Source organism: Dipodomys ordii, unplaced genomic scaffold (genome assembly GCF_000151885.1).
Source record: "Dipodomys ordii isolate 6190 unplaced genomic scaffold, Dord_2.0 Scaffold2, whole genome shotgun sequence".
Classification (NCBI taxonomy): Eukaryota; Metazoa; Chordata; class Mammalia; order Rodentia; family Heteromyidae; genus Dipodomys; species Dipodomys ordii.
Genome location: NW_012267218.1, coordinates 30536846 through 30608934, shown reverse-complemented (window position 1 = coordinate 30608934; position 72089 = coordinate 30536846). Strand labels below are relative to the sequence as shown.

Sequence of the window (72089 nt, the reverse complement as noted above, 5' to 3'; positions counted from 1 at the left end):
ACCATAACATTTAATTCCAACAAACATGAACTGACCCAATAAATGCAAAATGTCCACTGAGCTCTTTCCACATGAGCCCCACCTTCCCCTTAAGCCCAGCTTGAATGTCCTAGATGTTGGGGTCCTGCCAGACCCTCCTGGGACCAGCGAGGAGGCCTCCTGGGTAAGGCAGAAGAAACATCTTTTCTGAATCAGAGGTTAGACTCTGGCCAGTAACTGTGAGACAACAACACAAACCCAAAGTGAAATACAAGCTGCCACTTTCCTTTGATGTGCTGCCCTTCACAGTCAACCTTTTCCTGACCAGCCTTCACCCAGAGTCTGCTTCCCTCATCATTGGAGTCTCCTCTACTGGAAGATGGATGCTTAATCCCCTGACTGCTCAAGTTCATCCCAGAGTTCACTTATTCCAGAAACTTCTCTAGGCTCACAACCTGTGGAGTTAATGCCAGTCTCAGTACCAGCCTGGTAGCCATATCAAAGCTTCCAAAGCTCTTTCAGAAGAAAGGAGAATAGCTGTGCCAAGCCGGAAAAGAACCAACCTCTGTAAAGACATGATGTCCTTGGTTAACTTCTATCCTGTTTCCTAGCAGAACTCAAGCAGCTGGAGACATCCAACTCAGAACTGGAGATGCTGAAGCTCTATGGAGCCCATTCTTGCATGGGTGCCTTTGAAGCACACAGCAGCAGCATGCTCTTCCTGTGGCAACACAAGTGGTACATTCACCAGCAGTTTCAGGTAGCCCACATTACTGGACCTTAGCAATCAGAAACTAGAAGTGGAAGTGTGGCCCAAGTGGTACAGTACCGGTCTCGAATGAAAAGAGCTATGCAAGAGCAAGAGACACCGTGTTTAAGCCCCAGTACTAGCGCACTTGTACACACACACACGTGTGCACGCACAATTGCCTAGGTTTTAGGTTCATTCTTAGACTTATCAAGTAGATTCGGAACCTAGAAGAGGTAACTCATAGAGCTCAGTTTTATTTCACCAGAGCTTCCCAGGGTCAAGACAAAGGAATAGAGTAGGTCACAGGTGATCTGGGATCAACCATCCTTTTCCTTGAGGAAGTCTGAGGGGTTCATCATGTAGACTTGACTAAAAACCCAGGATCACAAGGCATTGGTGGCTCGCACCTGAATCCTAATTATTCAAGAGGCTGAGATCTGAGGATTGTGGTTTGAAGCCATCCTGGGCAGGAAAGTCTGTGAGACTCTTAACTCCAATTAAGCACCAAAAAAGCACCAAAAGTGCCAGAGAGCTAGACTTAAGCAAAAAAAGCTCAAGATGGCACCCAGGCCCTAGGATAGGCATAAAACAAATCATCAAGGATTATTCTGCAAAAGCCATTTTGTGGACAATGCAACACTATCCTTTATGAAGCCCTTTCTGAGGAAGAGTCATACAAAATTATCATAGATGTTTAAGGAAGTTTTATGACAGGATTTCCTCAAAATCTTACTATGTTTCTTGCTCATGATTTAACTTAGCAGAGATAAAGTTCTTTAGAAAACCCCATGAGGATGACTGATAACATGTTCCTTCCCCTATTTTACCCACTTTATCTGTGTATATGAGACTTGAGGCAGGAGTGTAACTGCCAAGAATTAAACAGGGAGATGGCCTGGGACCAGAGGAATAGCCTACCCCTTGTGGTAGAGCACCTGCCTAGAGTATGTGAAGCCCTGGGTCCAATCCTTGCATGACAACATAAAAAATTTCAAGCCTTTTTTTGATGGCCTTTAATACACTATAATTGTGGCTAGAGGCAGAATCCATTGGCTTTAGATGCCAGATAAGATTGACCAATGTTTATGAAAATTTGACTAACTTTTATTCCCGGCACATTTACACTGGTCCTACTTCCTAGTGAGGGTAAGCCACATGGTAAGGGCACATTAACTTCATTGTGAGGTAAGCTTTGTTCAAGTGACACTCGCTTTCCTGAAGAGCACAGGACCAGAGGTAGTGAGACATAGGCCAAGATGGAGGCTTCTCAGTGCTGCTGTGATTTGGGGACACAGGGAAGGACTTTCCCAATATTTTATTCTTCCACCATCTACCAGGGGGCAGTACATCTTTTTCTGGTAGGTTTTATGAGTCACATGATTCCTGTAGCTCCCACTCAGTTCTGCCATTGGGCCATTACACAAAACCACCAGAGTGTGGCTGTGTTCCAGGCAAGCTTTATTTATGAAAACAAGTGGTGTGCCAGATTTCTTCCACAAGCTGTAGTTTGCCTACCCCTGATCTGGATGAAATCTCCTCATCCATATTCATGTAGCATTCTTCCATCTCTTTCATGGTTGGGATGCTTTCTGGGTAACATTAGAATCAAATGACAAATGCACTTGGCCACTAAAACTTGGGCCAAACATTCTAGTCACCCACATGTACTTCTCTGTGGCATGCCCTGCCTTGGATGAAGACAAAGAAGAGTAGCGTTTAAGACCTGGATGAAATTGATAGAAAACAGGCCTAACTGGCTTAAAGCAAAGAAGAAATGTGTCAGCTCCGAAACGGAAAAGTCTAGGGGTGAGGCTGGCTGTATGGGCCAAACATAATAGTACAGGTTCTATTGAATTCATGTTGCTTTTGTGCCCTCCCCTGGAAGGACACTGGTAGTAAATGCATTTTAAAAAGCAGGGTTTCACTATAGAAGTGGGAAACAATGAATAAGTAATGGGAGGGAACAGATGGGCGGGGAAGAGTGATCAAGTAATACCGGACACTTATATGGACAGGTTAAATTGTACAACCCTTTTGAAATTCGAGGAAAGTATGTTTAAAATTAACTGATGAAAACAAGTAAGCAAGCAAACAAGAACGCACTTGCAAAAAGCAGGGCCTTATTGAAGATTCAAAGCTGGCCTGGAACTCAGTCTTTCTGCCTCTCCCTACTAAGTGCTAGGATTACAGGTGTGAACTACTACATCTGACTTGTAAAAGCATTTTAGTATTAGCAATATTTTCAACTTATAATGGGTTTCTAATGGGATGTGATCCCACCATAAGTCAAGGCACAGCTAGAGTTGCAACTGGAAGTATCCTGGATACACACAAAACTGTCTCAGATGAGCTCCTAGGCCACCACTCCCTCCTTGCTGCCTGAAAAACCAGGAGCACTCTAATCACACTTCCCAAACAATAACCCCTAAGTCAGCCTACCTCATTTACTACCTCTCCTCATTCAGTCCTTGACTCAGTCTCAGAGGTGGGCGAGGCTGTTGTCTGACCTGCATTTTACAACTGGAGAAACAGGTCAGGAGCAGAGTGAATCACCTGAGGTCTCCCTGTTGTAAAGTGAGGAAGTCAACCTGAGTCAGATCTGCTGCCCCCAAATCCATGCTCCCACCGCTCCAGGCCTCTGAAGGAAGGAGTGCAAGGGTTGTAGAAATCAAGACGAGGGCCAAATATGCACACCATAAACATAAAAAATTCCTCCAGGGCTCCATGACTGAGGTCCTGAACACCTGCCTCCATCTTCCACCAAGACTTGGGTGGAGACAGCCAAAGGTAGGAACAGGTCCAGTTCAGTTTTCTAATGGGTCCCTCATGCTCTGCCCATGCTCATGTCATAGGGACATTCTCAGCACCAAGTGTGTGTCACCCCAGTGCAGTGTGGCACTGTGAGGCCATACTGAGACAATCTTTCTGATAGCTGACCATAGCCAAGGTGGTAGCCAGTCTTTTTCAGACAGGCCCCAGCATGTCTAACCAGTTTCTGGACAGCTCAGTTGCCCACAATGACAGCTTTGCTCTGGCTTTTCATCACCTGGTACAGGAGGTTCAGAGACCAAGGACCAGGTGGCCTGATGACGTTCAAAAAGACAGCAGGGCAAGACACAGCCTTTGATTCCCACTCAACTTGCGGGGAACTAGTCTCTACTCTTGTCTTTCCAAAAGAAACAGCTTTCTTATAAAATGACTATGTGTAATGTATGTTTAAAAATAAGCTTTCTAGCTGGCTCCAGTGGCTCATGCCCATAATTGTAGCTACTCAGGAGGCTGAGATCTGAGGATCGTGGTTCAAAGCTAGCCCAGGCAGAAAAATCATTGAGACTTTCTCTTTCTCTCTCTCTTGCCAGTCCTGGGGCTTGAACTCAGGGCCTGGCCACTGTCCCTGAGCTTCTTTTACTCAAGGTTAGCACTCTACCACTTGAGCCACAGCACCACTTCCAGCTTTTTCTGTGTATGTGGTACTGAGGAACTGAACCCAGGGCTTCATGCATACTAGGCAAGCACTCTACCACTAAGCACCATTCCCAGCCCATCTGTGAGACTCTTTTCTCCAACAAACCACTCAGAAAACTGGAAGTAGTACTGTGGCTCAAGTAGTAGAGTGCTAGCTTTGAGCTTTAAGCTGAAGAGTTCAAGCCCACAGCTGACAAAAAAAAAAAAAAAAGCTTTCGAGCCAGGCACCAGTGGCTCACATCTGTAATTCTAGCTACTTAAGAGGCTGAGATCTGAGGATCATGGTTGGAAACCAGCAGGGGCAGGAAAAGTCCATGAGAGTCATCTCCAATAAACTACTCAGAAAAAAGCAGAAGTGATGCTGTGGCTTAAAGGGTTGAGCACTAGCCTTGAGCACAAAGTGGCTCAGGGACAGTGCCCAGGCCCTGAGTTCAAGCCCCAGGACCAACAAAAATGCTTTTGTATAGTTTTAGACAGAAAAAAAAAATCACAAACAGCACACAGAGTTCTCATTACCAATCAGCCAGTTTCTCCCAATTGTTAAACATTTTATGTTAATATAGGGCATGTGGCACAAGGAATGGAGCAGTTCTGCTTGTTATTAATTAGCATGTTTTATTCAACGTAGTTTTTAACCTAATGCCACTTTACTGTCTTTGGATCACCTCTATAATACATTCTATTTAGTCATGGCTCCTTAAGGTCCTCTTGACTATGACAGTTTCTAAGACTTTCCTTGTGTTTGATGACCTTGACAGTGTTAAAGGGTACTGTTACTTTGTAGAATGTCAACTGGGACTTGTGTGTTCTCTCATGCTTAGCCTGGGATTGTGGCTTTCTGGAAGGAATGCCACAGAGGTAAAACTACTGCTCTGATGATCACCTGGCCCATCTTGTGTGGTCATATCTCCAAGCTACTCCTTCCCTCCCTTCCATACCACACCCTGTAGAAAAAGGAGCCCACCCCACATTTAAGAATGTGGAGTAACTGTATCATACAGAATTCTACATGGGAGATGTGTTTATTCTCCATTTATTTACTTCTTCGGGCCCTCCGTCAGACCTCTGTATCAACACATTCCAATGCCACAAAATCAATCAATGGTAAATTGAAAATACTCAGAAGAAAATGCCTATATCAAACATGTACTTTTTTTTTTCTTGTTATTATTCCCTAAATAATCCAATATACTATTTGCCTAGAATTTGCATTGTATTAGGTATTGTAAGTAATCTTATTTTGGTAGCACAAGCGATGGGACCCAGGGCCTCACATGTGCTGAGCAAGTACTCTATCACTGAAGCTCTGCCCCCACCCCTAGAAGGGATTTAAAGCCAGCTAGAGGCTGTGTGAGGCTTTGTGCCTGTGCCATGTTATATTAGCGTCCACAAATCTGGGTTTCCTTGAGGAGGGTCTCAGAAAGCAGTCTCCCAGTTTTGAGACATGACTGTATTTATGTCAGTATGGCTTCATGAATATTTATTTTTACTCTGGGTTTTGTTCCAGCAGTACAGTGTTTACATTGTTGTTCAGATTGTTTCTGTTTTGGCCACTGGGAGCTCTTTCTGTTGAATTCTGTGTTGTTTTTTTTTTTCTTGCCAGTACTGGGGTTTAAACTCAGGGCTTGCATGGGCAACATTTTACTACTACAACCACAACTCCAGTCTAGCTTTTCGCTGGCTATTTTGGAAATGAGTCTCCTAAGCTACCCTTGAACCATGATCCTCCAGATCTCAGCTTTGTGAGGAGTGAGCCACCAGTGCCTGCCTCATACCTTTTTCACATACCCACACTTCTCACTTTCAGGAACAATAATAATAAACGATAATAATACATTTTTCTTTCAAGAACAATGCTTGTTGATAATCCATGATGCTGAGTAATAGGTCTGTTTGAGTTTAGCTATACTATTCTCTCAACCTTTGATCACATTAAATAAGTACACTGTGCTTCGTGACCATTATCTTGGGTGTGATTCTGTTGCCACCCCTGTACCCAGGATGGCCCGTGCTGATGGGACATTGGATATTCTGGGGCTTGCAGCTATCAGACACCTCGTGCTGACTAGTGCCAGGCATGAAAGATAGAGCTGAGGGCCCTGCAGGTGAAACCCTCTTGACGGAGATGACCAAGTCCTGAAAGTTCTACCCTGTGTTCCTTGCTAGGCAATAATGCCCTTTCAGACCCTCTCTTCCTTCTCCCCAGCAGCAACTGCTGTGTGCCTGGATCCCAAGGGAGATCGTGCATGTAGTGCCCATCTTCCCTTCACCAACACCTGCTGGCAACCTCTGGGTGTTTGCATGGGGCCCTGAGACTGGGTTCTTTCAGGGAGAGAGAAAGGAGAGCCCAAGAGCTTGAGAAATGGGGCTAGGACGGTGGGTCAGTGGTAGAGCGCTTGCTTCGCATTCATGAGGCCCTGGGTTCGATTCCTCAGCACCACATAAACAGAAAAAGCCTGAAGTGGTGCTGTGGCTCAAGTGGTAGAGCGCTAGACTTGAACTGCAGAGCTCAGGGATAGCACCCAGGCCCAGAGTTCAGGCCCCATGATCGACCAAAAAAAAAAAAAAAAAGAATTTGAGAATCAATGATTTAGTTTCCCAGATCACTGAGTTAAGAGTCCACTCCCTCAGTGAGGGCTCTACTGAGCCACTCTGGAATTCAGGTGCCTGGGCCATATCTGAGTCTTTTCTCTAAGCTTTCTCTGTGTTTGTTCATTTGTTTTGTTTTAGGGGAAGGATTTATTTTGCTCTTCTAAGCTTTTTTTTTTTTTTTTTTTGGGTCCAGTCATGGGGCCTGAACTCTGGGCCTGGCCACTGTCCCTCAGCTCTACCACTTGAGCCACAGCTCCACTTCCGGCTTTTTTCTTTTTGCTTATGTGGTGCTGAGGAATCGAACCCAGGGCCTTGAGCATGCAAGGCAAGCATTCTACCACTGAGCCACCTTCCCAGCCCTCTTCTAAGCTTTCAGGAGACAGGGCCAGGCTTTAGAACCCATGTAAATCTCTCCAGTGAGTGGCACAGGATAGGGCCTTGCAGCTCAACTCCTGAAGAGGCAACCCAGAACTGCCCATCAAAGGCAGCAATAAAAAGCAGTGCAGGGCCAGGCGCTGGTGGCTCAAGCCACAGTTTTACCTATTCTGGAGGCTGAGATCTGATGATCATGGTTTGAAGCCAGGCTACACAGACAAGTCCTCCAGGTTCTACCTCCAATTAACCAGCAAAAGCTGGACTGGAGGTATGGACAAGTGGTAGAGTGCCTGCCATGAGTGCAAAAGCCCAGTGAGAGCACAGTGCCTTGAGTCTAAGCCTAGTACCAAAAAGAAAAGCTGTAGGGACAGTGATTTCCCCCCCCCCCCACATATTTGTGGCACAGTGACAAGACACTGGGCTGCGGGGGGTTGGGGGGGGAGGAAGGGCAAAGTAGGGCGGGGGAGAGAAGGGACCAGCAGCAAGTGTAGATCTTCCCCAACCCTCATGGGAGCTCTCCCACAGGGGAAGGCCTGCCTCTCACATTGAGGAGAGGGTGAGGAGCCTGAACTCATTTCCTGAATGGGAATCATGGTTCAGTTGTTGGAACCAAGGTCCCTCCTACCTAAAGTCTCTCACCAGCCTTGCATAGGAGTTCTCTGTGGACGTGACATTCCTTTCTCAGCTGGCTGGCCTCACTGTGGCCTTTTGGTCCAAAGCCATTGGCCAATGTCCTTTAGCCCTAGATTTGCCCTTGCCACCCCCAAGCTGTTGATGGCACCAGGAGATAGGAAACAATGACTCTCTTAAGTGTTGGCATGCACAGCCAGCTGAGCCTGCTGGGCTAGGGATGAGTGACTGGTGGCGTGGGCAGCAGCTTGGTTCGTTCTTTCCTTTTTTTCCCTTCCTGGTCCTAGAGCTTGAACTCAAGGCTTGGATGATGTCCCTTAGCTTTTTTACTCGAGGCTGGCATTACCAGATGAGCTGCAGCTCCACTTTCAGCTTTTTGGTAGTTAACTGAAGAAGAGAGTCTCACAGACTTTCCTCCCTGGGCTGGTTTTGAACTACAATCCTCAGACCTCAGCCTCCTGATAAGTTAGGATTATAGGCATGAGCCACTGGTACCTGACTTTGCATGGCTCATTCCTGGTATTGGTCTCCTGAAGGGGCTAGCTTGTAGGGAGAAAGCACCTCTCTCTACTGGCCTGATCAAGTTTGCTTTTCTTGGCAGAAAGCTGAATCTCTGCCTATGTTCAGCACTGGCATAGAAACTTTTGGTATAGTTTCCTTAATATAAAATCCTTGATTCTGCTTCCCCCTCCCAATCCCTGATCTACTGGGGAAAAAAATAGAAAACATTAATAGTAGAGATTGTGCCAGATAATTTTGCCTAGAGAAGGCTGTAGGTGTACAGGGACCCATCCCTGCAATGAACATACAGGCAAACAATCCTACCGGGGGCCTGGTTGTCACAGCAGGCCTGCTGGGCAGCTGGCATCTAGATCAGGGCTCAGGAGGAGACCTGCTCAGCTGGTTGTGAACTGGCCAGGGCCACCTGCTTGGCACACCTGTAAACACGCCCATCATGCAGTATGTGCACATGTGCCTAGGGTCCAATGAGCAGGCTTGTCTATCTCCACTTCACTCACAATAATGAATCCTCATAATGAAATTAATATTCTCTTTTAAGAGACTTGAGCCACTCCTTTGTGCTTGTTGAAATGTAAACATCACAGAGCACATCCCTTATTTTGAAACTCATTCGAAGGAAACCTGAAAGGATCTCTGCTAGTTTTATCATAGGAACCACCTCTAATGCATGGCCACTTTAGTCAGGGCTATTTTAGGATGCTTTTGTAGGGATTTGGAGAAAAGCTTTTCTGGTTCAAACTTATTTCAGAGTGCCCAAAGGAGGCCTTTTGACTAACGGAGATTCCAAAACTCCACCCTATTTTGTGAACATGTGTCGTAGGAGCCATGAAGTTTGGAACCTGTGACAGACATCAACAATTTCACCCATACCTCAGACTACCCCGTCTGGCCTATCCCATAAATACCTCTAAGTACTATTGTTCAGGGCAGAGGATTTGAGCCCAGGATTCTCCCATATTCTTGGCTGCAATGCTCACTGTTTCAGGGATTGGCTTGTTATGTGGCAAGCGAGGACAAGCCTGGCTCAGTACTACCACCAGATGGGCTGCAACCATGGTCCCAACAGGTCCTGTACAGAACACCAGGCTGACCCCAGGATGGCTCAATCTCTGCCGAGTGTGCACCTGGCACCAGACACGGCAGAAACACAAACCGAAACCAGAGCGAAGGACAGAAACTCAAACTGAAACAAGTGAAGGGCCGGGTGAAGGAAGGTATGTTAATGGTTAGTGGCTCTGACCCAGGTAGCCAGGATATATATCAATTTCCCAGGTCCATGTATTTCAAAAGGTAACACTTATGGCTCAAGTGCCTCCAGAAAGCAAGCAAAGCACATTTGTCTTTGGCCCTTAACATATGTTGCCTTTCACTTTCTCTGAAGGATCATCATGCACTAAACCTTGATATGTGAGCAGGATGATGCTCATTCACTGCACATTTCAACAATACCCAGGCAGGACGAAGTTCTAAGTGCCAGGCACAGTTCAAACGTTTTTTTACATATGCCTCTAAGCCTCACAATGCATATGGTGCCACTATTGGCCTTGTATTAGGGCTCAAAAACTAGGGCAGTCACCTCATAGGTAAAGGTTGTCACTGCCCTGCCAATCTGGACAGCCATGGCCCCAGCACTGGTTCTGCAGCTCCTTCCTCAGCTGGGCCGCTGGCGAGTCCGGAGTGGCAGCAATTCAACTCTTACTGGTGACATTATGCCTAGGTGCCCTACAAGTACAAGCAGGCTCAAGCCATTGGTGCCAGGCTAGAAAATATTTTTGTTCCTCCTCTTCACAGGGGGTGGGAACAATGTTACTTCACTCATGCATTACAAAACCCCAGGCATGTTTGACCATTCACCATCTAGCAGTACATATGGAGAGCAGCAAATCGTTTCCCTTCCTGGGACTCCAGGGGTTGTTGAGAACAGAGCTTGGGAACAGGCCTTCCTTAGATGCCCTTGCTCTGGCTGAATTACAAACCTGCCTGGCAACCAGAGGCAACCAGTGTAGCATGAGAACAGGTGTGCTGCCCGGGGCTTCTCTGGTGTGCATGAGAGGGGAGGGGGGAAATTAGCCCTGTAAAGGCTTAAAGCCCCACCAGAGAAGGGACTATTCAGCAACTTTCCGAGCTTCCTCCAAGTGCAGCTTTAAAGGAAACAGAGCTCAGTCCCATCTTGCAATTGAACTCAGCTTTTCTTTGCTGTCCCCAACAGCTTCCTTTAGTTTCTTGGGTTATACTTTAGAGAGCCAAACGTGAGTGACATGAACTTGTTACACTGACTCCAACTGTTAGGTCAGAATGCTGTGTAGCTGTGTATCAAGAGGGACCCAGAAATCCTTGAAACAAGTTCTCTTCGACTGGTTAAACATTTTTGTGCAGCTGGGGGCTGATGGATGATGTCTATAATCCTACTCAAGAAACTGAGATCTGGAGATCAGCCTGGGCTGACAAATCCTTGAGACTCGTATCTCCGATTAACCAGCAAAAAGCTGGAAAACTGGCAAAGCACTAGCTGTGAACAAAAAAAGCTGAATGAAAATTTGAGGCCCTGAGTTTTGAGTATATACATACTCATTTGGGTTTTCTAATAGCAGCCAGAGCTCAGTGATGCTGGCGTGGCAGACTGCGTGGTACACCCACAGAACTTGCTCTACTGAGCTGGAGGATAGGGCAGCAGTGGGAAGTATTTGGGAAGTCCAAAAAGTCAGGCCTTACTGGGCAGGTGCCCAGAAGCTAGTTTTTCCCATCCTGCAGTCAGCCTTGGTCACACACTAGCACCACAGTGGCTACTCACTCCTGAGGTTGAACACATGATCGGCATTCTCAGTCATTTAACACGTGTCTATCATTTTCCTCCTTGTATAGATGAAAGTATGGAGACTGAGTAGCTACTAAGTGACAGACAAGATTTTGAACCTAGGCAGTCCAACTTTAGAGCGCTGGAACAGAACAAACAGTATTGTTACAAACATTTAGTTTGCCTTCTTTAGTCCTTGTTCAGGCTTCTATCTACTCAGCCTTGAACTCAGGGCCTGGGCTATCCCCGAGCTTTTTTGCTCAAGGGGAGTGCTCCATTTCCTGCTTTTTTAGTAATTTATTGGAGGTAAGAGTTTCACAAACTTTCCTAACCCGGCCAACTTTGAGCCATGATCCTTAGATCTCAGCCTCTTGAGCAGTTAGAATTATAGGTGACAGCCACCAGCACCTGACTTCAGCTTTGTTCCTTTTTAAACTGCCCCAGCTGACAGCTCTTGAGCCTAGTTAATTCTTTACTGAAGCAGTATCTATTATATAATCGTATTAGCATACCACTTTAAATACTCTTGGCAAAGGTGGAACCATACTAAGTTCACCACAGTAAAAAAGAAGGCAGAAGTCCCTCAGTGACACTACAGCGGTGACATCTACAGCAGTGACATAGCAAATCAAGAGGTTACCTGGCTTTGTGCAGGAGACTGTCCACAGTAAAGGGAAAAAACCTGATTTCAGAGATAACCATTGTTGCTGTGAAGGCTAGAAGAGACCTGGCTGTGACTTTGATTTGTCCACTTCAGCAGAGTAGTCTGCAGCTCCTTTCCAGTGCAGGCACCTGCCAGAGTCAGCTCAAGCCAGGTGACTAGGCGACCCCCCCCCCCGGGGAGCCCAGCTTGCTATCATGCCTTGGAGCCTGGGGACTACTACATCTAGGAATAAACAGCTGCCTGCCCCCCAAGCTTGGCTGTGCCTTCTGCTTTGCATCCCCTGCCTGAATGCCTTGCTTCCTTCCTACACCTGGTACCTCTTCACCAACAGCAGGGCACAGCTGAGCCCCAACATCCATCCTGAAGAAACCAACTATGTTTAACAGATTGTATTTATGGCTAGCTAGATTCAGAGATCACCAAGAAAACACTGACATAATAAGCAAGCACTCTGATCTGAGGGATGGTGAAATTCCATGACTGCTTGTTATTCTACTGGTTTTTCTCTGTCTAGAAAATAACATCTTTGATATTTGACATCATATGGATTGAAGCTGTGGTACCCTCTACCATTCTAAATCAAACAAGTTACCAGACTTTACTCCCTCCCTCTAGGAAAGCAGAATTTCCTGTGAGCTGGACAGGAAAATCAAAGCTGAGCAATTCTAGCCAGAAACCTACTTTCTTTCTAAAGTCAACCTGGTTCAGTCTGGAGTTGGGTCCACAGATGAGTTAATCTGATCTTAGGCCTTCTTGACCTCTAGCTGGCCCTTGGCACTTCTGCTGCATCTTCATTGGAACTCTCTAGAAACTGAAAGGTCCTGGTGAACACCAGACCGTCTACACTGGGCACTCACATTACCAGAACACAAACTACAGTTCTAGGCTGTCAATTCCTGTAAAGGCCATTTATTCAGCAGGAAGACCATTAACAACATTGTCAGAAGTTACTCCTATTCAAACCCTGGCAGTCTTTCTAATGAATAGGTCACCATTTCTCATTTACCTACACTTCCCTCAGGCTGAGCTGAGCCCTCAAAACAGACATAGTCAGAGCAGGTGACTATATTTGTTCCTTGCCCTGCAAGCCCCAGTAAAAAGACCTTTTTTGATCGTTCAGGATGCCACATAAGCCCAGGAGCTTCCAGAAGCCTCTTCCTTCAACTACCTTGGCCTTTCAGGGGCAAGAAGACACCACCACCAAGAAGGATAAAATAAGTTTTTATTTATAGTCTTATAGTAAAGGGGAAAGCCTTAACTTGCAAGACAGTTCTTCAGCAGTATGTACAACATACTTTTTATTTCCATGGAATGGAATCAAACACGGACTGAGACTACAGAGTATATACTAGAAAATCAGCGAATGCCAGGAACAGAGTAGGAAAAAGACGAAGAGATGAGGCCTAAAGACACAAAACCCTTCACTGGGATCTGTTGACGGCAGCCAGAACCAGGGCTGGACCACACAGTGGAGACAGGTTCCAGGAGGAAAAAAGGACTCAGGGCAAGGGTGGGGATGGGACCGCACTCAGGTGCGGGTTTAGTACCAGATAAATTGCTCTTGGTATTTACATACAAAATCAGTTGGCTCTATTTCTTAGAAATACACACAAAAAGAAAGGAAGATTTGATAATTACTTTATGAATCTGTCGCTTTGCAATATCGACATCATCAGAAATAGGGACAATTCACTCAGATTCAAATTTCAGTAGCAGGAAATAAATATCAAAACATCATCACTGGCTCTCAATACAAAACTTCTACCCCCCCAAGTTCCCTCCCGTCCCACCCCCAATAACCACCCCCTACCACTCTCCGGAGGCTGCTGCTCCACTGCTGCTGTCTCCTGTACATACCACAAGTGTCACGTGGCCCTCCATAAGGCTGGCACTGCAGCTTTAAACAGCTGGCTGAGAAGCAGGAATGAATCTGCACATCTTTCTCCACTTTCCTTTCACACCACCAACTTGTTTTTTGTGGTCCTGGGGCTTGAACTCAGGGCCTTGCACTTGCTAGCAGAGCACTCTACCACTTGAGCCAGGCCCCCTTCCCACCACAAACTTCCTTAAGGATCTGGTCTTTCAGCTGGAACGATAATAGCTTTCCAGAAAAAATAATCCTTATGAACGAACGAGAGGGGGTGATTCTGATTACTCCAACCTGGTCATCTTCTCAAAAGTCGAGCCATTCACAGATTCACAAAGTCTATCAAACAGAGGTGGGGGGCGGGAGGGGGTGGGGCGAGGGAGGACTGGGAGGAGGCCTAGCAGGGTAGGCATCCCTCCAGGCAAGTGCCCAGAAGGGCTATAGGAGCTGGTAGGGTGGACAAGACACCATGTGCTCAGGTCCGGCCGGCTGTCTGTCCTCCACAGAAAAAGCTGCCAAGTTGGGGTGTTTTGGTTTAAAAATTCCTGGAGGGGACAGGGAATCCCTGAAGGGAATACATTTAGCGGGGAGAGGGGGAGGGGGAGGTGAAAATGGGGAAGGAGAACGAGAGTTGTTGTCCAAGAGCTTCTATGTAAAAATAAAAATTTAAAAAAAAAAGAAAGAAAAAAAAGTCTCTTAAATGGTTCTGAGGGTTCTAATGAACTGAGAGGAGAACTGAGACGATGGAGGAGACAGACAGTTTTTATTGCTGGCCTGCTCCAGCGGCTTTAGCTGGCCTCCATCCGGAGTTTCTTCCTGCTTTGGGGCTCTTCAGGCTCCGACTCCGAGCTGGAGTCTGAGCCCCCATCGAAGGCAGAGATGGTGCTGCCCTTGGCGTTGGTGTAGAGGCTGTTGTCTGAGGAGGAGTAGTTGGTCTGCAGTTGAGCACTTGACCTTGCCTTCTCCAGTGCACGGACTAAAAGGCAACCAAGGGAGCAAGTTACCACCTTCTGGAGACTCAGGAACAAACAAGACTCTGCTCAGGTCCAGCCTGTTCTTCCTAAGGGCTTGCTTGCTGGCCCCCAATGCTCAGGGTGACTCAGAAGTCACTCCCTTCTAGTGGCTGTTCCACTCGCACACTTCAATTCCCCCTTCTCTCTCCTTTCTTGGCTGGGCACACATGACCAGCGACTCTGCCATCCCACCCAACGCTGAAGAGAGAAGGCTTGTGATGTTCCCATCCTGCCACAGAAGTCCAGCACAGAGGATGGAGTGCGAGTTCCCTGTCGGATTCAGCAGTGCAATGACAAAGAAGAAGCCGGCCCAGCAATGCCCAGCTCCACAAGGTTATGAAAGTCTCACAACAGCCAGGAAGGATGACGTAAGATACACTGACCAAAGAGAAGTTTTGGTTCAAGATCCACTTGGAATGACAAGCTGGACACTTGGAAGTCAGTCACCAATGCGCACAAAATACCTGGACCTACTGACAGCCCCTACATGCAGGCTGCTCAGCCCATTCACCAACCCACTGATGCCACCCACGGCCCATCCCTTGGTTCAGCTCAGCTTGAGCCTAGGTCAACCCATTCATTTTATTTATTTCATTTGAGATGTTCTAACCCAGGTGATTACTTGCATTTCCTTTTACTTGCATCTTCCATGAGGGAGGAAGAGAAGTGAATTCCCCAGGAACAAAGAACTTGATCAGCTCTCGCTTTCTCCTGTGGTTGTAGGAAAAGGCGGGTGTGAGCATTGGAGAACAGCAGGGGCCTGGCCCATAGGCTGCCCTGAATGGACTACCATTGACAATGGGGAGGGCTCACTGTCCCTGAACACCTGGAGTTTCTGGTACTTACGCAGCACATTCCACTCCAAGGACTTCAAAGCTCTTTTCAGACACCTGATATCAGGTGAGACCCCTATTGCAGGCAGAGCACCTGAGCTCCGAGAAAGGGAGAAAGCAGGCCAGAAAAGACACACCACTGGATGTCCAACTCCCTAGCCTCCACCATCTCACTTGGTGGCTCAGAGATCCTTCCTCAAGAAGGCTCTAACACTCAACTACCCAGGCCAAAGAAGCAAATCCGAGGCTGTTTCTGAGGCACAGGACTGGCTCTGACTGCAGGCCCAGGTGAAAGCCCTGGCCTGGCCCGAGCACAGCAGGGCCAGTCGCCCTATGAGCTCAGCTGCTCACCTTGCTGCTCCAGAAGAGCGTTCTGCCGTTTGAGGTCATCAATATCTTGCTGGTGCGTGTGGTTTTTCCTTCTCATATACTGGATATACTCTGTGGCTTTGTCTAGGATTTGGGCCCGGGATGCCTGTTGCAATATGAGAAAAAAGCACAGGGGACAAAATAAAGACCAAGTGCGGGGAGCGGAGGAATCATGGCTTTCCACGGAGACAGCTTGAGAGGCTGGGTGCAGGGAGAGAGGAAATAATTTGGCTAACTATGGGCTTCTTTGTGCCAAAATACCAAGTGCTTCACAGAGCTTACCTAAGACACACAGGAACCTAGGGTTCAGAGAAGTTCACTGGCTTATTCAAAACCACCAGTGGCAGAGCCTGGGTTCTGACTCTTGGCCCATCTGACTCCTCAACTTGGACTCCTCCCATTCCCTTTGGTTCTTTAGGTTGCTTTAAAGTCTTCAGCTTGGCTATGTCTGAAAATATCAAAATACTACTTAAGTGAAAGCTCTGGCTATTCACTCTCTGCTATGGCTGGCTATAATCAACTGGTCGAATATGATGAGAGTATAATGTCAGCTGATGCTGGCTTGGATAGAAGTGGATACCGTGCTTTTCATTGAGATCTCACACTTCAGTCAGATCCTCAAACTTCTGATAAGTAGACCCAACTGAACACAGATATATGATACCGTTTCAGCCTTCTCTTGTGAAAGCGGTCAGTGATTGGTGTCAATACAGGAAGGGCATGAGACTGAGCCATCTCAGGAAGCAGCCACACCTCTACAATGACCAGAGGCAGCCTATCACTAACCCGCCAAAGTAACAAATTAATAAGACAATAAAATGGATGGCAGACTACTGGGCCCCCTAGAAGACATGCTCATCTGGGAGACTCCTTCCAGGCTGTAAACAGTTACTTTTGGCCAGGCAGCCAAATTGATAGAATGGTACAAAAAAAGCCCAAGGTAGGACCATTAGTAGCTAAACTGTGACATGCATGTCACACAGGCTTCTGAGAAGTAGTAGAAAAGTTCTGTGTCCATAGGGTAGTTTTTGGCAATTCTGTAACCCAAGTGGTTCTAAACAACTGGGTCACAACAGTAGGAGAAAGACAAAAGAAAGCACCCACACTGAGATTAGCAAAACTAAGTTTACTTTTGAATTAAGTGCTAACAATCTCAAGTTACAGATCTCAGCGTGGGCTGACTATCAGAGAGGTATGCAAGGACTGAGTTTATTTAGCAGTCTTGGAAAGCACTAGTACTTCCAGGCTTATTCTTGTAGTACCCTGAAGGCAAATTTTTCAACCAGAAAACATGTTCAAGCAATCATTTTTATCTGGCATGACTTATGTGCAAGGTACTGGGCAGACTACTGTGGGGAACTATTAAAATACATTATTCTTAGCGTATCTGCCCAGAAGCTTACTTGCTATCTAGTTAAGAAGATAAGTATTATCTACAAATAATCACAGGCAGTGCTGACAAGTGTGGCAGGACTAGACCACTGCAGATTACAAAGTCCATGGGAAGATGGCCTCTGGCATGGGTGATTGATTCCTGTGTGCCAGGCACTGGCTCTGCTCTGTATCTGACACATTCGTGCATATACACATGAACCGTGCATTAGACCAATGAGGAATTTTAGGGAAAAGGTCATGCTAAACAGGGAGAGTAGCAGACTCAAGAAGTCAAGGAAGAAGTCCAGTGTTTCTTTAACTGGTGGTCTGTGTAGAAGGAATGAAGAAACATAACAAACACTTCAGATGCACTTCTGGCAAAGGGCTTTATTGGAGCTAATAATTTTTAAGTGATAAAATGGGTGTGAGTACATAATTAGAAAGAACTAAAATATCTTGCCTCTCTGGACACTAGAGGTGGAATTCTAACAGGCCAGTGGTGTTCAATAGGTCTGAGAAGCATGTTCTGCAAGGTCATTACTAGGCTTCAGTCCTACAGCCCAGGGCTGTTCTTTCTCTGACTAGAAATTCTCTATGCCCCCACCTACCCCTCATGACTAACCTCTTGACCACTGATATAACGACATCCATTTCACATCCCATCTATCTGCCTATATATAGTGGTGTTTGAACTCAGGGCCTCGTGCTTGCTAGGTAGGTGCTAGGTCCCTAGTCCACTTTGACTTACTTTGACTTGTTTCATTACTATTTTGAGCAGGTTCTCATTAGGCCGGCTTCCTGGCTGGCCTCCAAGTCAAGATTCCTTGCCTTAATCTTCTAAGTACAGGACTTGTAAATGTGTGCCAATCTTTCTTTAAATGTCTTTTATTTGAGGGACAGTACTAAGGTTTCAACTGAGAATCTTGCTAATTTGACTATTTTAAAGCTCTTTTTTAAATTAATAGTTTCCAGAAGGCAATATTAGCTCTTATTTAACTACCTGTATGCATCTGGAATGAGGGAAGAAAAGCACAGTGTGAAACCAGAAAACACTTGCAAATGTTTTAGTAGGAGCTTGTAATAAATGACAGGTAGAGTAGCTGTCTATGTGCTCCCCGTTTCTCTGGCTAATTTATACATGAAACCATTAAATTATTATCAGGAAATGAAAAGTGAGCACAGCAAAACAAGCCAGAAAATGAAACAAGGTTCTGACAGCAGTGGCAGTTTCTACTCCAGAGAAGTTTTTGGAGGCAGACAGAATTCAGATTCTCAAAATAGAGTGCTCAGGAACCAAGTCACCAAGAAGACTGGATTGGTATAAAGCCAGCACAAGGCCTCCAAAATACTAAACATAGTTCTTCCTCTATTTCCTGCTGAAAGTGTCCTTGATTACTGGCCCCTCAGCAACTCCAAAGACTGGTTCAGGGTAGGGGGCATGGCTCAAGTAGCAAAGTTCCTGACTTTTAGCAAGCTCAAGGCACTGAGTTCAAATCCCAGTACTGAAAAAAAAAAGATGGTTCAGCTAACTTTATTTTGTCCTTCCTAAGACATTCCACAAGAATTAAAGTCCAATTAAAAAATAACTAAATAAAACCCACATCTACTCTAGAGCAAAAGATGAAAGTTTGAATCTAGAAAATGCTAGATTAATCTGAATAGTGTCCTGTTCCAACATCTTTCCAAACCACACAAGACCATAGCCACAGAAATGTTAATAGACCCATCCTTGTCTTTATGAGTTTATGTGTATAGTAAAGACTTCCAAGAAACCATAGGGTTTATGACAGGGACTGTGGACCAACCCCAGACTTTTGGTTTCAATTTTCTGAAAGGCTCTCCCAGCCAGCTGAATAACTAATAATATACCTATGAGACTGCTGACCAAATAGGAACTAGCAAGCCACCTGTCCATAAATCAAATATTGCCTGAAAAAAGACGGAAGACTCATTTTTTCCTGCTAGTTTCTAAGCAGAAGAGTTTGGACGCAGCCCTGAAGGTAGGGTAGACTCTAGTGGCTGAAGGAGATGAATGACGAAGCAGCTGGGAGCTGGGCCTCCTATAAAACAGTGTGACAAGCTTCTCTCTGTGGGGGAACCACACAGCAGAACGCTGGGCAGCCATTTCTTGGTCTAAATCCATGCTTGCACTCAGAAATAATGATGGAGGCCAGATGCCAGTGGCTCATACCTGTAATGCTCATACCTGTAATCCTAGATACTTAGGAGGCTAAAATGTAGAGGATGGAAGCTTTTTTGCCTGAGCAAAAAAGTCCACAATACTCCATCTCCAAAATAACCAGCAGAAGCTGAGCTGGAGGCATAGTTCAAATGGTGGAGTGTCAACCTAGCATATGTTGGAGGCGGTGAGTTCAGGTTTAAACCCTAGTTCTTAAAAAAAAAAAATGATGAAGATAACAAGGATCACAGCAGCTAACACTAAGGGCTTATTAAATACCATCATCCTAACCATACTCTTTGATATGCTCTTTTCTCTACTTTATAAATGAGGCACAGGTCTGTAACTTACCCAATGTCACATAACTTGAAGGAAGCACAGTCAGAATTTGAACCCAAGCCCATGAGACACCTGTATCTTGGGAACAGAGGCCACTTTAGAACTAAAGGTTTTAAAAAGATCAGAGCCAAGTGCCCATGGCTCACCCCTTTTATCCTAGCCACTCAGGAGGCTGAGATCTGAGGCTCATTATTAGAAGTCAGCCTGAGCAGGAAAGTCTTCAATTAGCAAAAAGCCAGAAGTAGAATTGCAGTTCAAATAGTACAGTATCAGCCTTAAGTGAAAAAGCTCAGTGCTCAGGCCCTGAATTCAAGCCTCAGTATCCCCCAACACACACACACACACACACACACACACACTCACACACACACTCACACACACACACTAATGTGCATGCAAGTGAGCCACAAGCAAAGCAAATCTAGCTGAAAAGGAAGAAATGAAAAACAGTAGCTTGTATTAATAGCAGCATTGAGGGAAGACTGTTTTCATCTAAAGACAGGTAAGCCAGGCACCTGGGCTCACACTGTAATCCTAGCTATTAGGGAGGCTAAGTTCAGAGGTTCATAGTTTGAAACCAGCCTGGACAGGAAAATCCGTGGGACTCTGATCTCTAACAAATTACCAACAAAAAAGCTGGAAATGGAACTGTGACTGGCTCAAGAGGTACAACAATAACTTTGAGCAAAAGAATCTGAAGGATAGCAGCACCCAGGCCCTAAATTCAAACCCCAAGACAGGCACCCCTCCCTCACACACACACACACAAAAGAGGTGAGAAGCAAACAGGCTCCAAACAGAAACAATCGGGAGAGGCCAAGACTGAAGATCGCCTGAGAAGATTGGCTGATCAAGCTGAGGGGAGGGAATGTCAGCTCCTGTGGTGCTGCTGGCTCCACCAACTCTTGGCAGCCGACAAGGGGAAAAATACAAGAGAAAATGGAGAAGATTGGGGGTGTGGCAGTGGGTCCCTGCTTCTACTGTTTGTAATGCCGTTGCTGGCCAGGAAGGAAGGCAAGGTCAGGTCAGTTCACCTTCCAGAGGTACTGCTTTCTCAGAACTCAGCTTCTAGAAGAGTCCAACTCCCCAACCCAGTGCCACAGCGAGAATCTACACATTTCCAAAAAAGGCTCAGCCCCCAAAGAGTTTAATTCTAATAAGAACTTTTTTTTTTTTTTTTGGTCCAGTCGTGGGCCTGAACTCTGGGCCTGGGCGCTGTCCCTCAGCTCTTCAGCTCAAGGCTAGCGCTCTACCACTTGAGCCACAGAGCCACTTCCGGCTTTTTTCTTTTTGCTTATGTGGTGCTGAGGAATCGAACCCAGGGCCTCAGGCATGCAAGGCAAGCGCTCTACCACTGAGCCACCTTCCCAGCCCAGAACTTTTTTTTTTTAAGTCTTGGGGCTCAAACTCAAGGCCTGGGTGCTGTCACTTAGCTTTATGTTCTAGGCTAGTGCTTTACAACTTGAGCCATAATTCTACTTCCAACTTTTAGTTAGTCTCATGGACTTTTCCAACTTTTCTGCCCAACAGGCTTCTGTGTTTCTCAGAATTCAGCCTCCTGAATAAGCTATCGGTACCCAGCGCAAATCAGAACTTTTTAGGGCCTAAAAAGATTCCTCAAGTTCATTAATACAGATGTTTAGGGGATCATCCAAGTTAAGTCCTACCTAAAGCAGTGACGCGCAAAGCTTTAATATATAATACAAGAGCTCTACACATTTCTGGACTTGTAGATCTTATTAGAGAAACTTAAGATTTGTGTAAAAAGCAAATTTGTTTTTAGGAAGAAGGTGAAGAGAGGTGACACTGAGAACGGTGGTCTACATCATTAACAGTAGAAACATTATTGCCCATCTTTGAGAATTTCCTAATAACCTGAAAAATAATGATCTCAGCTGTATTTATTCCTTTTTTCCTCCATTATCAAAAATAGATTCTAGTGCCTTATTCCTATTATGCAAGCACTCCAGAGTAAAAGCAGAAGGTTCCAGAGCTAAAGGCTAGCCTGGGCTATAAACAAGATCCTATCTGACAACAACAACAACCAGCTCATACTGGTTCAGTTGTCTTGTTCCTCTAATTAAAAGAGAGGTAACTTACTGCCCAACTTGCTAACTAATATGTTGTATTTGCTTTTCTGGGGGAGGGAGGATACTGGGCAGTGCTGGGGGGTCAAGTTTAGAGTGCTAACATGATGGGCAAGCACTCTAGCACTAACCTACATCAACAGCCCTTGTGTTTTTGAGAGTTTCCCTGCGTAGCTCAGACTGATCTTGAATTCATCACGATACTCTTGTTTCCACTCTCCAAGTGTTAGGATTGCAGGTGAGTTCCACCATACCTGGTTCCTATTTTAAATGTTTTTTGTTTATTTTTTTTTAATTTAGAAACTCAGAAAATTATTTTCTACAAGCAGTTAAACATACTAAGGTAAAAGGAGGGTTGGAAAAGTTGAAAAAAGCCATCTTCTAAAAGTAAAAATGACATCTGCACAACAAATTGGGTTAATATTATAAAATACTTTAATCAAAAATGGAATTCCACCAATACTAGGGAGAGAGATGGGAAGGCTGTGAGGTTTCTAAAGGCCTTTTGCTTCTGCTTCTAGGCCCTCGGCTTGCCTGGTTAGGAAAAGGCAGTTACCAGGCCCTGCAAAGAGCTTAAAGACAGGAGCCAACATTTAAGGGTCAAAATCACTTCCAAACCTTGCATTTTTTTCCCTCTGGTTGTTGGAAGTCTGAGACGAAGGTGTGGCACTTCCCCAACAAACTTTGTGAAAGGCCAGAGCACAGAGTTCCCAGAGAGGAAAAAACACTAATAAGTAAACACATAACCAAGTATCTGCTCTCATAACTAATACAAAAAAAAAATACTTATTATCTTTTACCTGCTAAATTAGCTACCTTCTTAAAATGTACAAGCCATGGCTCAAATGGATGAGTACCTATCAATTAGCAAGTGCAACACTCTGAGTTCAAAATGTAGTACTGCCAGGTGACAGTGGCACACACCTATAATCCTAGCTACTCAGGAGGCTAAGATCTGAGGATAGCGGTTCAAAGCCAGCCCAGGAGACTCTTATCTCCAATTAACCACCAGAAAACTGGAAGTGGTGCTGTGGGTCAAGTGATAAGAGTGCTTTCCTTGAGCTGAAGAGCTTAAGGACAGCACCCAGGCCCAGAGTTCAAGCTCCACAACCGACAAAAACAAAATTTAGTATTGGAATTTACTTGGAAAAGAAACGAAGATGGGCACAGTGGCTCAAGCCTGAAATCCTCCGACTTACGAGGTAAACAGGGGATTGAGGTTAGAGGTCAGCCAGGCAACAAAATTTTTTAAGACTCCTGTCTTAACCAATTGCTGGGCATGATGGAGTATGCCTGTTAACCCAGAAACAAGGATGCACCAATAGAAGGACGGCAGGACAGGCCAGCAGAGAATAAAGCAAGAACCTATCTTGGAAACAGCTAGCACAGAAAAGGCTGACAGTGCTCAATGCTAGAGAACCTGCTTTGTAGGTTCGATCTCCAGTACTATTAAAAAATAAAAATAAGAAGCTATGGCAACAATCCTCTTAAAAAGCATATTGACAATCTTAGAAAGGCAAAATCACGGTTCAAAATAAACACCAGGAAATAGGCATTTGAAGGAAGGGGAATAAGGGAAGAGGGGAGAAGGGGGTGGGGAGAATATAGTCAGAATTCAATGTTCATCTTATAAAATTAAGAAAAGTGAGGGGAAAGTGGTTGAGAGAGATAGGAATGTTGAAAAAAAGAGTGATCTTGATCAAGCTGCACTGTACTCACAAACTGCTTTGTTGAATGGCAACTCCTGTGTACAACTACTTAAAGATAATACGAATTTAAAAATATGCTGAGGAAAAAAATTATGACAAGACACAGCACAAACCTTGGCAATAAAAAGCCAGCTTTCAGAGAAAGGATTCTAGCTCTGAAAATGGCCAGAATCACTAAGCCATCATTTAATTCCACAAATGAAATATAATAGCAGTTTTCTGAAGAAAAATGAGAGGCAAGCTTCTTGACAGTTTAATGTGGTGCCCAATTTCAGTCATATTAAAGTGGAGGGTGAAAGAGGAAAGTAGCTAGAACTGTACTATCCAATATGATCCGTAAAAGCCACATGGCTAATAAACACTTGAAATGTGACTATTTTGAACTGAGGTGGATCACAGTAATACAACATATACTGGATTATTAAGACAGGGCAACAAGTCAGATTATGAGAACAACGAGGGAGAAATGTTTTAACACAAAATAAAACATTGACTTAAAAAAAAGAGTGCAACAAAAATAGTCTAACTCATTAGTAATTCTTAAGCAGTTATAATGTTCAACTCATACTTATTTTAAAGTACTTGGTTAAATACAGCTAAAGTTAATACAATTAAATTACATATACAATTAAAATTAATTTTACCTTTTACTTTTTATTAATAGCATCTTATGTCTACTGGGCAGTGGTTTTCATAGTATCTTAGGACAGAGAGTAGTTGTCATTGTATTAGAGTAACAGTAAGATGTGTTTTTTTCACAAGATTTTATAATTTTGCTTAAGGGAGGAAAGTAAGGAGACAGTGAGAGAAGGAAAGGGAAAGGAAAGAAAGGAAGGAAAACAATGCTAAAGGGAAAGTATAGTCATCTGTTATTTCAAATCTCAAGAGGCAAAACTTGTCTTCTGCAATCCTTCTCAGGGAGTAAAAAAATCTCAGGGCTGGGAAGGTGGCTCAGTGGTAGAGTGCTTGCCTTGCATGCATGAGGCCCTGGCTTCAATTCCTCAGTACCACGTAAGCAGAAAAAGCCAGAAGTGGCGCTATGCTCAAGTAGTAGAGCGCTAGCCTTGAGCTGAAGAGCTGGGGGACAGAGCCCAGGCCCAGAGTTTATCTATCTCAGCTCCAGTAAAGGAGTAACCAGCCAGCTGTCTGCACTATAGGCCCATCACCCTCAGTCAACAGTCAATCACAAAAATAAAGATGACACTAGAGGATCCACAAAAGTCCATGGATTAGGGCCCAAGGTTCTAAGGAAAGGGAAGTGTTTGAAGTGGGCTTTAGGAAGGGTCGGAGAAACAGGAAATAAGGGCTAGAACAGGGAGCCCCCTGTCCCCAGCAGTCTTTTCAATATCATTAGGGCATGGAGTTGGACCTTGAGGAAATATATCAGATAAGATAGTGACATCTCTGGGCAAAGAGATGGCTGCCCAACTGCGCAAATGAGGTGCCTTAGAGAACACTGAATAATGTCCGTCCTTTATTGGATGGTCAATAAAATGCCCTTGGAGGTTGAAAGCACAAGTTTTTAAAGAATTTAATAGGACTGGAGGTGAGGCTCAAGTGGCATAATGCCAGCTAGGAACAAGAACAAGAAAGCTTAAGCAACAACAACAAACAAACAAAAGATCAAGAAATATAAGCAAGCTCAAGGCCCTAACTAAATTCAAACCCCAGTACCAGGAAAAAAAAAAAAGAAAGAAAATAATAAATTTACAGTCAGTGAGCCTGGACTTAAGGAAGAATAAGGCAACAATTTAAGATTTAGAAAATTTAAGCAGACAACAATCACCTAAATCGGAGTTTGGTTTAATGAATAATGAGGTAAAATGGGTAGTGTTATGGTGTATATGTATACTTCATTTTAAAAGACATAGCTCCAGCAGCCAGTCATGATGTAGACACATGTGGATTAATAAATAACTGCCTGCTTTAAAAGCATCCACAGGAACATAAACCTATGTTGTAGCCAGGGCACTTCTCTCCTCAGCTTAATAAATCTCTATTTTCCCCCTTACTATGTGTCAGGCAGTGAAGGAAGAAAATGACCTTATGTGACAGGCTCTCTGCTTTCATGTTACTTGTTATGGGCCATGTGGGTACCCATCATCAAAGAATCACAAGCATAGGTAGGAATACACTAGGTTAAACACTATGAGCATACTTAACCTTAAGCATCATCACATTGCCTGGCACAAGGGAACTATTTGGTTTCAGTATCTACCTGACTAGTTAAGGGAATCACACTTCAAGGAAAACAAAACTGAGATTAGCTCAGTGTTTTAGACTTCCTTGTTCATGCATTATTGTTCACTGTTGGCCGAATCCTCTTTCTGAAAGAGACCCTCAAGAGTAGACACCTACTCTATTAAGCCTTAAAACCTCTACAGCAGTCACTGGGCTCTCAATTGCACAGATGAGCACAGAAAGATGGTCGCTGTTGTCAATTTTAAAGGGCCGAGCAAGCCATTGTTCCTCAGTTCTTTCCATCCACAATCATGGAAAGATAACCTGCCACATGCCAGGAGGTCTGTAATGGAAACGGACAGGAGTAATGCCCTCGTATCTTCACACCAAAATCAAGAAATTGTGAACCAAATAGTGTCCAGGAAAGTACAGTATGGAATGTTTAACTTAAAATAAATTCACATAAATACATAATATATAAAATAATATATTTATATATATAGGTAAGCCTAATGCCAGTGACTCACACCTGTAATCCTAGCTACTCAGGAGGCTGAGATCTGGGGATCTGGGTTCAAAGCCAGGCAGGGCAGGAAAGTCGTGAGACTCTAATCTCCAATAAACCACTCAGAAAACCAGAAGTGGCGCTGTAGCTCCAGTGGTAGAGCACTAGCCTTGAGCCTAAGAGCTGAGGGACAACGCCCAGTCCCAGAGTTCAAGCCCCACAAATGACAAAAATAAACAAATAAATAATAAATACATAAACAGAATTTACATAAATTTTAAATTAAAAATTGCATTTTTAAACTTCTATTGAGGTTATATTCTTTTCCACATAGCTCTATTCAGAAGGAAATACAGAGCTTAGCTGGGGACAGCTCTCTCTCCACACACACACACACACACACACACACACACACACGCGCACACACACACACGAAAACAAACATTTAGGGAGAGACTTTAAAGATGATAAATTACTATAAACTGGGGTATGTATCTGCTAAAGGCAATGGTGAAAGTAACTTTCTATTACTAATATTAAACCATGATAAAGGAACAAGATTGGATACAATCATTTTCTTCTCTTTTTGGTCGGTCGTGGGGCTTGAAGGAGCTTGAACTCAGAGCCTGGGTGCTGTCCCTCAGCTTTTCAGCTCAAGGCCAATGCTCCACAGCTTGAGCCACAGTGGTTTTCTAGTGGTTTACTGGAGATAAGAGTCTCATGGAGGGCTGGGAAGTTGGCTCAGTGGTAGAGCGCTTGCCTTGCATGCCTGAGGCCCTGGGTTCTATTCCTCAGCACCACATAAGCAAAAAAGAAAAAAGCCGGAAGTGGCGCTGTGGCTCAAGTGGTAGAGCACTAGCCTTGAGCTGAAGAGCTAAGGGACAGTGCCCAGGCCCAAAGTTCAGGCCCCACGACTGGACCCCCAAAAAAAAGAGTCTCATGGACTTTCCTGCCCTGGCTGGCTTCGAACCGCGATCCTCAGATCTCAGCCTCCTGAATAGCTAGCATTACAGGCGTAAGCCACCGGCGCCCGGCCTTCATTTTGTCTTCTGTACTTCAACTATAGGGTGGAAAGCAGTATTCCACTTCTATGTAAAGGAAGACAGGCTGGCCACTAGGTCTTAACCTCCACATAAACATGGTGCCAGTAAACCACTGAGCTTCACAGCACCCAAAGGAACTCCTTAAAACAAAGAATAACTTCCACTCAAGAAAAGTACCACTTCCCTATTTTTCAAAGATGAGACCAAGCCAGGCATGGTTGCCCATTCGTGTAATCTCAGCACTCAGGAGACTGAGGCCTGGCTGTAAGTTAGAAGCCAACCTGTGCTACACAGTAAGCTCCTGACTTAAAAACAAAACACCAACCGAGCCAGACATTACTGGCTCCTGCCTAATAATCTTCAGAAGGCTGAGATCTAAAGACTGCAATTTGAACCCAGCCAAGGAAGACAAACTTCGAAGGCAAAAAACAAGAATTGGAAGTACTGCTCAAGTGGTAGAACACAGTTACTGGGGAAGGGGGGAATTGAGTAAAAGCCTTAAGTTCAAGCCCAAATAATACTGGAAACAAGAAAAACAAAAAAAGAGAAAAGAGAGGGACCACAATTCATCTTACTTAACTCTGTTTCTCTAGTTGATTGGCTAATAGTTTCTAATTCTATCCCATCTTTTCCTGTAACACAAATGACTTGAAACAGACCTCAAAAGGAAAATTTAAACGGACCCCCAACTGATTGTAGTTATACATTTCCTGGTGCTGACTACTATGTAGACTCACAAAGAATCCATAGATTTGACATGACTCTTAATTGAACATTTCAATGTAACCTACATATGCCACTTCAGAGAATATTTTTCTAGTAGTTGTGGCAGGACATACTGCCAAGATTACTGGCTCTGAGGGAAAGTCTCAAGACAATGACAACATGTATTCAAATGAGATTTAAACCATCCTTAAATTGTTTACCTTAAGTATGGAAAAGTTGGAATTTGGCACGCCTTGAGTTCTAGCCCATTCTATTACAAAGTCTGTTAAAACCTTGGACTAGGAAGGTGCCTTAGTTGTAGAATGCTTGCCTAGTATGCATGTAGGCCTGGGTTCAATTACTGAGTACCATATGAACAGAAAAAGCCAGAAATGATGCTGTGGCTCAGGTGGTAGTGCTGGCCTTGAGTTCAAGCCCTAGGACTGGCAAAAAAAAAAAAAAAAACAGAACCTTGAGCTTTTTCCTCATCTAACAATGATGATGGCAGGTGCAGCAGCAGTATCAATAGTCTAATACCTCAAAGAGCCTCACATGGATTTAATTTACCTATATGACAGGTATTAAGTTACTTTTTTCTTAAAACGTGAACATTCTACCCCTCACCCCAACACACACACACATATTTGTTGGCAGCAGAAATGCAGAAAACAAAGTATAGAATTTGTATTTCAAACTTCTTTTTCCTGGTCAGGCCTAGTGGTGCCTAGTGGAATAATCCCAGAATCTAGGAGGCTGAGGAAGGAGAACTGAGTTCTAGTCCAGCTTGAGCTATGTAGTGAGACGGCCTAAAAACAAAGAAAAAGGAAACAAGGTACAGTTTAGTAGTACACATCTCTAACCTCAGCACTTGGGAAGTTGAGGCAAGAGGATCCTGAGTTCAAGGCCAGCCTGCTTCATAATGAGAACCTGTCTTAAACAATTAAAAAAAAAAATCTTTTGCTTTCTCTTCTCTCTCTCCCTCCCTCTCTTTCTCAACACAAGTAACCCTTATTCTTGGTTAGGAATGTATTCAATCAGTAGTAATTTCTTTTAAAAATAGTAATTTCTCTTTAAAATAATAAAAGGCTTGGGCATATATGACAAATAATTCAAATGTTAAGTGAAAAGTTACTGGGAAAATAAAGATACTCAAATCAAAGGATCAGAAGACGCTGATCAAAGATTTTCAAGAATCTGAGCTAACCTCTCCAAAACTCACAGTAAAATAGTCATTGCATGCCTATTTACATAATTTCTCCACCTTAATTATTGCAGTCCAAATCAAGACTGAGTCAATTTCCTTTGGTTCAAACATCACATTAAAAAAAAAAAACCTGCAACATTTAGTGAGAAAATCACGTTGAAGACCAAAGGGTTCTGTTAGAGTCACTGTACCTGTGAACTGGCTGGCAGACAAAAAGAATAATAAAGGTCATGATCTTTCTATAGGAAGAGGCTAGATTGAACCAAAACTAATAGCACACAGAACACAATTCTGCAACTTGAGTGGCATCCAGTAAAGTTGGCTATACGAAGTCTAGTTCCCCTATAAAGCACCTACTACCATAATCTCAGCTGCTGGCCACTTTGGTCTCTCAGTTTCCCTACTGGCCCAGGAGTTCTCCCCAGATTCTGCCTTAGGGCTTCTATTCTAGGCCTTCCTTCTGCCTAGAATGCTCAAAATGAATGGTTCTTTCCTTCACTTACTTCAGATCTACTCAAAGGCCATTGTGCTAGTGAGATTTGTCTGCCCTAATTACAAGCCTTTATATTCCCAGTTTAATTTTCTTCCATAGCACTTACCTGACATAGTATTTGTAGTATAATGATCACTTCACTTTCTACCATTTTGTCATTAGCAAGATGGCTTGTTTTACTGCTGTATTCCTAATATCTAGGACAGTATCTGGCATATTGTAGAGCCTCAGTAGTACTGCTGAATGGAGTGAGTAGATGTCACACAAATGATCTACTATTCCATTTGTAAGGCTTCCAAATTCAAAATTTCAATTTCCTTTAAGAAACAGGATGTAGGATAAGGAGATTATGAGGACTTAAGAAGGCTATGGCAATGTAAAACAGTATCTGTGGTCTATGACTCCTTCAGAGTGTTCAAAAATTGAATGCCTGAGTCACCTGACTGCTTGTTATAAATATAGTATCCCCAAGTCTAGAAAGTGGATTTGATGATTTCTCTGTGAGTGGTCCACAGCCCACCCTATGAGAAAGAAGTACTTAGGACCCCTCCTGGTTAAATGTAAGGTGTTGTCTACATAGCTCATTAAAATGATGCTATGGGTAAGCACTCTCTTATCAACAGTGCATAAATGCAGAAGATAATCCTTTGCACATACAAATGTTTGACAAAAGGGTGGGTCTCTCTGTCATAAAGATGTCCTGTTGTATCCAGGAATGTTGTTATTCCAGGTAAGTACCTTGGTTCAAGACCATTCAAGAAGGTCCCTACTCAGTAAGCTTAACCTATGGCAGATTCTGGTTTTGCAACACTAGGTATCCACATGGCCTGTTTTGTTTTTCATAAAAGTCAGATCTACCCCACCTTTAATGAAGTATAAAGCACATGATTTGTCATAATACAAAACATAATGAATCATAATGGTTCCAAATCTGATCTCTAATAATATAAGAGAACTCAGGACTCCTACCACAGACCTAAATCAGGAAAGTCAATCAAAAGTACAGAACAAAGGTTGTTTTTAATCAAGTGGTTGTTTCTTTTTCTTTCTGTGGTGCTAAGGATCACCCACAGGGCCGTGCACATGCTAAGCAAACATTTTACTTCTGAGCTATACACTTCTAGCCCCAAATAGCCAATTCCTTGGACACTGGATCCTGACTCAGGAAAAAACTGAGGTCTTTTTTCCAGTTTGCCACTTACTCTACAGAAGGGCTGCAGAGAGCGGCTAGCTACACATTGTGTCAAGATGGAATTAACTGTGCAAACAGATGTTTTCTCCAAATTCCAAGGAGTGACCCTAACCCATAGGCTTTTGCTCAAAGCTTCTGTTTTTCAAATGAAGAAACAGCTGGTGCCCACCCCTCCAGGGAAAATGATAGCTTCTGAAGGGGGCGCCCCCAGTGTGGGATGGGAGTGAGGAAGTAACTATTTTTCCTTCTATAAAAACACAGATAAATGAACATATCTTTTTATTCAAGTCTTTTGTTCCAAAACTTAAAATACGCTCTCTACAGACCTTGGAAAGAACAGCTGGAAAAAAAATCACTGTTGCCCAGGCAGGTTCACAGACATGCCTGGAAGCACACTTGCAGCTAAGTACTATTCTTGAATTACATGAAAGAAATTCCCATGGAGGTCTAGGGAGCCAATACTGTGAATCTTTTTTTCCTTTGTGATACCCTAAGGTTTGAACCTAGGGCCTCCTGCTTATAGGCCAGACATTCTACCTCTTAAGCCAGGCTCATAAGCCCCAATTCCCTTTTTTTCTTTTCTGTTTTCTGTTATTGGAGCTTGAACTCAGGGGCCGAAGCTCTTTGGCTTATTTTCAGCTGATGCGCTACCACTTGAGCCATACCTTCAGCCTGGCTTTTTGTTGGTTAATTGGACATGGAATCTCAGACTTTTCTGCCCAGGATGGATCTGCACTACAGACCTCCAGGTCTGAGCCTTCTAAGTAGCTCAGATTATAGGCACTGCAACAAGCAGGTGTCATCTTCAGTGTGATTCTAAACTACTTATCAGGCCAGCTTTGTGTTACAGACTATACTTATGATAATGATAATTTCCTGAATGAATCATTACATATTATCTCTAACTTTGAAAGACCACTCTTACTGATAACTTACAAACAGCTCCATTACAACTTACATATCTTTTTGCTAAGAACAAGAGCAAATAATGTGTAATGATTTTTCAAATAATGAAAAAATAAGGGAGTCATAGCACTTAAATATCCCTAACTATATTTATTTCCATATTTATTTTTATATTTATTTATTGCCCTGCTATTATTACAAGTTTCAAGCTAGTGTTGGTCAATCAGCTTTCTCAAAAAACTCACCTTCTCTCCTTGGAGTGATGGGACAGAGTCCCGCAAACTGTGAAAGCTGTCTTTGATATGGTCCCTACGTTTTCGTTCCAGTGCATTATGATGAGCTCGTTTGTCAGCCTACAAGAATGGGAAAAAGAGCACATTAGAAATGTCACTCCTTATATACCTTATATTTGGTACGAGGTAGATGGGGGTACAGCCTGGAAGTATATGGTGTCAGCGCTGTCCCTGGTGAGTGTACTAGGAAGATTTGTCAAGCGAGGTAGACAGTTAGGAGTCTCCAGAATTAGGCTGCTAAAGGGGAGAAAGGGGTGAGCAAGGCTTGCGACAGACAGGAACATCCAAAGTAGCTCGATGCATCCAGCTCATGCATAAGTAAAATCATCGTTATTCATGGGGACAAAGTACGACTCTCCTCCAACAGTGTCTCCCAATTTATACGGCAGATACCCACAAGTCCATGTTTGGGAAGTGACTAAAGAAAGCTCCAGTGGGCCCTTTTCTAACATGGGCGCACCCCACTCCAAGACTGAGGGGAATGTTCAGGGAACAGTTGAGGCACTGGTATAGTGCTTCGCTCCAAATGAAACCCAGAGGTTCAGCTATGGTTTCTCACTTGCTTAAAGATACCAGTATAAGCTCATTAAAGCAAACAGAAAACCTCTAGAAAACCCCAAAACACAAAACCCTCTTGAATCTGAAATCCTCACAGAGCTGCTGGAGATGTCAATTGCATTCAGGCTTCTTTTTGAAAGCAAATCCAAGGCACGATCTGTTAAAGGCTTCCCATCACAAGAGCAAGACAGAAGGGCAGTTCTTAGACAGCAGGTCTTCTATAAACACACACTGAGTAAATTCCCTAAGGCACATGTACCAGGTCAGGCTAATTTGGCAGTTTTTAAAATACCTAGCCAATCTTTAACTTGTTCTGTCTGGAGTCACAAAGAACAATGAGCTGGACAAAGACTGTCAATAAGTCAAAAGGGTAAAGGTAGCCAGGGACAAGTCCCCTCATAACAACAATGGTGCCTCTCAAAGGACTCCAAGCACTTTATTCAAAGCAAGAGCTTTACCACACCTATACTCTAGGAATTACAGAAAATCTTCTTTAGGAATCTACTTTGACTATTCCATATTGCACTGAGCTAGTCATATCCATAAAGTGAAGTAGCTTTAATCTACCAAGAAAGTGCCATGAATTTTAAAAATGAAGCAACAAGAGTAAATAACTTGGCTGAGTACAAGAACAATGCCACCACCAACAAATGCACGTACTAGACAAGATGTACACACAAACATTCATGAAGAATTGTAAGAATGAAAGGATATGAAATTCTATTATTTAATTTAAAAAGTTTAAGCCTGGAATGTAGTGCATGCCTGTAGGCTGAAGCAGGAGGACAGCCTGGGTTATATGGTAAGACCCTATATCAAAGAAAAAAAAATGTCTAAGTCACTCCAGATGAAAGAAGAGTCAGAAACAGCTGTGGTCATCTCATCCACAGCTCTGTTGAATGGACATGTGGTTCCCATCATGGAGAAGGTAAGAGCAGTCTAAAGCTGTCCCATGTGAAGTCTGAGTTCACTGTCAAGTGAGTATTTTACCAACTATAGTGATACATTAAATCAAATCATACAAGGAATCTAATGGGACAATCAAATTTGGAGTATCAGAGAACCTGAAGCTAGAGGTAGGTACTCCACATCATATAACACTATAGCAAAAAAACAAAACTTCTAATATGAGTAAAAAATAGTTTGAAGGAATTAAACACATTTAAGGCCTAGTGCTACTCTAACTTATTGCTCCCTCTAGTTATATAATACAAAGGTAAATTAGGCTACGAATATGCCTAAAGAGCTAAGAAGGTGGAGGAGAGCTGACATTTGGCATTTACTGCCTCTACTGTGTTTGCTATATACTTTCCAAGATGGTCCATTTACATGCAAATTAATTGCCAAGCTTTGGTCTCCCACATCAGCCTAAGACAAACTAGTCTACTAAATCACCCTGATTCCTGGCCTTCCTCCCAGCTTAAGAGCTATGAACAGAAGCAATGATACCAGTTATCCACAATCCATCCTGAGGATACAAATAAAAATTCTGTTTTCTTTCTGGGAGAGCCCTGCAGCTCTCAAACATTTACAATAAAGTTGGATTTAGTTTCACATAGGCCAGAGGTGTGGAGTTATATATAATCTAATACCAAAATCATCCCCACAATGAACTACCCCTCTCCCATTCCCTGAGCACTGAAAGGACTCAAATGGACAAGTCTTTTGGTTAGAAGATTGTAAGTGAACTTGGCCGGGGACCATAGCCAAAATCTTGGCTTCTCATTTGGGGAGGCAGCCAAGTTTAAAAAGTTGGCTCAACAAGGAAAGACAGCAGTCCACTGCCTGGTAGAGAGCCTGAGCTTGGGACTGTTGTTCTCAAACTTGTGTATGGAATTTCTGTGATGATTCCAGGCTCAGTTTAACTAGCAGAAGAGGGGAATCTTAGAACAGTCCTTCCTGCCTTGTCTATGTCTATCCTGAGCTGTAATGTCTAATCAGAATCAATATTAAATCTTTCCATCAATGGCAAATAAGCCTCTTCCCCAAGCCCATTTTACAAGAGCCAAGTTAAAAAAAAATATAGAATATGCCTAATTATACTGGAAAGCACACATGAAAAACTGAAAAACCTTTACACAGGCTGAGAATTCTCAAGAGATATTTCTAAACCAGCAATCCATGCAGCCTGATACCCATCACCACATACAGCCAGTTGGCAGACTTACTCTCAATGCTTTGCTAACTGTCTTTTGCTGGTAACCCTGTTCCAAAAGGAAAGAGTTCAGAGTTAAGAAAGAAAAACTGGGTGAAGACTCAGTGTGAGGTACTGGAGTTCTTCCCACAAACTCACAACTGATTTTTTTTTTTTAATATAAAGGGCTAAACAATTATGTTGAGCAAGCAAAATTCAACTCAGAGGTTGGAGATTTCTCTCCCCTGTGCTGAGGTATTCTAACAATGAAAACTCACTCTTAGAGAATTGATCAAACACAATTCTAGGTGATAACCTGCTCTTGTATAGCAGATCCCCCAAATACTTGCTCTACCCATGCTCTAGGAGCAAGCAGTTGCTAGCTCTGCTAGTTCTTTAACACTGGATTTAGTTTCTGCCAGAAAGCCTTTCCGTTAGCACATCCTAGACCCAACAGAAATACTAAGGGGCTACCAGAGAGTGGCCCACAGATGTTCAACAGGAACTACAGCACAAAATCGCTTCCAGCTTTTGGTGGATTACGAATGCCAAGGTTTTTTACTTAGCCTCTTAGTTTTATTTCCACCAAACTTTCCATACTGTCAGCCAGAATAAAAATCTTCACCTACAATTTGTCCCTCTCTGACATTAACAAAACACATGTACCTTAAGTGTAGTTAAATGTTGTAAGAAAACATTTTATTGGCCAATAAGTTGTTAAACTGGCAGGTCACTGAAGTTAATCTGTTCTGAATTATGGGAAATCTCTTAAAATGATTTCAACTTAATGCCAAGAATGCATGTTGGTTCAAGAAATTGTACCAGTCCACACTCTTCTTACACTTTTAGGAAAATAATATGGAGTAGCAAATGCTTTGTTATTCAAGGATACAGAAAGTTTTCCAGTACAATATAATTTGTTGCAAGCTACTGACACCTAACCACTCTAATAAGGGGAATCTTCTCAATGCCAACATAGAAAACCCTTAGTGTATAGAGAATCTATGCAATGTACTAAATATTTACTGCCTTTAAGAAATGTAAATAAAGATGAGACAACACTGGTGACTCATTCTTGTAATCTGAGCTACTCAGGAGACTGAAATCTGAGGATCAAGGTTCAAAGCCAGCCCAGCAGGAAAGTCCATGAGACTTAATCCCAATTAACCACCAAAACCCAGAAACAGAGCTATGGCAAACATGGTAGTGTTCCAGTTTTGAGTAAAAACAACTACTACTACTAAAGGACAGCACATAGGCCCTGAGTTCAAACTCCCTTCCCCCATAATGTAACATACATTCATAACTAAATAAATTTAAAAAGCCAGGAGCCAGTAGCTCATGCTTGTAATCCTAGCTACAATTCAAAGCCAGCCCTGGCAGTAAAGTCTGTGAGACTCTTATCTCCCATTAATCATAGAAAAAGCCAGAAGTAGTGCTATGGTTCAAGTGGTAGAGTATTAGCCTTGAGCAAAAGTTCCCCAGGGATAGTGCCCAGGCCCAGAGTTCAAGCCCCAGGATTAGCAAAAATAAAATAAATAAAAATTTAAAAATTAAAGCTATTTTTATTAAAGACTAAAAACATCAAAAAAATAAAGCTTCCAAATTCTTACTCAAAAATATCTATATTCTGGTGGATAAAACAGATAAAATGGAATTTCTTAGCAACTTAAAATTCTCATTTTAACTGATATGAATTGAGTATTTGAAATGAGATAAGTCCACCAAGTTTCGAATAGGAAAACAGTCATTTCAGTTTCCCAACACTTATTCTGCCAGAAGCCCATTGCCTGGTATACACTCCTGTGATCTAATAATAAACGTACTTATTTTCCAGGCTCTTCCCACCTTTTGGTGTCTAAACCAAAATAGGAAGATAGTACTACCTACACACCTAGCATCATGCTTCAGCCATTTAGGAGTAAGGATGCCTTGGGTCAGAATATCTCAACTGAAAGTCACATTGGATTTATAAGTTTTCACCATTTCTGGCATCTTGATTCTTGAAGCTCAGAGTGGTAGAGTGCTAGCCTTGAACAAAAAGAGTTCCCAGGCCCGGAGTTCAAGCCCCATGACCAACCAAACAAAACAAAAAAAAAAACACCTTTATTCTAAACACAAGCACATTCAGAATTCATATTATCACTGTCAGCACGAAGCAGACACAAAGTACAAGCACTGTGCAGCACTTCTGCTGTGCAACTGATTCTGTTGCAGGTAAGAGACAACCCTTCTGAATACACTGCAAATCCTAAAGAAACAAAGAGCTGCAAAGTTAAAAATATGCCAGAACAGCACCAGAAGCAGACTTGTATAAATCTATTTAAAACTCCTAATGGCTATGCTACACAACTGTAACACACGTTTAGCTGCCATGGGATAGACAATACACTGGAAAAGGTCTCTGGCTTCCTAACCAGCTCACATTCTATATTTCTGGCATACTTTCACTCTTTTCCTAAGAAACGTACCAAACTAAAACAAAGCAAAAGGAACTCCTTGTATAAAATGAAAATAGACCTATTACAAAAATTTATCTTTAAAATGCAACTTTTCACTCTCAAAACTAAGACAATATCAGTGGAATTATGTGATTTATCAAATTTGGGGCTACTTCTTTTTTAAAATAAAACTTAGTAGCCACTGAAAAGTTGTTTTCCCATTTGTATTGAGGCACACAAACATAGTCGTGAAATCAGTTTCACTTTCTGTTACAGTCAGCCTTACTTCCTAATTTAATTCTGTTCTTGCTGAGTATCCTCATTTTTCATATAGTAAGGCTAACATGGTATAGTGGTATTGTAAAACATACATGTTAGTATCAGAACTCACAGAACACTTTCCAATAACTTTCAAAGTTCTTCTGTAGTCCTAAATATTTTATGATTCAAAACCCACATCTTTTCCCGTGTTTTTTTCCAGAGCAAAAAAAAACGTAAAAATAGTTTCCTTGTAAACTTTTAAAAGTATATTTATTTTATACTAAATTTCAGGAAATAAACAAATGTATTTGTAAAGGGGAAAAATATGAAATCATTTTTACCCTCGCTATCCACATTAGTTGTATTTGTATATAACATTTGTCTATACACATCTGCTTTTTCTCTCTGCTATGGTGTTCACTTGTGCCTGATAAAAACTTAGGTTTCAACAAGTTGGTGTGCAAATTAAAAACAAAGGCTTTAGAGGACTAGACTTCAATCTCCTGCACCAAGAAACAAAAACAAAGGGTCCAACCTACTTTCATTGTCTGTTTCCCACAAATCAAAAGGAGAAAAAAAAACCTAATACCTTAACAGCAAACTATAAACATCTAAATAAAACATGGAGATTAGTATTCTAGGAGAGTGGACAGATTTAAAAAACTTAGTCAACAAATATACAAAAACATCAATGTAGATAAATGTTTTGAAAAGCAAAAAGCATTCAAGAACTGTGAGCCAAAATTTCACACAAAGGAAAACTTTCCTCTAACTGGAAAGCAATACAATTCCAATTCAAAGGGTAATTCTGCAAAGGAAGCCTTACCAATCTTACCATCCAACCCTGACCACGCCCTGTGGCAGATTTTGTAACTGCAGACTTGGAGGAAACACTATGTTTTAAATAGACTGGGCCACAAACACAAAACTCCAACCAAGTCCACATTATCAAGTAAACATACTATTTAAAAAAAAAGTCTAGGGGTGGTCAAGTGGTAGAGTGCTAAGGCTTTGAATTAAACCTCAGTACCATAAAACAAGAACAAAAACTAACACATAGTCAAATATATTACAAATGTAAGTTTTGGACAACACTTCAAATTATTTTTAGTAACCATTACCCAGTGACAATCTTAAACTATGGGAACAACTGCATCCCTGGGTTTTATGGAGACATCAGATCTCAAATAAATATAAATTGTAATGCCCGTCTTAGACAACCTGCACAATCTCTGATCATGCTAAAATGCAGGTACAACTATAAGAGCTTGCCTTTACATGGCGTTTACTAAAATCTTACACCAGAGGAATCAAAGAGGCACCCTCTTAAGTCTTCATAGACTATTTTAAACAGGTGTGCCACATGCCATTTTTAAAAATAAACCAGAAAAATGAACTAGGTACAGTTCAGTAGTACAGGATTTGCCTAGAATGCTTATGGCCCTAGCTGACCTCAGTACCACAAAAAAAAGAAATTAAATTAGCATTAAAAAAATATAGGCAAGAAGCATGGTTTGAATAGTACAGTGCCTGCTTAGCAACTGTGGTGTCCTCCCCTGCCCGCCAAAATCCAGAAAGGTATCATTTCTTTTAGAATATGAAGATCTAAGGGATGTGGCTCAAGTGACAGAGGATTTGCCCGGCATGCATAATTATGGCCCTGACTTTGATTCCCCACCATCACAATAAATTAAATAAATAAATAAATAGCAGAAACAGAAAGATCTGCTAACAGTGAGCTGTCCCACAATATAACCCACTGGAGAGTTGAAGAGTAGCCACATTTTTGGAAGTGGCATATGTTCCAGTCCTCACCTCTTCCCTCTATCTTATTCCTCACTATCTCAAAGACAAATGAATCTTTGATTCTCACTCTATATATGTCTATGTTCCTCACTGTCAAATATCAGACATTCTCATATACATATTCCTCTTCCTCAGTCTTACTCTGGGCCTATGTTTCCTCTCTAATGCTATATTTTTACTGTCTCAAACTCCAAAAGCATGAGATTACAGTATGTTTCTAAATCCACAGGATCATCTTTTGGAAACCATGTCCAAACCATAAGAAATCATTTTATAGTCAGGTGCTAGTGGCTCAGGCTTGTAATCCTGGCTACTCAGGAGGTTGAGACCTGAGGATCCCAGTTCAAAGCCAGCCCAAAGAAGAGCCTATGAGACTCTTACATCCAATTAACTTGAGCTATGATAGAGTTCTAGCCTTGAGTGATAATTCTAAAGGACAGTCCTAGGCTCTGGTACCAGCACACACAAAGAGGAAATTATTATGACACTATATAGTCATAACTATCAACTTTTCAGCAAAGAGACTGCAATGCCAATTCAATTTTTTGTTGTTTTCTTTCTATCCTGTAGAAATAGATCACAAGAAGCCGTATGTGACACTCTTAGGATTCAACCTTTGGCTCCTCTCTCTATATTTCCTATTTTTGCAATAAAATACTTTGCTTGGCTGGAGTCTATGGGTCTACAGCAGTCACATGACTTGGTTATAGGCGATTATTGCATGTGGTTTCAGGTTCATACAAATATGCAGATATGGTTTAAAACCTACTTGTTCCTAAATAAATCTCTGGCCATTTTGCCCCCAAATAATACCACCATCACTTCAGAACGCCTTCTTTCTCACTTCACATACAGAGGCAGGTGAATCCCTTACCTACAAACTAGAGGAACGATTCACTTCTTTGCATACAGCTTGTCTTACTGACTACTCACTACAATCTACCACCTGAGGATCCAAAATCACGTAATTTGCAACCCGCCCCAACCCCTGAAGACCCCCACCTCACTTTAGCTGTCAACAAGAGAATTTACTATATTATTAAAAGTAACAGAATGATATCGTTTTCTCTCTGACCCCAAAAAGGACTAAAACTGAACGGAAATGAAAATGAAATGGAGAGTAGGAGACGTACCGCAGATTGAAACCTCGGTTGCTCTTCCTGGAATAAGAGAGAGAAAAAAAATAGAAAATATAGGAGTTATTTTTACACTTCACATTCAATAATAAGAAAGAAAATGCCGGCGGCGGAGGAAGCGGTGGGTGGGGAGTCAGCCCGACACCCTCCCTCTCTCTCTCCCCCCACCCCACACCCCCAGCGGGATCCGGTAGCGGGGTAGGGGGGTCCAGGGCGCCGTCCCTCTTTCCGGGATCCGATCCGGGCCAGAGGGAGTCGGGAGCACTGTGCCCTCCCCTCTGGCTCTACTCGGGCATCTGGGCACTCCCAACCCCTCTCCGTCTTCCCTCACCCCCAGGATCCGCATGGGTCATGGGAGGAGTGGGGGGCGGGGGGGAATCGCGGATCCAAGGGGCAAGTCCGGACCGTCGTCCCCTTCCCCAGCACCCGGACAATGGGATCCCTGGCTCAACCCACCCGTATCCCCGGAACCTGAGCCGGGTGAGGTGTGTACAGGAGGCCGCAACACCCTCCTCCGCGGGAGGGGGCGGGGGTCCCAGAGGCCGCGTGTCCACTCCCACCTCCAGCCCCAGGAGGCCGTCCCGGCCCGGAGAGGAGCGAGCCGGGAGCGCGACGCAGCGGGTCCAGGTCCCGGGAGGAAGGGGAAGGAGGCGGCGGCGGCCTCGGCCCCCTCCCGCAGTCGCCCCCCTGAGAGCCCCGGCCGCTGTCCCAGCCTGACAACCCTCAAGGGAAGGAAAAAGCCCCGGGACTCACGTCGCTCTCCACCTCGATGTCATCGTTATCGCTCATTTCCTACGGCCCAGGGAGCGGCCACTGCAGCGACGGCGGGGAGGGGGAGGGCGGGGGGAGGGGAAGTCACCGACAACGAGAAGCCGAGTGCCCCCGCACACACTCTCACTCACTCACGCACTCGCTCCCTCACTCACACCACACACACACACACTCACACTCACACGCACGCACACACACAACACGGGCGAGAACCACCTCCTCACTGCAGCACCGGATCAACGGCGGCACGCACGCCCGATCGGACCCCTGCCACGTGACCGGGCTTCGCCGCGCTAGGGTAGCCGAGACTTGTAGTCCACGATTCTATATTGGGCCACCTGACGTGAACCAGGAAAACTATAAATCCCATAAGGCACTGCACTCCGGGGCCCCTAGCTCGGCTTGTTGACGGAGCATAGGGCGCCTGCGCACCAGTAGGGGGCGGAGAGAAGCGGCGCGATGCCTGCCGGGAGGTGTAGTCCAAAGACCGCGAGTTGTCAGGAGGTTTTCTTCCTGAGGCAGCGGAGAGGCTGCCGGGAAGACAGGACACGTGGAGGGAGCTGAGCTCCTGGAGTTTGCCACTGTCTGGGTTCCAAGCTCCGGGCGCCGGGCCCAAGGGTCTGGGTGGAGGCTCTTGGGGAGAAGCCGGCTGCCTAAAGAACGCTGCCTCTCCTGGTGCGACTGTCTTTACTTTGCCTTCCTGGGGCTCCCGGGGCCGAAATGAGGACGCTCCGGACCGGGGGCCGCGGCGCGACGTGGGTCCCTGGGCTCTGGTGGCTGGCAGTGGCTGGGGTGAGGTAGCGTCGCAGGACCGGGTGGAGGGCCGAGCTCGCGTGGGAGTGTCTGGCTCTGAGTGACCGCTCTGCCCTCCGTGAGGCTCGCACATTCGCAGCCCTGCACGCTCGCCCGTGGAAGAGGCCCCGTCCCGTGTGTGTTTGCAGCTCTCCGGAACTGCAGGTCCCGAGAGCTGTAATTAAGCATTGCCAAAAAAGGACTAAACGGGAAAACATGTGCAGCTTCCACTCCAGTTAAAATCGTGTGTAGATACCGGCAGGAGGTGTCATTACTTCCATCCCACTGGTATTTACTGAGCACCTAACACGCGGCAGGCAGCAAGGAGATGCCGATGCCATGGTAGGTGAGACTGGACCTGCCTTCACAGAGCTCACAGCCAGCCGTGCAGGTGTAGACGGCCTGGGGTGGCCTGCCACTATTTGTAAGAGTTCCAAGTCCCTCGGGAAAGAAAAACAAAAACAAGACGCTTTTGTGATCAGATAAATTAACCAACTCTCTCACATCCCTCCTGCAAGGTGAATGATATCTTGAGCTTTTCCATGAGTTACTAGTTCTAAATGAAAACTATTATATGGCCCCCAGACTCCTTTGAATGTGGGAATTCGGGGCTATCACACACACACAATCGTTGTGCTATATAGCTTTTTGTGAACATATCTTTGTGTTACTAAAGATACAAATGTAAATGTAATATGCTTTTTCTTCCCCTCCCCCCCTTCAAATATGTTGTCTTTGTTGCTCAGTGGTACAATCCTTTAAGTCTGTGCTTGCTGTAAATACATTTACTCCTCCCCCCACCCCTATCCCCAGTACTAGTGTTTGAACTCAGGGCCTCCAGCATTCTCAGCTTAGCTGGCACTCTACCACTTGAGCCACCTCTCCAGCCTTGCTTTTTCTGGTGGAGGTGATGACGGACTCTCACAGACTCTTCTGTCCAAACTGCCCTTGGACCACGAACCTCCTGCTCTCAGCCTACTGTGTAGATAAGATTACAGGTATGCCTGGCTAGTTGTTCCTAAATTTCTCTTTGTGTTGGGAAGATCATTATGTGATAAGAGGTAGCAGGCTGTAAAGGAGACAAGGATGGTAGCTCTTCAGTGAGTTAACTAGATAGTAGATCTGGGTTAATTGATGATTACAACAATCATTGGGCCCCAGCTTTGTGTACTCAATAGAGGCTCTAAAAAATCCATATACAAGGATCATATCCCAAACCAATTAAATCAGAATCCCTGGGGGTGAGAGCTAAACAGCAATAGTTTTTTAAAGCTGTTGAAGTGATTCCAATGTGGACCCAAGATTGAACCACTATAGAGAATGCCAAGATAAATAAGACAGTCTTTCACTGAATTGTATTCTTTGAAAGAGGGGGTTTTATGATACATCAATAATTATATCTCAATAAAGCTGTTATAAAAGAAAAATAATCTTTGCTAAACATGGAATGACAGGAGAGTAAATTATGAAAGCAATGTGGTAAAGACAATGTGTCAAATGCATCCTAAGGGTAGTGACTGCTGTTAAGAGGTCAGAAGAGTGGGAAAGAATGCCAAGTCTCACATGGGGGTGGGCTCCATCAAGAACATCTGAAACCGTCAGCTCCACCAGGACAAGGGCAGGGTCTGTAAAGATCAAGACCATGTTTTGTTCCCTTTGAATCCTTAGTTGTTGAAAGAAGGTCTGAGCAAGTAGGTTGAAGTGAGAGGAAATGCCTCCCAGGTAGAGAGACAAGAGATGTTAACACATCTCTTCCTAGTAATTGTTAGACTCTGAACACCTCCCAGCCTAGTTAATACATCTGACAAAACATTGCACCCAACAATTGTAGAATGTGCTATTTTCATAGGGCATATGCAAGAACTGGCCATGTTTTGAACCATAATGCAAATTTCAGTAAGTTTCAAAGGACTATGATCTTTAGAGAGAATGTTTTTAGACCAAAGGCAAGTAAAGAACAAATAATGGGGCTGGGATGTGGCTTAGTGGTAGAGTGCTTGCCTAGCATGCATGAAGCCCTGGGTTTGATTCTTCAGTACCACATAAACAAAGAAAGCTGGAAGTGACGCTGCGACTCAAGAGGTAGAGAGCTAGCATTGAGCAAAAGAAGCTCAGGGACAGTGCCGTGGCCCAGAGTGCAAGCCCCAAGACTGGCAAAAGAGAGAGGGGTGGGGGGAGAGAACAAAATAACACTAAAGCTAATGAGAAAATTTAATTCTCCTTCTTGGTGCTTTCCTGATATGAATAACAATCTAAGAATCTATTCTCTTCTCTATACACAGTTGTCTTTGGTAGAGCTTAAGAGAGCTTTTTTCAGGCTTATGGGCAAGAATCTTGTTAGCCCCTTGCTACTACAAGCAGGGTCAGTGATAAATCACCTGGAAGCGTGTTTGGAGTGGGAAGTCTCAGCTGGCACCTAGACCTTCCAAATCAGATCTGCATTAAAAAACTATTCATTTGTATGCACATTAGAACTTCAGATGCTCTGGTGTGGGAGGAAGGGTAGGCAAACAGACTTCCTCGCTTTCTACACTTCAAGTTCTGTTTTTTTGCTGGTTAATTGGAGATAAAGAGTTTCAGGGATTTGTCTGTCCAGGCTGGCTTCAAAGCTAGATCTCAGACTCTGGAGCAGCCATTGCACCTGGCTAAAATCACTCTTTTTGGGGGACGGCGGGGGTGGTGGTGGTGTGCTGTACTGGGATTTGGACTTGGGGTCTTGCAGTCTAGGCTGGCCCTCTCCTATTTGAGCCACACCTCCAGCCTAGTTTTTTGTTGGTTAGTTGAAGTTAGTTATGGACTTTTCTGCTCAGGGTAGCTTTAAACCATGATCTTCTGGATCTCAGCCTCCTGAGTAGCTAGGATGCATTAAAGGAACATTCCACTAGCACTTGACACCAGTGTGTTGATGAGTTACTGATGCCAGTCTGGGCACATCTACTTTGAAAACTCAAGGCCTAGCCAGACACCAGTGGCTCATACCTGTAATCATAGCTACTTAGGATGCCAAGACCCAAAGTATTAAGGTTTGAGGCCAGCCCAGGCATACACTCAGTATCCTTTATTAGCCAATAGCTAAGCACAGTAGCTACATGGGAAGCTGAGATTAGGAAGATCTAGGCCAGACCATGTAGAAAAACCCTAGAGACTCCAATTTCCGTAGAAAGAAGCTGGTGTGATACACACTTGTCATTTCAGCTTTAATGAGAAGTCTACAATAAGTGGATTGAGGTTCGAGGCTCTGATTTCAAACCCCAGGACTGCAAAAAACAAAAACAAAACCATAAAAATAAATCTTAAGGTTTTGCATATTGAGATCATTACAAAACAAAACAAAACAAACCCCACCCCCCCACCCCCCTCCCCCCCCCCCCACCCCTCCACCCCCCCACCCCCGCCTATGGATGAATAAGGAAAAGCAGATTTTAATGCATTTGGACTATGAGCCATTCACATAAACTTGAGCATATCTATGAGTGTGTGTGTGTGTGTGTGTGTGTGTGTGTGTATAGAAATAAGTAGAAAGGCATTTAGCTAAATCTTGCTAAAATACCTTTAATGACTCTGTCTCTCTGTCTCTCTTTCTCTCCCTCTCTCTCTCTGCAATATTGGGGTTGAACTCACAGCCTCAGCTTTGGTAGGCAAGCATCCTACCATATGAGCCACTTTTCAAGTGTACATCATTCTTAACAAAACAGAAAGCCTGTTAGACTAGCAACTATCTCAACAACTTGGCTATCTTTCCTGTGCAGCAAATTTCCCAAGGAACTCCTAGGAAGACAATCTCCTCCTTTCCCTACTCAGTGTGTTCCTCTCTCCTTATTTGGGGAAATGTAACCACCAAGTTCCCTCAGGAACCAGCTGCCACACTCAACTAAGGACCATTCAAAGAGGTCAGAATAAAGTTGATTGCAGGGGATATAGCTCAATGATAGAGCATTGGTAGAGCATTGAATCCCCAGACTTACAGAAAAGTAATTAATGAAGTAAGAGTTAAAATGAAAGAGGTTGTTTACTCGTGTATAGACAGAGCATAAAGAGACTATGAGACTGCTCAGTTCTCTTGGGACTCCTTTTCATACTCCATAGAGGAGAGGGGGCAGTGGTAACTACTCTGAGGCTGTGTGTAGTCACGGGCTTAGGTAAAGAGCTCAGAGTAGTTAGAGTTGGAAGGCCAAAAGGGAGGACCATGAGAAACCTTTTCCTTCTTGTATTTTCAGAGAAGAAAATGTGTTTAACCCATTCCACAGGGAAGAAAAAAGTATGAAAATACAGGATGGGGGGGGGGAGATTCTAGCATTCTTTATTTCCTTTATTTCCTCTTGGGGAATGAGTGAGTAACTTGTCTTTGGAGGAATGGGAAAAGCTTCCCTTTCTACCCTGAGAGTTCAACAACTTCACCTACGAAATAAGCTGTCGGTTGAAGGAAGAATGTATAGAAATTTATTTTATTATTACTACTTATTAATGTGGGTTTGTGTGCCAGTACTGGGATTTAAACTTAAGGCCTGGCATTCTCACTTGGCTTTTCTATTCAAGGCGGGTGCTTTACCGTTTAAGTTACTTCTAGCCTTTTTGCTGGTTAGCTGGAGAAAAGAGTCTTAAGACTTTCCTGCTAGGGCTGGAATCCTCAGATCTCAGCCTTCTGAGTAACTGGAATTACACTCTGCTACCAGCACCTAACTTATAAATTTATTATGTGTACTGGGCATCACAGAAAAGGGAGTATCTAATACCCAGTGAGAATTCGAAGCTTCCATACCCTGTTGTGGGGGAAAAAGGAGGCAAGTTAGGAGAGTAAATGACTACTGGAAAAGATGGATGGGCCCTGAGGTAATAGACAGAACCTGAGGCAGAGGCTGTCTGCACGTGGTGGTGACTCCAGACTTGAACTTAATCCTCCCTGGCTGATGACATGCTGGGAAGGATTGCAGACTCTTGAACTCCATTTGAGGATCTGTGTCTACTTAGATAAGGGAGTACAGAGAGAGCTCCTCCCTGCACTTGCCGTTCTCCAAGTGCCCCGTTCGCACTCACTAAAAGAACATTATGGTATATTGTGGGGCAGTGTTTCTTGAACCCTTTGTCACCTGGGAGAGTTCAAAGGAGAAACTGGTTATTTGTGGTCCAGCCCTTTCTCCCTGAGCTGTGAGAACTTCATTGTGTGTGTGTGTGTGTGTGTGTGTGTGTGTGTGTGTGCCAGTCCTGGGTCTTGAACTCAGCCTGAGTATTGTCCCTGAGCTTCTTTTTGCTCAAGGCTAGTGCTCTACCACTTGAGCCATAGCTCCACTTCTGACTTTTTTTTGGTAGTTATTTTGAGATAAGATTCTCACGGACTTTCTCGACTAGGCTGGCTTTGAACTGTGTTCCTTAGATCTCAGCCTCCTGAATAGATAAGATTACAGGCATGAGCCACTGGTACCCAACCTGAGCTGGGAATTCTGCCTTTTCCCCTCCCTATCTATAGAGGGTCTGTAGAGGAGCCTGTGGCCACCTAGCTTTGACATGACAAATTGCCTGGTAGCTGTATCAAGGGTGTTAAGAAGCCCCAGAGGTCAAGCTTCACCTTCAATTCATTTATCTCCATCAATAATAATGGGGGTTTCTTTGTTTTTGTTTTTTGCCAGTCCTGGGGCTTGAACCCTGGGCCTGGGCTCTGGGCCTGCTCAAGATATCACCCTACCACTTGTGCCACAGCACCATTTCTGGCTTTTTTCTGAGTAGTTTATTGGAGATAAGAATCTCATGGACTTACCTGCCCAGGCTAGCTTTGAACCATGATGCTTAGACCTCAGCCTCCTGAGTAGCTAGGATTATAAGCATGAGCCACCAGTGCCCAGCAATAAAGCTATTTTGTTTCCATCAATTTGTCTTTATGAATTGAATCTAGATTTAAGGTGGGAGACCAGAATGGTATTTATCAGCCCACTTGAACCACCACCCTTCCTTTACTCCCACCAAACTCTCTCATCTAGCATATCAGCAATCCTGTATGTATGTATGTATGTATATATGTATGTATGTATGTATGTTGTGGCGGCATTGGGATTTGAGCTCAGGGCCATACATTTGCTGGCCAGGTGCTCTTTCCCTTGAGACATTCTTCCAGTCCACTTATGGTATTTTTCCAGGCCTTTCATGCTCTTAGTTCCTAATGGAGCTGTCAATTCTGGTCTGCATCTTCTCTGATTTGATCAATGGCGTCCCAGTGTGTTTCCCTGCCTTCTAGCCCACCTTTCTGCCTTTTCCCACCCTACAGCTGGGTGTTCTATAAAGAGTGAAGTGTCAGGCTGGGAAGGTGGCTCAGTCGTAGAGCACTTGCCTTGCATGCCTGAGGCCCTGGGTTCGATTCCTCAGCACCACATAAGCAAAAAGAAAAAAAAGCCAGAAGTGGCACTGAGGCTCAAGTGGTAGAGTACTAGCCTTGAGCTGAAGAGCTGAGGGACAGCGCCCAGGCCCAGAGTTCAGGCCCCACAACTGGAGCCCCCCCCCCAAAAAAAGAATGAAGTGTCAAGTACCAGATGCTAGTGGCTCATACCTATAATCTGAGTTACTCAGGAGGTTGAGATCTGAGGATCATGATTCAAAGCCAGCCCAGGCAGAAAAGTTCGTGAGACTTTTATCTCCAATTAACTACCAGAAAACTGAAATGGGTCTGTGTCTCAAAGTGGTAGAGCACTAACTTTGAGAGCAAAAGAGCTCAGGAACAGTACCTAGGCCCTGAGTTCAAGTCCTACAATTGACAAAAAGAAAAAAAAAAGAATGAAGTGTCTTCACTGGTGCCTGTCTTAGGGCTTGAATTCATGGCCTAAACATTGTCCTTTAGCTTTTTTGCTCTACCACTTGAGCTACAGCTCCACTTCTGGCTTTTTTGGTGGTTAATTGGAGATAAGAATCTCAAGCCTATCTGCCTCGTCTGCCTTCAAACTGATCCTCTGCCCTCAGCCTTCTGAGTAGCCAGGATAACAGACGTGATCTACTAGTGCCTGGCTTTTCACTGCCTTGATCAAACATTTCAGTCCTCTCCATGGTCCCAGAATAAACCTAGACTCCAGAGTTTGCCCTGAGTGTGCTCTCTCAAACAACTCCCACTCAGCCGCGCTATCTGCTGTTCCTTTAAGACTTCCCTGTCCCCTCCTCTAGGAAGTCTTCTAGGAATCTCCAAGACAGGTTTAGATGTCCAATTAATTATTTCCACAGCACAAGATGCTTTCCTTATCCAAACACTTACTGTTCTATGTGATGGCTTCCTGTTTGGATATGCCTCTCTTCTTACCCCCCTCTACATTGGACTGTAAGCCCCTGAAGGACAGACTTCCAAGCATCTTAGGGTATCATTGTTCAGGCATGAGGTTTCTTATCTCCCTATCTCCCCAGCAACTGTCTGCAGTTCCCCTTGCCTAGATTCTTCATCCCCTGGCTTTGAGCTTCTCTAAGAGTCATTCTGAGCTCATCCTCTAAGTGAGGCAGCCCTTACCACCCTCTATTTTTCACTGTGGTTGTTTTGAGACAGGGTCTTGTCTTCAATCCAGAATAGTCTCTGAATTGAAATCCTCTTGCTCCCACCTCCCTAGTGCTGGGATTACAGGCATGTTCTACCACACCAGCTTTCACCACTTATTTTATTGGTGTTTGTTCACTTATTTATTGTCTCATCCCATTAGACCTTCAATTTTATGAGGCCAGAGACCTTGTTCATTTTGTTCCTAGTCATATGTATGACATTTAGTATGGTAGCTGGGTAGACATAGATGCTTCTGTCTACTGTTTGTGTTTCATCAAAATCCTAATTCCCAGTCAACCATATTAGAAGGGGAGGTGATTAGGTTCTGGAGTAGAATTAATGCCTTTAGAAAGTGGCCCAAGATACTCATTTTCCCCTTTGGTGGAAGGGGCACTATGAGACAATACCTTCCAGGAGACAGTTGAATCTGCCAATGCTTTGACCTTGGATTTCTCTGCTCCCAGGGTTTTCAAAAACAAATGTTTATTGTTGCAAACCACACAGTTTATGGTGTTTTGTTACAGCAGCCTGAATGGACTGAGACATAATAAATACTATGGGATTGAACCTAACAACTGTTTAGTCCTATTCTATCATACTTAATAGGCTGCCTGGACAAATGTTAATTCATCCTTGAAATATCTGGATATAAATCATGAAGATTGTTCCACTTTTGGCAAGGAGACTTCAAAGAGCCCCTTTCCCCTTAAACATCTGGGGACTGCAGACAATGAAGTGCTGTTTGTTTAGGTCTTTCTTCACATAGTACTTGGCAGGGCAGTCCCTGCTACTAATGTAGGCTCTGAATGATTCTGGAAATGTGTTCCTGTAATCCTGAGGACTCAGGGGTTATGGTGAAGAGGAAGAGATTAATGTCAAGGATCAATCCACGTTTAGCTTCTACCTTACTTGAAGTCCTTGAATTAATTTGACTCCATTGTCAGAAAATCAAAGGCATTTGTTAATAGCTTTGGTAAGCAACAGCCCACAGAGAATGTTTTGTTTATTAGCACCAGGGTTAGTTTCCTAATACACATTAGAAATCTGCTTATAGAAGTTGTTTCATTGATCACTTTGGCTACTGTTAGTGATATACAACAGATTTGAGACAAAAGAGATCTCAAGAAGTAATATTGCATATATTACAACATTATATCATTTGGTCAAAGCCCAACTTACAAAGACCAAACAAAAAGTATCATAGGTCTCTGACAGTTATATTTCAGAGTAAAATGATTAACAACTTTTATTTAAAGTAATAAATCTATCAGGGTTTCCATCCTGATACTCTTCAAATGTCACATGTATTTCAAGAGACAATTTCAAAGTTACTTCTGAGAACTGTAACATTGCCCTGGTGTTTTTGCTTATTGTGGTAAGAGTATTTTCACCTACAAACCCCAAGTTCCTTTTTTGTTGTTGTTGGTTTTGTTTTGAAACAAGGTCTTACAATGTAACCCAGACTGCCCTTGAATTCTCTCAATCCTTTTTATTTTCTTCCTTGGTGGTAAGAGTTGAACCCAGGACCCTATATGCTAAGCATGCCCTCTGCTTCTAAGCTACACCCCAGCTTCCTAAGCTCCTTTCATTTTGGAAGAACATACTTTGAGGTACTTTTTTCCCAAAGACATATTGTTTGTCCCTTTTCTATGACAAAATGAAGGAATCTTGAAGAAAGATGGTTCTCTGAAGCTTGGAGGAATTCAGAACCTATCACTGAAGTTTTAGTTAGCAACTTAATTTATCAACTCCTTGATGTTATTTAAATCAATGACTTGAAGCACTAGACATAACTGTGAAAGAAAAGAGAAGAGAGTGACTATAAGGTATGACCTTTGAGTGTCTTAATTAGAGTGGAAAAGTCATGTACCATAATAACCTTACATCAACAATGGACCACATGTAGGAAAATGGCCCATAAGATTAGAATGCAGCTGACGCCCAGCACCTGTGGCTTATGCCTATAACCCTAGGTACTCAAGAGACTGAAATCTGGAGATCATAGTTTGAAGCCAGCCTGGGCAGGGAAATCTGAGAGACTTTTATCTCTAATTAACCAGAAAAAAGCTGCAAGTGGAGGTGTGGCTCAAATGGTAAAATGCCAGTCTTGAGTGAAAAAGCTAAATGAGTTCAAACCCCGGTACCATTGGCACACACAAATATACATATAAATATAATATGTACACACATATATATGTATATATCAATATATATCATATGTAGTTAAGTACAATATATGACATTTGACGTTGATATTAAATATTGGCCATACTATGATGTATATTATATTATTTATTATATTTTTTTCTTGGTACTAATGAGCCCTATCTCTGGTCTTTTTTTTTTTTTTTTTACTTTTCTTTATTGTTATTGTACATAGGGGTCACAGTTATATAAGTCAGGTAAAGAATTTCTTTTGTTTTTGTACAATGTTGCATTGGTTGTTTTCAAGATGTGGGGGAAGGGGGGTCTTGCTTTATGTTTGGTCTAGCCTGGCAATCCTCTTACTTGTGTTGCTTCATGTTGCTGGGAATGACAAGCATGGGGCACTTTGCCCAGGCATTGTGTTTCCCCCATAGCTTTGATAAAAAGCATGCCCAGCTATTGGTTGAAATGGAGTCTCCCAAGTAGCTAGAATTACAGGTTTGTACCATTGAACTCAGCCCTACTCTATTACACATTTGTTGTTGTTGTTGGTGGTGGTGGTGGTCATCGTGGGGCTTGAACTCAGGGCCTGGGCTATGTCCCTGAGTAATTTTGCCCAAGGCTAGCACTCTGCCACTTTGAGCCACAGGCCCACTTCCGGTCATCTGGTAGCTAATTGGAGATAAAGTCTTATGAACTTTTGTGCCTGGGCTGGGTTTGAACTGCAACCCTCAGATCACAGCCTCCTGAATAGCTAGGATTACAGATGTGAGCCACCAGTGCCTGACTCTACTATACTTTCAAGCATCAGTTTTAGGGCTGGGAAGGTGGCTCAGTGGTAGAGCGCTTGCCTTGCATGCATGAGGCCCTGGGTTTGATTCCTCAGCACCACATAGCAGAAAAAAAAAACCGGAAATGGTGCTGTGGTTCAAGTGGTAGAGTGCTAGCCTTGAGCTGAAGAGCTGAGGGACAGCGCCCAGGCCCAGAGTTCAGGCCCCACGCCTGGACCTCTCCCCCCCCCCCCAACAAAAGCATCAGTTTTAGAGTATAATTCTACTTAGATTTTTTTAAAGTATACTGCTGATAATTGTGTTCACTGTGTCTTTTGATTATGTCAAGGGGCCACATAGAGTGACTGGCCTCTGCCATCTAGGTTTATGCAAGTGCACTCTATGATGTCCACACAATACAGAATTGCTTAAGAGTGTCTTTCTTAGGAGGTGTCTTCATCCTTAAATGACACATGACTGTAGTTCTGGTAAGGGACCACAGGTTGGGTCCTACCCCACTGGAGTTGCCTTTCCTTCCATATGTCTTACCCTCATATGGCAGAAAGGAGAACAATTGCCTTAGATGATGGAAATGCATCAATAAACTGTGATCATACATGCAGTGATACTTTGTTTTGGTTTTCTGTTAATTGAGGCCTATTTTACATGGAATAAAATCTAGGGTACATTTCTGCCAATCTTGAAAGCTGCATAGGTATAACTGTAATCAATATCCAGAACACTTTTCTCACTCCCTAAAATTCTTCTGTATTCCTTGCTACTTAATTCCTCCTGTTTAAAACCCCAGACCCTGAACAACCACTGAACTATCTTCTCTGTATAGATTTCCTGGTTCCAGAATGATAAATTTCTTTTTGTGTATATAGTGCTGGGGATTGAACCCAGGACTTTACACTTGCTAGAAAAGCACTTTACCCCTGAAGATACAACCCATCAGTCAATAAATTTCTCTCCTTTGCTCTCCTTCTCTTCCTTTCTCCCTCCTTCCCTCCCTCCCTTCCTCTCTCCTTCCTTTTTCTTTCTTTCTTTCTTTCTTTTTTCTTTTTCTTTTCCTTTTTCTTTTGCTAGTCCTGAGGCTTGAATACAAGGCCTGGGCACTGGCCTTGAGCCTCTTTGTACTCAGGGCTAGCACTACCACTTGAGCCATAGTGCCACTTCTGGCTTTTTCTAAGTAGTTTTTTAACTGGAGATAAGAGTCTAATGGACTTTCCTACCTGGGCAGGCTCCAGACCATGATACTCAGATTTCAGCCTCCTGAGTAGCTAGGATTACAAGTCACTGGCACCCATTTCTTTTTCTCTTTATTCCTCCCTCCCTCCCTCCTTCCCTCCCTCCCTCCCTCCTTCGCTTCCTCCCTCCCTCCCTCCCTCTTTCTTTCCTTCCTTCTTTGTTTCTTTCTCTCTTTCTCTTTTTTGTGGTGGTACTGGGGCTTAAACTCACAGCCTCACTTTCTTGCTTGTCACCTTAACTTCTATAAATTTCTTAATAATGATGGTAGCCATAGCACTATGTGTTTACTACATCTAGGTGCTGCAGTAGGCCCTGGATCATGCCACAAAATCTCTCAACAGCTCAGCAGAGGTGAAGAAACTGAGGTTGGGCCAGGCTAAGCATCTTGCCTAACATCACTTCAGTAGTAGGTGGTAGCAGTGCCGGCATAGTCTCTGATGCTGACACATGAAACACATGCTCTTCAACCCAGCACTGCTGCCTGGGACCAGAAACATAATAGAGGGCTTTAGAATATGAAGGACTCTTAGAAATGGCCTAGTCACATGATCCCACCCCACTCCTTTTGATCAACTACAGCATACTGCTGTTAGTTCTGTGCAGTTGCGTAAGCTCCTTGCCCTCTTAGTTTATAGAATAGTGATTTGAAGGACATGGCCTTGTGAATTCCTTATGTGGATTGAGATCCTTATGTGGTCAGCAGTCTGAAATAGCTGAGCACTTCACCATGACAAGTTCAAGCAGTGTTGGGGTAATGAAGGGCGGTGTCTGTGAAGCAGGCACTTGGGTGTTTAGAACACTCAGGAGCTCTCTTTCAAGGGGCAAGTTGGGCCAATGCCACTGAAGCTGTCATATAACTTTCCAAAATCCAGCTGTCACTTCCATCTGCCAGTTCTGAGCCTTGTGCTTGTCACATTCCAGTCTGGGTTTGGTAGGGATGACCCGCCATGCCTGGCACAGCCTGCCTGCTGGCTGAAGACAACAAAACCATCTCATCCTCTTCCTTTTGGTCACTGCCACTGGCTTATATGATCTTGAATGAGTCTCTCAAGGAGCTATTAGTAGAACTCTTTAAGCATATTGGCTCAGATAAGCAAATAAGTAAATAAATAGGAATGATAATGCATGAAAAATGACTCTGTATGCTACAAATATTCCCTTCTAGGCCACAATCCCCCCCCCAACCCTATTCCCACTCCCTTTGGCAAAATTACAGGCCTAATGCTGCAGCAACTCAAGAGAATGAGAGGAAATTTGCTTTGAAATAGGAGGAGAAACTGACCTGGCTGGTTTGGTAACAGGTCCAAAGAACACAGTGTCCCTTGGACTCAGATAGCTGTTGGAATGTCTGTTTCTGTTGGTGGCCATTGACGCAGGGCTAGCAGATATGGTAACCACATTTATGGACAGTCCTTGCTGTCCTCCACAGTGAGGTGAGCTGAGGTGCAGGATGAGAAAAATTAAAAAAAAGATATTATTAAGGAGTTGTACAAAAGGGTTACAATTCCATAAATTAGATAATGAGTATAATGCTTCTTAGATGATATAATCCCTTCTTCTCTTTCCCTCAGTCGCCCCCCCTCGCCCCTGCCCACAAGTTGCATAGTTCATTTTTATATATATTGAATACAATGACTACATTTGTTCACTCTTTCTCCTTCCATACCTGTGCCTTCTTTTGCCCCCCCCAAAGAAACACCAAAAACAAAAGCAACACCATCACCACCACCAACAATAAAAACAAAACATGTTTCCATTTCCTGGAATTCATTTTGAAATATAGTACTTTAGATGTTCCAAGGAGTTATGCCTTTGGGTACTTCCCAACGTGTATCCTCCTTTAGTCTATTTGTTTGTAAATGCAGAGAGCCCTATATAAGTTCTCCTGTCCATCTGGGCTGTTTCCATAACTTGGATATTGTGAATAGTGCGGCAGTGAACATGAACGTGTAAGTGTCTTTACTGTATCCTAACTTATAGTGTTCTGAGTGGTATTGTCAAGTGTGGTATGACTGGGTCATAGGACAGTTCTAGGTTTAGTTTTTTAATTTTTAAACTTGTTATTATATACATGATATACAGAGGGGTCACAGTTACATAAGTTAGGCCAGTTTAGACAGTATCGCCCCTTCCCTCACTCTCTCCCAGTTTTTCCCTCCTAGCCCTACCCACAAGTTGTATAGTTCATTTTCAACATAGTGTCCAGTGAATACCACTGCTGCATTTCTATGTTTATTTTATTTATTTATTTATTTAGTCAGTCGTGGGGCCTGAACTCTGGGCCTGGGCACTGTCCCTCAGCTCTTCAGCTCAAGGCTAGTGCTTTACCACTTGAGCCACAGTGCCACTTCTGGCCTTTTTTTTCTGCATATGTGGTGCTGAGGAATTGAACCCAGGGCCTCATGCTTGCAAAGCAAGCACTCTTACCACTGAGCCACCTTCCTAGCCCCCTATGTTTAGTTTTTTAGGAGCCTTCAAACCACCATCCAGAGTGGTTGTACTAGTTTACATTCCCACTAACAGAGCATTAGGGTTCCCTCTTTCCCACATCCTTACCAGCATCTGTTATTGTTTAAATTCTCAATGTTGGCCAACCTTACTGGGGTGAGATGGAATCTCAATGTTGTTTTGATTTGCATTTCCTTTATGACCAGTGATATTGAGCATTTCCTCGTGTGTTTATTTGCCATTCTTACTTCTTCTGAGAAATCTGATGAGAGAGACTTTGAATTCATTGATGAAAGTGGGAATGATGCTAGAAGTGAACAGTGATACAAGCCAAGCAGGTTACAAAACAACACCTACCAAGGTATCATCTTTATGTATTTCTACAAACATAAACATTTAGAAGAATATTTATAAACTATTCACTGCATTGAAGAAGACTGAGGACATGGCTCAAGTGACAGTGTTTGCCTAGGTAGCACAAGACACCATGATCAATACCCAGTAACCGGAGAGAGATAGAGAGGAAGAGAGGGAGGAAGGGAGGGATAGAAAGAAAAAAGAACTGGAATTGAAGAAGGCTGAGGGGATTTTTATTGTCGTTTCTATATTATTTAAAAATTTTAAACTAGTCCTTTTCAGTACTTGTTAAAATATCATTGTTGCTGTAATCCTAGCTACTCAGGAGGCTGAGATCTGAGGATCACGGTTCAAAGCCAGCCTGGGCTGGAAGTGGTGCTGTAGCTCAAGTGGTAGAGTGCTTGCCTTGAGCTGAAGAGCTGAGGGACAGAGCCCAGGCCCAGAGTTCAAGCCCCACAACCAACAACAACAACAAAAAATCATTGTTGGGGCTGGGAAGGTGGCTCAGTGGTAGAGCGCTTGCCTTGCATGCATGAGGTCCTGGGTTCAATTCCTCAGCACCACATAAGCAAAAAGAAAAAAGCCGGAAGTGGAGCTGTGGCTCAAGTCTTGAGCTGAAGAGCTGAGGGACAGTGCCCAGGCCCAGAGTTCAGGCCCCATGATCGTACCCAAAAAATAAAAATAAAATAAAATAAAATATTGTTGTCATAACTGTACAAATTTATGAAGTATAATATGACAGTTCAGTATGCATATATAATATATAATGATCAAATCAGAACAGTTAGCATTTCTATCTCATTAAATTTTTCTGTAGTGGTCAATGATATTGAACATCTTTTTATGTATTTATTGCCATCTATATATAATTTTTTGGTGATATACCTTCAAATATTTTGTGCATCAAAATGTTTGGCTGTGGCATACCCCTGTAATCCAAACGATGTGAGAGACCCAGGTAGGAAGATCTTGTTCAAGGCCAGTCTAAGCAAAGTTAGAGCAGGACTCAGAGAAGATAAAAAATGGTTATATTGAATGCTAAGATTTTAATATATTCTTTATTCTTTTTTTGCAAATATATTTTTCCCTGTTTGTAATGTGTCTTAATTTTCTGAACAATGTCTTATGATCATCAAGAGCTTTAATTTTTCTTTCTTCCTTCCTTTCTTTTTTTAATCAGTTGTGGGGCTTGGACTTGGCCTGAGCTCTGGGCATGAGCTTCTTTTTGCTCAACGCTAACACTCTACCACTTTGAGCCACTGCACTACTTCTGGTTTTCTGGTGGTTAATTGAAGATAAGAGTCTCATAGACTTTCCTGCCTGGCTGGCTTTGAACATTGATCCTCACATTTCAGCCTCTTTTTTTTTTTTTTTGGTTGGTCGTGGGGCTTGAACTCTGGGCTTGGGCGCTGTCCCTCAGCTCTTCAGCTCAAGGTGAATACTCTACCACTTGAGCTACAGCGCCACTTCCGGTTTATTGGAGATAGGAGTCTCACATTCTCTCTTGCCCGGGCTGGCTTTGAACTGCGATCCTCAGATTTCAGCCTCTTGAGTAGCTAGGATTACAAGCATGTACCATCAGTACCCAGCTTGGCCTGTCATTTTTGTCCTATTTAAGAAATCTTGCCACAGGGATATTACTCAGGAGTACTGGAAGATCAGAGTTCAAGGCAATCCTGGCTACATGGCAGGACTGTTTCTCAAAAATACAACAAAAACATATGGAAAGATGGAAAGAAGGAAGGAAGGAAGGAAGGAAGGAAGGAGAGAGAGAGAGAGAAGGTGACAAAGATTTTATTCTAGTCTCTTAGAACTTTAGTTTTAATACTTACATTTAGGATTATGATTAATCTTGAATTAATTTTTAACAATCTGACTGAAATATATTCACATATCATATTTGCATTCATTTCAAGTATATAATACAAGACATTTAATATTTTTACAGAGTTATGTGGTCATCACATCATGATTTAACTTTAAAAGATTTTTGTTGCTAGGTGTGGCTGGCCCATGCCTGTGTAGTAGTATCTACCCAGGAGGCTGAGATCTGGGGGTTGCCATTCAAAGCCAGCCTGGACAGGAAAGTCCATGAGACTCTTACTTCCAATTAACCACCAAAAAGCCAGAAGAGAGCTATGACTCAAGTGGTAGAGTGCTAGCCTTGAGCACAAAAGCTCAGGAACAGCACGCAGACCCTGAGTTAAAACCCAGAACCAGCATAAAAATCTTTTTTTTTGTTAATCCAGAAAGAAAGCTCATAGCCAGGGCTTAGCATAGTGGTACAAGTGAATAATCCCAGGTACTAGAGAAGCAAAGACAATGGATTGAGGTTCACTGTAAGCCCTGGCAAAGTTAGCATGAGACCCTATCTATCTCCCACATCTATCATTTAAATGTTAAACCACTTGTCTAGCAAGTATGTGGCTCAGAGTTCAACTTCCAGTATCACAAAAATTAAATGAACTATTTCTTAGCAATTTATCCTACCTTATCAGCTCTAGAAAATACTATTTTCAGTCTGTATAGATTTGCCTGTTCAGTTAATGGTACAAGATAAAGGTTAAGTTCATTTTTTAATATGTCCAATTGTTCCAGAACCATCATTTGTTGAAAAGACTATTCCTTCATTGAACTATTCAGACTGCCATCTTTGTCTATAATCAATTAGCTTTCGTGTATGGGTCTATTTCTGAACTCTTTGTTCTATTCTACTGATCTATGTCTTCATCCACATATCAAAATCACATTGTTTTGATCTTGCTAATAAATTAATTCATAAGAGACTTGAAATGTGGTAATGTGAATCCTTCTACTTTGTTCCTTTTCAAAATAGCTATGACTCTTGTAGGTCCTATCCATTTCCATTTGGATTGTAAAGTCATCTTACAGAAGTTGGTATGATTATTGGTTTCTAACTAATCATACAATGTACTAGCTATTAATCAGAGAAGATTTTGTTTTCTTCAGGTTCTGGGGATCAAATGTAGGGCTGTGTACATGCTAGGCAAGTACTTTGTCACTCAATTACATCCTCAGTCCACGTTGTCTTTTTTTTTTTGGTGGTACTAGATTTGAACACAGGGTCTTGCATTTGCTAAGCAGGAGGGTTCTGGCCCTGAAGCCATATTTCCCCCCCAGCTTGCCAATTAAAAAAAAAAGCCCACTGGGCTTTTGATTGGGACTGCTAGAACCTTTAGGTTAATTAATCATTTTTTCTTTATGGTGCTAGGGATTGAACTCAGGGCATTGTGCATGGCAGGTATAAATTCCACTGGTGAGCTCCTGTTTTTGTTTTTGTTTGTTTGTGTGTGTGTGTGTGTGTGTGTGTGTGTGTGTGTATGTGTTCTAGTACTGGGGTTGGAACTAAGGGCCTTTCATTCTTGCTTAGCTTTTTCATTTAGGGCTGCCTCTCTGCTACGTGAGACATACCCCTGTTTCCAACTTTTTGTTGATTAATTGGAGTAAAAGATGCTCAGATTTGTCTGTCCAGGTTGGCTGCCTTTGAATGTGGATCTTTAGATCTCAGCCTCCTGAGTAGCTAGGATACGGGCTTGAGCCACTGACACCTGGCTCGTCTGGCTTTTTATCTTCAAAATTCTCTTGTCTGTCTCTAAGGCATGTGATTTCCTGGTTTAAGGAAGCTGTTTTCAATAAATACATCTTGTTCTATGGAAGGACAAACTCCAGTGTATTAAACTCAACCCCTGGAACCTCTCGCCTGGTAGTTAGAATAAAAGGGCCCACCTAATCCAGAGCTGAGCTATTGGACAACACAGACAGCCCAGACATCTTTAAGCCCTTCCCACTTAGGCTTTCAGCTCAGAAACCTGTGATGATGATTCACCCAAACCAGGTCCCTCTATACCCAGGTCTTGTAAAAAGCTGCCCATTGCCATTTCACAACATAATGACCACACAATAAACACATCATCCAGTTAGTATGAGTTGGTACATTTTTGGTATGAGGAAGGTCATACTTATTTACCAAGTAAGGTAGTAAAATCTTGCCTGGAGGGCACATGTGAAGTGACACAAGAGTAACTTTGTATATAGGGAAAGCTTGAGATAATTCTTTCAAGCTATTCTCTCAGCAAAGTGGTTTAAAGATTCAAAAATTAATGTGTACATTTTGCCTTCATGTTTTCATTTGTTTGTTGTTTGTTTTGGTGGTACAGCATTTGAACTCAGGGCTTTGTGCTTGCTAAGCAGGGACTCTACCATTTGAGCTAAAGTCTTAGCCCTTTTAATTTTGGTTATTATTTTTTTGTTAGTCCTAGGGCTTGAACTCAGGGCCTGGGCACTGTCCCTGAGCTTCTTTTGCTTAAAGCTAGCACTCTATCACTTGAGCCACAGCATCCAGCTTTATCTGGTTATGTGGTACTGAGGAATCAGACCCAGGGCTTCATGCATTCTGGGCAAGTACTCCACTAAGCCACATTCCCAGCTCTAGTTTTGGCTATTCTTGAGATAGTCTCTAGTATATGTTTGAATCAGCTTGAACCAGAAGTCTCCTTCTTGTGTATCTGGATGACCCTTGTATAGCTGGATGGCACATGTCAGCACACCTAGCTTTTTAGGGGGTAGGTGGGACAGAGCTGGTATTGAGGCTTGAACTCAGGGCCTCTAACTCTCAATCAGCTTTTTTGACCATGGCTGTTGAGCTACCACTTGAGCCGTACTTCAACATCTAGATTTTTGCTGATTAAGAGTTTCTGGGCATTACAGATAAGAGATTTTGGATTTGTCTGCCCGGGCTGGCTTTGAACTGTGATCCTCGGGGTAGCTAAAGTTGTGAGCCACCAGTATCTGACCACATCCAGCTTTTTATTGGTTGAGATGGGGTTTTGAAGAAAACTTTTTGTTTGGTCTGGTTTTGAACTACTGTCTTCTCAGTGTCTGACTCCCAGTTAGATAAGACTACATACAGGCATGAGCCACCATGTCTGGCTAAAAATTGCTTTAGTCTTAAGTTGCATCTAGCTTCAGTTACTGTTAGGATATCTGTAAAACCCACCCCAAAGTTTAAAGTAATTTAAATTCATGTGGTACTATTTATAACATTTTCATGGGTGATTTTAAATTGGAATGGGTCTATTTAAAGGTGAGCTTTGGATAGACTTTTCTCAGGTAAGAGTCCGAGTCAGGTGGGGTCTGGCTTCTATGTTGTTTTGTGTACCTGACATACATTTGGGGTTTCTGTCATGGGAGAGCCTTAGGAAAGTCTATGGGGGTCTATTATATTCTAACTACCAAAAAAATGCCTTTTCCTTCTTATGGGAGACATATGTGTATGTGTGTTTGTGTGTAAATGTGAGGGATCAAAACCAGGTCCTTGGGCATACTAAATACATGCTTTACCACTCAGCTATACCCCCAGCCTAGACTTGTAATTATATATTCATTTTTCAGACTGTGCTGTGTATTTGGTATTATACCAGTAGAACCTCATGGCCTTCTAACAGCTCTCTGACCGTCAGTCCCATGTAGTTGGGCATGGATAGGTTGAGCGACTGAATAAATGGTGGAGTCAGGATTTGAACCCAGACAGTTGGACTTTAGAATGTGCATGAAGTTAAGGTGCTTATCTATTGTGATTAAACAGGGAAACACCAAGATCCAAATGTCCTTCCCAGACGATAGGATGATAGTTGCAATAAAGAAGAGAACAACATCTACAAATTTCCTCTTAAAGTAACCCTATTCTGAAACCATGCATGCTTTTTTGTTTAGGAATAGAGAGCCACACCTTCTCAAGCCAGTCCCTAGAGATTCCCATCACTAGCTGAGGCTTCCCCTGCTCTGGACCAGGAGGGCCCAGGACCCAGCCTACAGCATTCCTCCCAGCCAGAGGTCACAAGACAACCTGGCCTGACTCACACCCTCTTTCCCCTCCCCCTTCTCCACCATAAATGTCAACAACCTGGGGTAAGTGTTTACCTTCAGACAGTCAGGACTAAGGAGCCTCACCTGGCGCCCGCCCTGCATAAGCAGACTGCTGTCAAACCTATCCGCATCCGCAGGATTGCCAGGCATTTTATCCCCTCACCCTTCCACAAGTAACCCCATTTAGACAGCCTCACCCAATTTGTTATGGTGAGCAGTTCACCTTCTGTTTCCTCCAAGGCAGAAGACAGTTTCCTTAGAGACAGAAAAAGGAAATGCTTTGAGCTCCTGGTCAACAGCACATAGATCTTACCTAAGCTGAAGCCTAAAGCCAGCGCTGTTCCCCAGCTGCAGGTAGAAGCCTGGCCTTCTTTGCCATTCCTGGACCACAGTGACAAACCCAGGGGAAAGCTAGGATTTTCTTTTATTCTTTTCTTTCTTTGTGGCTGTATGGACCTTGAACTCCAAGCCCACTGTTCTTGTTTGGCTTTTTTTTACTCAAGGTTGGCTCTCTTCCACTTGCACCTAGCTTTTTGCTGGTTAACTGGAGATAAGAATCTTATGGACTTTTCTGCTCAGGCTGGCTTTGAACTGTGAGCCTCAGATCTTTGCCTCCTGAGTAGCTAGGGTTGGTTACAGGCATAAGCTGCCAAGTGTCTAGAAAGCTGGAATTTTCATTCATGAACTGCAGGCAATGATTGTTCCCTCCCAGAGGGAATATTGAACATGCCCAGTTTAGTTAAGGACTGAGGTCTTAGCTTTCATGTTTCCCCCCCTAGGATTCTGCAAACCAATGATAAGTACATTTACTACTTTTCAATGTGGCTGGCAGTGGAACTGTGAGCCTTCCTCTGGCTGTCTAGTGCTCTATCTCTGAGATACACCCTTAGACTCAGGGTTTACCTCTTAAATATACAAGGGAGGAGGGCAAACTGAACACCCTCATCCCTACAAGTGGCACTTACCTTTGGCCTCCTCTGGATTCGAGTGGAACTTATACATAGAGGACAGCACAGGCTTTGGGAGAGGGTTCAAGGGCTGTTTGGGTGGGAAATGCTGGAGTGTTGTCTGGGGGTGGGGCTGGGATGTGAGCTCACAGTGGGCATTTCTCTTTGGTTCTGAAAGCTAAAGAAGGAAACTTTTCCTTCCTTTCTTCCTTCCTTCCCTCCCTCCCTCCTTTCTTTCTCTCTCTCTCTCTCTCTCTTTCTTTCTTTCTTTCTTTTTCTCTTTCTGTTGGTCATGGGGCTTGAACTCAGGGTCAGAGCGTTGTCCCTGAGCTCTTTGGCTCAGTACTGTGCCACATTGCCACTTCCTTCTTCTTCTTCGTTTTTGGTGGTACAACTCTGGGCCTTTTATTCACAGGATTGGTGCTCTACCACTTGAGCTACACCTTTAGCATTTTTTGGTTTTGTTTTTTCAGGTGGGGTCTTACATTTGTGTCTAAGGCTTGTGTTTCAGACCATGTGAATATTCTACCTATAGGCTCTCACATATATGAGATCATAGTTATATACCATCACAATCAGCATATTGATTAAGATGAGCCTTGCTAATTTTTTTGGGGGGGTGGGGGGAGCTGGGCTGGCCTCTAACCAAAATCTTACTGATCTCTGCTTCTTGAGTAGCTGAGATTACAGACTTGAGCTACTATGTCTGGCTGGGGCCCGCAGGGGATGTGGGGGGGGGGGTGCATGGGTGAGGGGGGGGGGGCGGGGGAGAAGTGGGGTATGCTAGAAACAGGACTTTTTACATGGGTCTAGAGTAAGGACCTAGGCATAAGGGCAATACTAGAAGGAATAAACATTCCCTTCCATAACCTTCCTCCTCTGTGCCTTTCCCAAGTCCTGGTTGCACGTGTGTCCCTCCTTCTCCAGGGAGGAAGCCAGTGGGGAGGCAGTGGATCAGAGGTCAGTGCTACATGGACATGTCTACAAGAAATTCAGTGAAGCACCTTCTTATCAGCTGGTCAGGTTTCTTATTGGCTCCCTGACTTCTAGCAACTGTGAATGACCAATATTTTGGATTGGGGCCACTATCCAATGAAAGATGGCCATTCTCAGTTTCTGTGAGATCCAGGCAAATACTTAGTATGGAACAGAGACAGGATAACTGTTCATCTCCAGATGGTTTTGCTCTCTGGTTAGGGTTAGGAGAGCATAAACAAGATATCTGCCCTCTTCCTCCCACTGCTCCCCTCATATACCTGTTTAGGGAACACCTGCTGTTTTCTGCAAAGAAAACAAGAGCCTTCCCCCACATACTGAATGAAATTTTATGACTGTCCAGGGATATTCTACAGAGGACCACATTCAACTGTACCTTTTTTTTCTTTCCAGTCCTGGGGCTTGAACTCAGGGCCTGGGCAGTGTCCTCGAGCTTCTTTTGCTCTACCATTTGAGCTACAAGACCACTTCTGGCCTTTTCTGTTTATGTGGTACTGAGGAATCAAACCCAGGGCTTCATGCATGATAGGTAAGCACTCTACCACTAAGACACATTCCCAGACCTGTGCCTTTTTTAATAGACGGTTTTATGACTGGAAATAACCTGCTTATCATAAATCTCTCTTGTGGGATTTACAGAAGTATTGCTTATTCTATTTGCCTGGCTTCATCCATAATTTGAGACAAACATTTTGTAGACTAAGTCTTAATTATACAAGGAAGAAATATTGCCAGACAAACACAGCCTTACTGTATTGATTAAGGTTTCCTTAATTTAGAAGATTTCTGGTAGTTCACTAGCTTTTAAAAAGACATTTTCTTTTTTTTAAAAGACATTTTCTCTGTGAAGCCCCAGTCAGGGCTTATGAGAGTATCAGTTTCAAGCATGGGAGTGTTCAAGGAGGAAAACACTTGTTTCTCTCTCTTTCTCTCTCTCTCTCTCTCTGTCTCTCTCTCTCTTTCTCTCTCTCTTCTCTCTCTCTTTACTGAACTCAGGCCCTGATATTCTTGCTTAGCTTTTTTGCTCAAGGCTGGTCTCTACCACTTGAACCACGCTTTCACTTTGGGATGTTTTTGTTGGTGGTTAATTGGAGAAAAGAGCTTATAGATTTGTCTACTGGCTTTGAACGTTGATATTCAGATCTTAGCCTTCCAAGTTGCTAGGTTTACAGGCATAAGCTACCAGTGCCAGGCCTTGTTTTCTTTAAGGGAAAACTTAAGGTCATTATTGCTCCAAGTTTAATAAGTTACTAGGAATTTTTTGATCTCGGACTCCATATTTGTCTGTTTTCCCCCTGTCCTGGGGCTTGAACGTAGAGCCTGGGCACTGTCCCTGAGCTTTGTTTGTAGGCTAGTGCTCTACCACTTGAGCCACAGTTTCACTTCTTGTTTTTGGTGGTTAATTGGAGTTAAGAGTATCATGGACTTTCCATCTCTGGGCTGGCTTCAAACCACAATTCTCAGATCTTAGTTCCTGAGTAGGATTATAGGCATGCCCAGGCTGGATGCCCAGCTTCCATACCTGTGTTTACCTTCATGGAGTTGAGGGGTATCTATCTATCTATCTATGATATCATTTATGTTTTATCTATTTTAAGTTTATGTTCTTTGGCACTAAGTGAATTCACTGTGCTGTACAACTGTCACTATTATTTCCACAACATTTTTATTAATCCAAACAGAAACTCTGTAACCTTTAAGCAGAACTCCATCTCCTGCCATTTTGATCCTTAGCTTGTGTAGCATTTAAATAAATGCACTTCAGAGCAAAGGAACCTGGTTGGAACATTGGCTTTGCCTGTCAGTAAGTCTGAGATCTTGAGCAATTTGCTTTTCTCTTTAACTCTGTTTAATCATCTGAAAAATGGAACTGATAAAAATGATAGCCCTCATAGGATTGTTCTATAAAGGCAGTGCCTGAAACATCACTGACTTTTGTGTTTTGGTTTTTTTTTTTGGGGGGGGTGTTGGTCCTGGGGCTGGGCTCTATGCCTATGCTTTCTTGCTCTAGGTTAGTGCTCTACAATTTGAGCCATAGCTCCACTTCCAGGTTTTTTTGTTAGTTAACTGGAGATAAGAGTCTCACAGACTTTCTAGCCCAGGCTGGCTTCAAATCGTGATCCTCAGGTCTCAGTCTCTTGAGTAGCTAGGATTATAGCTGTGAGCTACTGGCACCTTAGCTATTGCTGACTTTGAATAAGCATCAGCAATTTCACTCTCCTCTGAACTGAATCTAGAGCCTTCTCTGCCCCTTCACAAGGGGATAAGGAGAGATTTGGACCCTTCCATTCCTTTGTTTTGCTCCCTTACTTCTTCCCTCTCTCCTTCCTTCCTTCCCTCTTTTCCTTCCTCTTCCCATTTTTGTCTCTCATTGTTTTGGGTGTTGATACCAACCTTCAACTCTTGATTATTCTTTCTCTCTCTCTGTCTCTCTCTCTCTCTTTCTTTCTTTGTTTCATTCTTTCCTTTCTCTCTTTCTTTCTTTCTGTCAGGGCCTTTTTGAACTCAGGACCTGCCTAGCACTGGCCCTGAGCTCTTTTTCCTCATGGCAAGCGCTCTACTACTTTGAGCCACAACACCACTTTTGGTTTTCTGGTGGTTAATTGGAGATAAGAGTCTCATGGACTTTTCTTGCCTAGGTTGGCAGCTTTGGACCCCGATCCTCAGATCTCAGCCTCCTGAGTATCTAGGATTACAGATGTGAGCCACTGGCACCCAGCAATAATGTGTATTTTACCAAAGCAATACAGGGATAGAAGTTAGTGATGATCTGGACTGTTGGATAAACACACTCTTTCCCTCTCTCTCCCTCTCCCTCTCCCTTTCTCTTCCTCTCCCTCTCCCTCCTCTCTCTCTCTCCCTTCTCTCTCTCTCTCTCTTAAACTCAGGGCCTGGGGTTTTCCCTGAGCTTTTCACTCTACGACTTTGAGCAGCAGAGCCACTTTGATCAGGCATTCTTAATTGTTACAATAGTCACTAGTGTTTGGCAAATTCTTACAGATGAGGAAACTGAAGATAAAGGTACACGGTAAGTAACTAGATGGTCTCTTAGCTTATAGATGATTAAGATAGAATTTGAATATAACCTGGCTTAATAGTGCATGTACTCAACCAGTTAAATGTGTGGGGATGATGATGCCAAAATTTAACGGGAGAAATTCAAGTTTGCTAGGTGAGTTGGTAGCATGTTTGGTAGTCTGTCTTTTGACTTACCACCAAGGGGTCTACTGGTTATGACTATGCCACAGGTACAATTACTCTGAGTGTGATGTCAAAACTAATCAGGGATTAGTTTTTTCTTCCCCAGAGTGAGGCCTGGAGTCTTTAGGGAGTTGGTAGACACAGGTAGTAACAATGGCTTCCCTCTGGCACTATTTTGTTGGGTTCCTCATCTGTCTTTCCACATATCTGCCAGAATACATGCTTAGAGTTGCCTAAAGATTAGTGTCACTACCCTACTCTCAGTCACCTTCCTGATGTTCATCCCCCAACACCCCTATCTTTAAGATGTTTTTAAGTGATCATGGGTAGTTCACAAGGTGATCAGGAGACATGCTCATGTAAAATGCTGCTCACATTTTCATGTAGACTTCTTTTAGGAGAGAAGACTTTGTTCCTTGTCTTTAAGGAATTCATAGGATTTTGTCAAAATCAAGATGGTTTTCTTACTTCAGTTGATTCTTATTTTTGTTGGTTTCTATTTCTAAAATAGACAGATCACTACCTAGGAACACTAAAACAATCACATGTATCTTTCATTTTTATCATTGCTCCTTCCTTGATCCCTAGCAAGTCAAGGACTTCTGACATAACCCAGGCTGGCCTCAAAATCTATGAAATCCTCTCATCCTTCTGAGTTTTGAGATTATGGGTTGGGATCACAGGTGTGTGCCACTACATCTAGCTTACACCAGATTCTCTAGTAAGCTATGGAAACCTACAAAAAAAAAAAAAAAAGGAAGAGGGAGACAGAATGTTAGTGTTTCCAAGCTTATTGGCTATAGTATCTTTTTATTTATTTTTATTTTTATTTATTTATTTTTTGTCAGTTGTGTGGCCTGAACTCTGGGCCTAGGCACTGTCCCTCAGCTCTTCAGCTCAAGGTGAGTACTCTACCACTTGAGCCACAGTGCCACTTCCAGCTTTTTCTGCTTATGTGGTACTGAGGAATCGAACCCAGGGCCTCATGCATGCAAGCACTCTCTCACCGAGCCACCTTCCCAGCCTTCTTTTTATTTTTTTATGGTCTCTTTTGTGGGACTTAATTTTCCAGAGAACATGACTTCTTGGTAAATACTGCTGAAAAGCAATTGGTGATTTATACATACCAACAGAGAGGAAAAAAAAATTCTTCTATGGCAAAAACTGGCAGTAGATTTTCTTTGGGGGCAAAACCTATGTTTTATTTCACCAAACCCTTTAGTAGGTCATTTAGACATGAAATCATTAAGTTTCAGGAACTTGATCTGGAAGATGGAAAATGGAAATACAGAGTGCTTAGTAATTGTGCAAGTCCTGGGAGAGTAATTTGGAACTTGAGACTAGTCTAGGAAAGGGCAAGAGGTGAGGAAAAGGACAGGAAAAGAAGGAGCTACAAAAGGTCCTTGGGAGCTTCAGAAGAACCAAAGAAACCTGAGAGGAGCAGTTGGCCTGTATAAAACTCTCCTTGATAGAGAGAGCTACAGAACAGAACAATGAAGAACACGATCCAATATTTGATTTGTAGGGCCTGATGCAGAATGACACACAAAATGTTCAAAATTCAGCAAAAGTGCCTTTAGAGGTACTGAAATATGCATCCCTTCTCTTTCAATTACATATTATTTTTAATTTAATTTAATATCATGCTTTCTTGAGCACAGGGAAGACCCCATGTTTTCAGACCCTTGGGGTGGGAAGTGATGGGGTGAGAGGGATACTGTAATTTGACACTCAAATATATGCAGCTCACTGGCTGTAGGTTTTCCCTTCCATTATGCATCTAAGGGGCTTGCCCAAGTCAAGGGTCAAGAAGTCAGACCAGGCATCACTTCATTTTCATGTGCCAGCCACTCTAACCATGGTGGACCAGCAAGATACAACGCAGAGGCTAATGAAGGGTGGCCACTAGGTAAGGTGGGGAGCAGGCCTAAGTAACTAGGTAGAGGCAGAAGGTGGTGGAGCTCAATGACAGCTGAGAACTTGGCTCAGGAAGGCAGGGAATGGGCAGGAGGCAGTACCCAGGCCCCAAGTCCCAGATGCAGGTCCTATTACCCCATTAGACTTGAGTCACAGAATGGAAATTCAAAGAAAAGTTTATTAAACATTTCAAAAAAGTGATCACAGAGTGTGAAAGTCCAAGTATCTAAGCACAGGACCTGTATGGTTTGGATATAGTTTGAGTGTTCCCCACCCCCACCCAAAGCATGATGTTCTACTATTTAGTCCCTGGATTTGGGAGGAAAATGATTGTTGAGTGAAATCACCCGTCACCCCTCCTTGTGGCCACACCCTATTGAGTAGCTATGCTCACATTAAATTCTCTGCATAACTGCTAACAAAGTCAGTGTTAGTCTCATGGTGGATTTGAATCCACCAGTGGCCCATGAGCTTACCACAAGCAACATTGGGGCAGGTGCCAATTCAAGCCCACTGGGACTCAAAGCAGTAGGGACCAAATTGGGTAAGAAAAAAAAAAATGGATGAGAAGGAAGCAGAGATCACTGGTCCAGCCAGGCCAGGCCTCTGTTAGAAAATGAGGAACACATATCAGCAACTTCACAGAGACATCCCTATCCATACAAGATAAAAGACAGAGTTCTGAGGAGTTGCAAAGCTCCACTATTAGACACTCCATCCATGAATTTTCTGTAGTGTAGACCTAAGTGAAGTGACCAGGGAGCGTGCCAGCAAGCAGGGGACACAGAATCCAGGAACTGAAGGATGCCTGTGTGGAGTACAACAGACTAGAAGATGGAGCAGGTCACACCTTAAGTGGGGAGTGATTGGGAATTGTGGGGTTTACTACACTCACCTATAATCAATCAGAGATTTAAGTAAGCCTTAGGGCTCAAAGTAGCCACCGTCCCTCAGAGCTGACTTCACGTGAGGTTCCTCTAACTAGAAGAACCAGTTTAACCTTAAAAAAATGCTCCTGAGAGCAAAGAAGACAATGTAGACTTTGGGATGTTTGTAGCATGTGTGTGAGTGTGTGTGTGTGTGTTGGTTTGTTTTGGTCTTTCTTTTGATTTTCTGAAGCTGTGATTAATTGGAGATATGAATCTTACTGACTTTTCTGCCTGGGCTAGCTCTGAACTGTGGTCCTCAGATCTTAGCCTCTTGAGTAGCCAGGATTACAGGTATGAGGCACCAGTGATCAGACAACTTTATAAAACCTTTCTTTATAAAGTTAGACCACCTCAGATCTTTTGTTATAGTAACAAAAATGGTCTAATATAGGGTCCTGTGGACTGTAATGGCTGCACCCATGAATCTTGCCCTGATGATGTCTAATTTTTTTTAGATTAGGTAGTGGGGGAGGGGTGCTGGTCCTGGGGCTTGAACTCAGGGTCTGCGCACTATTCTTGAGCTTTTTTGCTCAAGGCTAGTGCTCTACCACTTGAGGCACACCTTTATTTCCAGCTTTTTTTTTTTTTTTTGATTGTTAATTGGAGATGAGAGTCTCATGGACTTTCCTGTTCTGGCTGGCTTTAAACTTTGATCCTCAGATCTCAGCCACCTGAGTAGCTAGGATTATAGGAGCCAGCCACCAGCACCCAGCTGTCTAATCATTTATACTTTTTTTGTTGTTGTTGTTGGTCGAGGGCCTGAACTCTGGGCCTGGGTGCTGTCCCTTAGCTCTTCAGGTCAAGGCCGGTGCTCTACCACTTGAGCCATAGCACCACTTCTGGCTTTTTCTGCTTATGTGGTGCTAAGGAATTGAATCCAGGGCTTCATGCATACAAGGCAAGCACTCTACCCCTGAGCCACCTTTCCTTTGTTTTTTAATCAAGAAATCTCACACCTTTAAAAAAAAGCTACTGCCTGAACAGACTCATGTTGCCTTGGGAAATTCAAAGAAAAATGGATTGATTTTCTGGTTTGAGTGGATGCCAGCTGGAGGAACAGAGCAGAAATTGGGAGGTAAGGAAGGCAGAGACTCAGAGTTCAGCATAAACAAGAAATTGGATGAGTGATGGTTGTGAGAATGTAATCCCACTGGGAGCATGTGGACATTTTGAGCTTCCAACCATGCAACTGACCAGTGCCAGCTGGAGGGCTTAGATATGGCCAGATGGCTAACACTTGGGTTTCCCAGTATGACTTATGCTTTAAGAGGAACATGCTAAAATATATAAAAATTATCTGAGCATATTTGGTAGTCTATTTTAACTACATATGTTGCTCTGTACTAAAAGTAAATCTAACTGTAGTCTTTAATTTGTCACTATTAACTGCTGGTGGCAGGAAGCAGAGAGAAATGGTAATAAATACTTCATGCCCAGTATCCAAATTAGTTGGGGAGATGCTGGTCATATAACAAGTAGAGAAAACCATATAATGCATCTTTTACAGAAAACATGCCAATAGTGGTGTGTGTGTTTGTGGGTGGGAGGTTGTAGGGGTAGAACCACTTCTGTACAACCAACCTGGTTGTTCTGATAAGAACTGCATGACGGAGAAACATAGGGAAAGGGGCAGCAGCCATATTTAGCTCACCTGACCCAGTTGAAGATATTGAATAAATAAGGAACAAATAAACTATAGCTACTATTATTGTTATGAAATACTTTCTTAGCATCAGGCATTTTGCCATGTCCTTCTCACTGAGGTAATCTCTCTTGAT

General features: G+C 43.2%; 1 protein-coding gene across 3 annotated transcripts; it reads right to left on the bottom strand.

The window, feature by feature from the left end:
• Positions 1-12977: 12977 nt before the first annotated feature.
• Max (MYC associated factor X) lies at positions 12978-41425 on the bottom strand. 3 transcript variants are annotated; one of them, XR_001175101.1, is made up of 6 exons: positions 41154-41425; positions 40398-40424; positions 32017-32124; positions 15837-15960; positions 15279-15363; positions 14527-14615 (listed from the first exon to the last, which is right to left on the bottom strand). XR_001175101.1 is itself a non-coding variant. In XM_013017100.1 (5 exons), the coding sequence occupies exons 1-5, from the start codon at positions 41187-41189 to the stop codon at positions 14428-14430; spliced, it is 483 nt and encodes a 160-aa protein (XP_012872554.1). In that variant the 5' UTR covers positions 41190-41425; the 3' UTR covers positions 12978-14427. The 3 variants fall into 3 exon arrangements, 2 of the variants coding, with proteins under 2 accessions (XP_012872554.1, XP_012872563.1); XM_013017100.1 differs by lacking the exon at positions 15279-15363 and having other exon boundaries at positions 12978-14615; XM_013017109.1 differs by lacking the exons at positions 15279-15363; positions 40398-40424 and having other exon boundaries at positions 12978-14615.
• Positions 41426-72089: the final 30664 nt, after the last annotated feature.

Bases quoted from the DNA above. Each gene is read 5' to 3' on its own strand.
- Max (XM_013017100.1), bottom strand. From the start codon at position 41,189: ATGAGCGATAACGATGACATCGAGGTGGAGAGCGAC. The intron at 32,125-40,397 runs GTACGTCTCCTA...CCATTCTTGTAG, and splicing joins AACCGAGGTTTCAATCTGCG to GCTGACAAACGAGCTCATCA. The intron at 14,616-15,836 runs GTGAGCAGCTGA...GTTGCCTTTTAG, and splicing joins CGCTCTTCTGGAGCAGCAAG to TCCGTGCACTGGAGAAGGCA.